This window comes from Gymnoscopelus microlampas (assembly GCF_963454915.1).
Source record: "Gymnoscopelus microlampas genome assembly, chromosome: 14".
NCBI classification, from domain to species: Eukaryota; Metazoa; Chordata; class Actinopteri; order Myctophiformes; family Myctophidae; genus Gymnoscopelus; species Gymnoscopelus microlampas.
Genome location: NC_139951.1, coordinates 14,660,397 through 14,732,485, shown reverse-complemented (window position 1 = coordinate 14,732,485; position 72,089 = coordinate 14,660,397). Strand labels below are relative to the sequence as shown.

Here is a 72,089-nt window from a genome sequence, read left to right as displayed (position 1 = left end):
CGTAATTTATATTGTAAAGTCAATGTTAATTTGAGAGTGTACAAAATGGAACCAAATGGACCCGGTTCCATTTGTACACCCTCAGAGTTGCAGACCCATAAGGGTCCCATTTTTGGTTCCTAACTATCCATCATGTAGCTGGGGACCCCCTAGAACTCCCTCAAGGACCCCTGGGGGTCAACGGACCCCACTATGAGAACCAATGGCTTAGCTCAGTGGTTCTGAAACTTTTTCATGTCTAGGACCCCAAAATTGACACATAATAGTGGAAAAAGTACTCAAAGTCTGGAATTCCAAATGTACTTAAGTAAAAGTACAAACGTATTTGGTATCAAAATGTACTTTAAGTACCACAAATAAAAGTACTAAAATGTTAGAAAATAGCAGATCTACAAGCTCACAACGCGTCGCGAGCTTGTAGATCTGCTATTTTCAAATAGCCTAGGTATAAAATGGGGCTAAAGTGGTTAATGCATGTGTTATAATGTAATGATGTATATCTACAAAGTTACAAGTAACTAAAGATTTCAAATCATTGTAGTACAATATTTGATGGTTTAAGTGGTTACACAGATGTGTTCCCGGTTTTAATGGGTTAAATAAAGGTGCGATAACACATAAAACCCCCTCTCTGCTCTCTCTAGATGGCGAGCAACAGGTCGTGGCACGCCCGCTACCCCGTGCTGACCTACGTGCAGATCATGGTGTTCTACAACGTGTTCACACCCTCCTCAGTCTGCCCGCCGAAGTGCTGCCGCATCCGCACGCTGGTGATGCAACTACTGCTGGACGAGCAGCTGGAGGTACAGTAGCAGCACACACAGTAAAATCAGAAAGTTATAATGGGGCGCTGATGGCCAGGTGGCAAGTACATATCATTGTGGGGGTCCTTTGACATGAGAAAAGTTTGAGAACCACTGATATTTTAGCAGGATGCGTTTAAAAAAAAAATTGTTAGGATTTAGAATACATTTGTAGGATCCCCCAGAAGCAAAAGATTTGAGTTAAAAATGTTCGGTTTAAAACATATATATATTAAAAGTTTGGGTTTGGGGTCTAAAAGATTAGGCTCCAAGAAAAGCTTAGGTTCGGGGGCCCAACACATGCTACAAGGCCCCAACTACAAGCTCACAACGCTTCGCACTGCAAGGTGTTGTGAGCTTGTAGATCGGCTATTTAAAACATTTTTGCCTTTCTTGTATATTATATATATATATTTGACAATTTAGCCAATGTTTGACCATTTTTTATAGTATAGTTGGCTGCTTCTGACGCAGTAATGGTTTATTCGTTTATTTTTATTTGTCATTTTAGAGGTATTAAAAATGTCTTAGTTGAAATTAAACATCTACAGATGCATAGCTGGGACACATCATCAGTGATGGTCCTGAGGTCATTGGGTGTTTCGGGCCTTGCAACATCAGACACCCTCTCTCAGGCGGCCCAGCTGAGGTTCATGACGCCTCAGCTTGTGCCCCAGCAGCGTTTGACCACGAATCTGCCCTCTTAATCCAGAGCCACCTAGAGGCTTTCTCTGCTGCCTCTGTGTTGTTACGGATGGCCCTTCTCCTTCTCTCTCCTGTGATGCCAAGTGCAGTATAGGCCCTGCACAGCGACTGGCCGGCAAAGCCTCTGCACCCTACCTCCACAGGCAAGCACCTAGCCTTCCAGCCTTGTCTGTGGCAGTCGCTGACTAGGCTGTCGTACTTCTCCCTTTTCCGCTCAAAGGCCTCCTCCATTCGTTCTTCCCACGGCACAGTGAGCTCCAGCATGACAACGTTCTTTGTTGCCTCTGACACCAAAACGATGTCAGGTCTGAGGGTGGTCTTCACAACATGCTGGGGAAACTTGAGTTGACTGCCCAGGTCCACTGACAGCTGCCAGTCCTGTGCAGTGTTGAGAAGCCCTGGTGTTGCTTTCGATGTTGTTCTTGGCTTCTCCCCCGCTCTGATGAAGTTGATGGCTTTCTTCATGGGTTTTGACCGACAGCTGGCGATGCCACTACAGATGCTCTCTGCGATGGTCTTGAGCACCTGGTCATGACGCCATCGGTATCGGCCTTGCCCCAGAGCTTTAGGGCAGCAACTCATTATGTGCTCGAGGGTCCCCTTTCTCTGGCACAGGGGGCAATCTGGTGTATCGACCAAACCCCAGCAGTGCAGGTTGGATGGACTGGGAAGTACATCATAGACAGCCTGGACCAGGAACTTGATGCGGTGTGGCTCTGCCTGCCAGAGGTCAGTCCACGAGATCTTCCTCTCCGCTACTTGCTCCCATCTTGTCCAGGCGCCTTGCTGTCTCATTCCCACTGCCCTGCTGGATCTTTCCTCCTCCACCACTGCTCTCACCTCATTCTGGACTAGTTGCCTCCGATCTTTTCCCCGAGCCTTGTCGAAACGGGGGGATGCGAAGGTTCCTAGACCAGCCCTTCCTCTGGCCACTGTTCCCACCAGGACTCTGTGGCGTAGCCGTGACTCTGCCTGCTCCACTGCAGCCTCTGCTCTCCATTTCCTGCCAGTCTTGACTGCTACTCCTGCCCCGGATACTTTTGGATCCGTGGACTCACGGTATTGCAGCACCTCCCTGGCACGCAAGACCTTGAACTCCTCCTCAATGGACTTCAAGGGGAGTGTCAGTTTGCAGGTGTTTCCATAGAGGGCGATGTTGGTCAAGCTCCTTGAGAGCCCCAACCATCGCCTCAAGTAGCGACTGACACTCCTTTCCAGATCTGAGATGGTAGTGATCGGGAACTCATAGAGGAGCAAAGGCCACAATATCCTTGGCAGAATCCCGTGCTGATACACCCACGCCTTGAACTTTCCTGGGAGGCCCGTCTTGTCGACATCCTTCAGCCATCCCTCCAGCTCCTTACAGGTGTTCTTGATGGAGGCTGCATCCTTGAGGCTGCTGTCGAAGAACTTTCCCAAGCTCTTTATCGGCTTCTCAGAGATGGTAGGGATTGGTGTACCTGCGATAGAGAAGCGGAACTTGTCTGCCACTCTGCCCTTTTTCAAGACCAAGGATCTTGACTTCGTTGGCTTGAATGACATCCTGGCCCATCCCATTAGCTTCTCCAGCCCCGTCAAAATCCATCTGCCTCCAGGCACTGACTCGGTGGTCACTGTCAGGTCATCCATGAAGGCACGGATAGGCGGTTGGCGGATCCCAGACATGGACTTGGGACCTCTACACTCTGGTTCTGCAGATTTCACCAGCATGTTCATCGCTAGAGCAAACAGGATCACAGAGATGGTGCATCCAGTAATGATCCCCATCTCCAATCTGTGCCACTCAGATGTTGTTGATCCTGCTGAGACCCTCAGACTGAAATCGCTATAGTAATCCAGAATGAGCTCCCTTACTGCAGCTGGAACATGGTGCCTCTCCAGTGTTTCGAGGACCAGCTTGTGGGGCATTGAGCCAAAAGCATTGGCCAGATCTAACCACAGCACCACAAGATCGCCCTTGTTCTCCCTTGCCTCTCTGAGGAGCTGCGTGACTACACCAGTGTGCTCCAAGCACCCTGGTACGCCGGGGATGCCGCCTTTCTGCACAGAGGTGTCGATATATCCATTTTTGAGGAAGAAATCAGCCAGTCGCTTAGCTACAATACTGAAGAAAATCTTCCCCTCAACACTGAGCAGCGAGATTATTCTGAACTGGCTGATGTTCTTAGAATCCTCCTCTTTAGGAATCCACACTCCCTCTGCAAACCGCCACTGCTGTGCTGTTTTCCCCCTTTTCCAGATGACCCTCAAGATCTTCCAGAGCCGGTGCAGCAACATCGGACAGTGCTTATAGACCTTGTAGGATGTTCGGCTTGGTCCTGGTGCTGACCTGGACCTTGCTTTCCGCACCACATCCTGAACTTCTTTCAGGAGTGGCTCCCTCAGATCGAAGGCCTCAGCTGGCTCTGGTGGTCTTATTACAGCCTTGCACTGTCCTAGCTCTTGGTCTCGGGTGGGGTCACTGAAGGTGTCGTGGAGGTATTTGTCGACTTCCTCCTTTGAGCAGTCTAGGCGTCCACTGCGTTTCTGTCCGAGGAGCTCCTTCATGAAGCCGAATAGGTTGTTGAGGAAGGCAGCCCGCTTCCTAGCCCTCTCCTTAAAAGTCCTTAAATTGTAACTTTAGAAAATGTTCAAATACCCTGTATTCACCTATACTGTATGTTGGTTTGTTTACTGTTGAGTGAGAAAATAATGTTACACAATAAGCTAATCATCTGGGGACCCCCAAAATAATTTGGGTCCCGACCCCCAGTTTGGGAACCATTGTTCTACTACTCAATGCTCAATCTAGGCATTATCATTGTATTGTGTAACTGCTGTTCTACTTTTATGGCAGTAGTATGGCATAATTTACAGTAATACAAACGTTTAAAGGTAGGGTAAGTGATTTTCTTTGGTTAAAATAAGTGTTAGATAGCTCTATATTCTGATAGTAATCATTGCTTTAGAGTGTTTGTTCAGTAACAGGAGTGATCCATGTCTCTCCAGCTCTACAGAAAATGAATTTTCAGGTCAAGATACCAATTTTATCCAATCAGGATAGAGAACTCAGACAGGATACAGATTAAACAAGTGAAATTGGAAGTGATGACACAAAGAAATGAGCAGACACAATTGGAACTGGAACACTATACAAATTAAATAAATGGGCACTATCTCCTGATTGGCTGAAACTTTGTCACCTACCTGAAATAAAATGTATGTTCTGTTTATTAAAGAGCTGGAGAGACTGGGAGACTCCTGTTACTGAACAAACACACTATCAGAATATAGTGCTTTAGCCTTTTAACAAAACACTTTTTCAACCCAAAAATATCACTTACCCTACCTTTAAGAAAATGTAAAAATGCAATGTTGAAAATATTTTGATAAATCTAAATGGTGTTTTTTTAGTCAATATCTCATCTGCTTTTAGAAGCAATTGAAAATACAAATGATGTTGCGTAGCCTATACTTTGTTGATGCCCCCTAGGGGCACTGTGCTTGAATATCTGTCAGCTCTCCAAGATGATCAAAAGCTTAAGACTTAATGCCACTTTTGTTAACCACTTGAACCCCCAGCATCCCTATTCTGGGGGGAACGTTCAGCAAAAATAGCCGATCTACAAGCTCACAGCGCGTTGTGAGCTTGTAGATTTGCTATTTTTGGCGAATCGATTTGTGTAGAGTGAAAGAAGAACATACCAATGCGCTCTTTACAGGTCAGTTTTTATCAAGTATAGAGCGTTTAAGTGGTCCTGAATTTGCATCCTAACAAAAGCTTATTCATCCTAGTGTATGACTGAGGACAATTTCACGATAAATTAAAATCTCTGCGATACGATTATTGTGACAGTTGTGACAGGATACAGTATACGTATACAGTAAACATATTGCCTCAATTCACTGGCTCCCTGTACATTTCAGAATGATTTTTCAATGATATTTCAAGAAATAGCAGATCTACAAGCTCATGTGCCGAGCTTATAGATTTGCTCACTTTAATTAATGTTTGTTTGTCCTTCTTTCTTTCTTTCTTTCTTTCTGTCTTTCTTAGAGTGGAGACAGACTGTGCCGTTGAAAGGCTCAACCCGAGGATGCCCTTAGAGATGGAGATCGCTCTCTATCCATGGATTTGTTTGCATGGGGGATTCCTCCGCGCCAACGGCCCTGGTCTTCGGTGGTCTCCACCGTGGATTGATTGCTGATTGACGCAAAATTCCACGACAGTGTGTATGATGTGTCTTCATTGATGCAGAATTCCACGACAGTGTGTATGTGTCTTCGGTGGTCTCCGCCGTCGGCCTCCACCGAAGACCTCGGCCAGCCGGGGGTTTCCTCTGAAGACGACTCTAAGTAGGAACCTCTTTTCCTTTTCCTTTGCTGGATGCTGCAGCTGCTTCATGCTGCAGTTTGTTGGATGCTGCTTGTGGTGTTGGTTTTGGATGCTGATTGTGTCGTATGCGTGCTGATGTGGTTAAAGATGTTGCTCTGCTGCTTTTTTCCCAGGTATTTTTTTTCAGGTTGAGGAATCAAACGCCGACGTTGAATCTACGACTATGTTGGTAGTGTAGTGTTGTGGCTGTTATTTTGTGGCTGTTAGTTAGTGTGTGTGAGAGAGATAATTTGCATTCAATATGTTTTTAGACATAGGCCTCTGTAAATCCGGGCATGAACCTGGTAATTTGGGGGGGGGGGGGGGTGGCAGGCGGGCGTTCACACTAATCACATGACGCAGCTATATTTTAATCAATGACGAGCCACATTTTTCATTTAAAAGTTTAATTTCTTGCCCGAAGAAGATCAAGAACATGTCGATGTGTTCCAACATACCTGAAATGAGTCAACGAAAAGCACAATTTGAATGATTTCTTCAGTCTTCAGTGAGAAGATGATTGATTTGACAACGCTGGACATCACTTATCACGATGTCTGGGAAATAGTTTTAGGCTAAAAACAAAACACAGAACAAACTAGAAAAAGTGCTTTCCGCCAGGTCAGGTAGGTTATTGTGGCGCTAAATGTGAAAAGGGTGCCATTTCTTCTTAGGCCTTGCATGGCAATCGTACTCTGCATTAATGATTTGAGGCATTTTGTTCCAAAAATATGTTTTGCTAAATTAGACCTGCTGGTGGCACTATAACAGGTCAATGTTAAAAGGGTGGCATTTGTTCCTCAACATAGTGTGAATGTGCATGCAAAGTTTATCCTCAATCGGACGCTGTGTTCATGATTTGCATTTTGTTCAAAACAAGCCACTACTGCAAACTTTGGATGTGAATCTCAGCCAATCAGGATGGAATCAGAAAAATCAAACAGACCCGTCTTGATCACATGACTTTAGAGATCATGTGTACCGATTTGCGTGAAATTTGGATAAAATCGGAGTCATATAAAAAAAAGAGTTTTACATAAGTCGGCCTCCTGGTGGCGCTATAAAATAAAAATGCAGGCCAATGACCTTTAGGGAGTGCGCATACAAAGTTTTACACAGATCGGTGCATTTATAGATAAAATCACGAATCGGCCTGTTTTAGCGCCACCATGAGGCTGATTTGAAAATTCAAATGGCATTTCTTCCTCGGCCTAGTGGGAATGTGCGTGCAAAATCTCATGGTAACTGCATGCTGTGTTCATGATTTGAGGCATTTTGTTCAAAACAGGACACTCCTGCAAACGCTGGAAGCCATTTTTAGCCAATCAGGATGGAATATGAAAAATCTGAAAGACACAATTCCGTTTAATGACAATAGATATACACAATAAGCGTTCTCAAAGTTAGTTTGTGCTCTTCAGTAATACCTGAGATGGCAAAATCCAAGTGCTTTGGTTGCAAAGTTAAACAAGTCTCCGCCAGGTCAGGTAGATTATTGTGGCCTCCTGGTGGCGCTATAATAGGCCAATGTGAAAAGGGTGGCATTTCTTGTTAGGCCTTGCACGACAATCAGACACTGCATTCATGATTTGAGGCATTTTGTTCCAAAAATGTGGTTTGCTAAATTAGACCTGCTGGTGGCGCTATAACAGGCCAATGTGAAAAGGGTGGCATTTCTTCCTGGGCCAAGTGGGAATGTCTGTGGAAAATTTCATGGAAATCGCACACTGCGTTCATGTTTTGAGGCATTTTCTTCAAAATGAACCAATCCTGCAAACTTTGGAAGCCAATTTTAGCCAATCAGGATGGAATATGGAAAATCAGACAGATCCGTGTTGATCACATGACTATAGAGATACTGTGTACCGATTTGCGTGTTTTTTGGACAAAATCTGTAGGAGTAATAGCAAAAAATGTGTTTTGCAAAAGTCGGCCTTGGTGGCGCTATGACAGGCTTATCTGAAAATGTGTGGCAGAGGTTCTGCTGTGGCATCCAGGGAGTGTGTGTGAGCAGTTTCACAGCGACCGGGCCAACGGTGGGGGAAATTAGCTGGTCACAGACAGAAGGACGGACACACGGACACACGGACGGACGGAGGGTAAAACATACTCTCTCGCGGCCTGGCGGAGACAAAAATGTGTTTTGCAAAAAGCGGCCTCCTGGTGGCGTTATAACAGGCCCATGTAAAACATTTGGGGCAGAGGTTTTGAATTGGCATCCAGGGAGTGTGTGTGCACAGTTTCACTGCGATCAAGCCAACGGAGCCAGAGATTAGCTGGTCACAGACGGACGGACAGACACACGGACGGACGGACGGACAGGGTGCAAAACATACTCTCTTGCCATGCCTTACGGCCTGGCGGAGACAATAAGGGGGTGCATATGGACCACTTCTTTGAGCACTAAACAGTTTTCTGTAATGGTGGCCTCCAATTTGCATATTTAGGAGTAGGCTTACCACTAATTACATTAAACATACCTTACACACATTGTCTGACCCTCAGAACATAGATATAGACACTTTATATTTCAGTTTTGCGTGCCTTGTTGAAATTGTTCAACATTGGCAGCCATTTTTAAAGCAAATTAGAAGGTTAAAAACAAAATAGTCAGCTTCCCAACTTTTACCCCCAAATACATTTTTTTCCTGAAATCCGCCCTGTCTAAGTGATTAGTGGCAGTGCCAACCTGGCTGTAATTGCCATGGGGTGGGGGTGGGGCAGTCCAAGCACTAGTGTGGATCTGCAGGCAAAGAGTGTGAAGCTTGTCTCAAAACTGAATGCGTGTTGGTGTACTCACAAATGCAGATTCAACAATTCACACACAGAATTGATTATTTACAAATTATATTTTATGATAAATGCGCCTGCAAGTATAAATTATTTTTACCAATTGCAAATGATATATTTACAAATAGTCATATATTTGTACAAATCATAGCACATGTCTTTAAATGCCATCTTACAAGTTACAAGTACATTTCAGATAGGAAATTACATTTGTAAAAATGTTCTTAAAAAAGCGTGACGTTTGTCTCAAAATGATGTAACAGGAAAAAGTAATGTATGCGTGTGTTGGTCTACTCACAAATGCAAACTCAACAATTGACACGCAGAATTGATGATTTACAAATTATATTTTATGATAAATGCACACACAAGTATAATACATTGTTGTAAAAATTACAAATTCATATACACAAAAGTCACAAATAAATCATTTGTGTTTGCAGATTGCAAAACACATTTGTGAATTATGGAAACGCATTTGTAAATCATAGAATACTTTGTGCATCATGGTATTGGATTCACAAATAATTTTGAGACAAATCTCTCCCCATATTATTGATATTGATTTATTAGTGCATTAAATTTCCCCATCCACTTTAATGGAAAAGTGAAAAAACTCAAATTCAAGTATTTTTTTCTCAGAAATCGTAAGAGCTAGAGTTACCAGATTTGGAGGGGAGGTTCATAGTTTATTGCCAAATTATTGAAACAAATATTACACCATTCGGCCCCTAGATTCCTTAGGTCATTACGCAGCTCCCCATATAGGCCACGCCCATTTGCGTTTGGATAGATTTTTTGATATTGATTTATTAGTGCATTAAATTTCCCCATCCACTTTAATGGGAATTGCAAAAACTCCCATTCAAGTATTTTATTTCTCGGAAACCGTAAGGGCTACAGTTACAAGACTTGGAGGGGAGGTTAATAGTTTATTGTAAAATGATTTTAAAAAGAATCACACCAGTCAGCCACATGGTGGCGCTATAACAGCCCACTTTACGTTTTGGCCTATAACTCTTGAACCGTAGGTCATAAAATCAAAATTTCTTTATCCCTAGATTCCTTGGGTCATGCACTCCCCATATAGGCTATGCCCATTTGCGTCAGGATAGATTTCGGGCAACCACACTAATTACAGAACATGCAGTTTCATTGCAGCTTTCCATGGTTCTTTTAAAATGTACGCTCTCTGGGATGTTTGCAGCCACTATGTTGTGAATATTATACAATGCTCTTTCCTTTACCTAACTTTTCTGTACCTAACTCCTCGTATGCAGTTTCACATCACTGACATAATGAAAAAGTAATTGGCTTTCTTTATGTTAGGGTGCTGAGGTGCAATGCTTCTTAACCTTATTTCCTGTCCCCTTTGTCACCGTAACGTTTCTTGGTAAAACGCTTGCCTAGAACTGTTTACATGTTTGCAGAAATGACAGTTATCTACAGAATACATCTACCAGCCTTCCGGTCCCATACGAGACCCAGAGCCGCATTAACCGCGGAACTTAGTGGAACTGGCGTTCCACGGCCCGCAGCCTGCAGGGCCCTGTGAGAATTGTGTATTTAATTGTTGTGTATTTAAAGAAAAAATGTTGATTTATATTGGTTAAATAGAACCGAATTAGACCCGAATTAGACCGAATTAGACCCGAAAAAAATTTGTGCGCATGCACGCGCGGGGGCCTTTGATTTTGTGGTGTTCCACGGCCCTGAGGGGTCTTAATGCGGCCCTAACGAGACCGCCTCGGTGGGCTGTCCAACACTAATTCTGAAAATGTATATATGTGACTGCTTGTCTTTCATATGAGAACATGTTGACTTGGACGCTTGTTTGAGACTCAATGTGTTCCCGATCGATCGCTCCTCTTCTATGCTAATATAACTGAGACATCACCTTGTGTTTCCTATGAACTTCTCTCATCCACATCACTTTGAATGACCTAGAGAATAAAGTCATTACACACTATCAAGACTCAAACCAAGGCACAGGCTCTCCAGGCATTGGTGGTGGTTCTCAGATGCCCAAACCTCAGAGGGTAAACCACTGCCAGCAGCCGGTCCACACTGATGAAGGTGATGAAGATGGCACCGGAGCGGATATTGTTGCAGAAGGGCATAGTGGTCCAGGTACATGCCATAATGTCCAGGGGCCAGGACTGGAACCCGTAGCATATCAAATCAAATCAAATCAAACTTTATTTACAAAGCACATTTAATCCCAGTCCAAGAAAAAAACTTCAGACCCATCTTGCTGAGTGGTCAGTCCATCTGTCAGTCAAAGCCATGTATGCCCTGATTTGTCCCGACACTTGGTCACATCACCATGGACCAGCTCCATCTGGGCGCACAGGTTGAATTGCATCATAGAGTCTTCCTCTTATTGTCTCCTCCCTGGCTTTGAGTGACATTCTGGGTCAGGGTGGAGAATGCTACATTGCTACTGGCTGCAGAGACAGTGCACCCTTTATAGAGACGGTGAATAAAATAAATGGCTGGAAGTGAAACTGAATCATACATGTAAGTGTGGTGCCAATCCACACTGCCACTTCCTGTGACAAACAGGAAATACTATTTTCCACCCTCTTCTAGCAGATCTATATCTAGAGTGTGGAACATGTGGCTTATGCAACTGTTAGGTTCACATGCGACACATTAGGTCTGTCGTTTCAAAGGGACATCATTGCTAACCATGACAGGAATTGGAAATTGGACAGAAAGTGGACTAGAGCTGGACAGTCACAGAAGTATGACCTATTCTGTATTGTATGGCTGTATTTTAGTGTTAGGCTTTCCTCTCAATGCTGTGTCACTCTGGATTCTGGTTCGCCGTCACAGCCTTAAATCTCCCAGTGCCGTCTTCATGATCAACCTGGCACTTTCAGACCTTCTGCTGGTGCTCTCCTTGCCTATGAGAGTCTATTTCTATGCTACGGGTTCCTGGCCCCTGGACATTATGGCATGTACCTGGGCCACTATGCTCTTCCGCAACAATATCCGCTCCGGTGCCTTCTTCATCACCTTCATCAGTGTGGACCGGCTGCTGGCAGTGGTTTACCCTCTGAGGTTTGGGCATCTGAGAACCACCACCAATGCCTGGAGAGCCTGTGCCTTGGTTTGGGTCTTCATAGTGGCTGCAAACATCCCAGAGAGCATACATTTTAAAAGAACCATGGAACGCTGCAATGAAACTGCATGTTTTGCACTTCCTGTCTGCGCTGGTGAACAACCTGTGATTCAAGTGGTGATATATATTTGGCGTGTTTTACTATTCACCATGCTAGCAGTCAATGTTGTGTCCACTGCTATGGTGTACTGGACTCTTCGCAGACATCTCAATGACTCTGCAAGGATCAACAACAAGATGAATGTCATGCTGATTTTTGCCATGAACTTGTTGATGTTTGTGATTTTTTTCATGCCTCTCAATGTGGCCGTAATGGTTCAATCTATATGGACATCTGCCATCATCAAGCCCACAGAATGTCTCTGTAGTATTAACTGCTGTCTAGATCCACTATTGTATTACTTCTCTTTGGATGCCTTCTGGAAGAAACGAGAGAATGTGGACACCAATCTTATAAGAGAACGGTTGGCTACTGTAAGGTGAGGATGATGCTCACAGAGTCCAGAGTAATTTATAATTTGGTTCATGACCCTTTTAAGTGTCAAAATGAATTAATAAGTGCCATCAAATGTCCATTCTTCATCATGTCATGTTTTCCGCCTTTTCATCAAAATGTGAGATGTGAATCTTTTTGTGTTGTGTGTTAATTATTGGACAATGTTTGTTTCATGTTTTTGCACCTGCATGACCGAATCCAATTCCTGGACCGTATGTTCTATGTATTGGCAATAAAGTTTCTTATTTATATGTTGGCTATTATGAATATATTTCCTTTCCTTGCAGCTGCTTTCAGAACTAGGCCTACTACCTACTATGTGACAGACGTCAGTGTGAGGGTGGTGGGGGGGCCGCAGTCTGGATTCCTGCTGGTTAAAATGGGTGTGCCGCAGGGATCGATACTGGGCCCTGTCCTGTTTACTATTTCTTCTAGTAAACAGGACCATTCTATGGTGCCACCGATCGAAAGCCCATTCATTTTTCCCATAGAGATTTACGAAAATATTTATATAAATGATTTCAAGCCTGGAACCAAGCCATCCAAGATCCTGGTGCATCATGACCACAAAACCTTTGATTTTGTGTCAAAAAAATATTTGAAAACCACAAAAAGGGGTATTTATTAAATACAGCCTAGTATATAATTGAATTGAATATTAAAATATTTTTTAAACAGAATCAAATGTATTTTGAACATTTGCACATCTAAATCATAACCAGGCTAAGTAAGCAGTTGTCACACGATTTCCCAAGTCTCTGTGGTGTGGTAGATACGTAAGGTAGTGTACTAGAAACACAAGGTCCCTGGTTCATGTCCACAGTCCACCTTGGATCATCTTCACTTTGTATCTAAAGTTATTATAGTTGAATCATACTTATAGTTGACTTCATACTTGAAGAATATGTACAGGGTAAATCTATATATTTTTTCACTTTTCCATTAAAGTGGATGGGGAAATTTAATGCACTAATAAATCAATATCAATAAAACTATGCAACCAATCTCTTAGCAAGGTACAAGCAGTCTATTCCCGGTGAAGCCGGTCATTATGACATATGGCACGAAATTAGGAAAAATAAACTGTGGGAGGAGTAGCGAATATGAAAAAAGTTTATCTACCGGAATAATAAAGTCGGTAGAGAACAATATTCTGGTTGCCCATTCTGGCAACCACACTAACTAAATAATTGTTGGCCCACTACTGGCATTTCTGAACCCTCCCCATTTTTGTGTTACAAAAAACAATAATATACACAATCTTCATGTATTTAAAAATCAGTCGTCCTTACCTGCAATGATGGCCGAATAGAAGATTAGAAGCCATCTGTGGCCTTATAGGACAGAGGTCAGAACCACCGATCTTAAATGTTGTGGTAATGGACATTTCTACCCTCACCATAGAGCCATGCACTCACACAAAATCCATTATAATTCAAATTTCCAGTAGTGCAGAATTCTGAAATGAAATGATCCCTTAACTTCCAAATGTAGATTCAAGGTTGGTTCTCCTCCAAGCTTGGCCAGTTAAATCTATTTAAAGGAGACCAAAAGGTCAAACGAAGTCTGATTGGAATTTACTTTGCAAATTCTGATTTGCATTATGGACCAACAATTAGTGTAAACTAACCTATTCAATAGTATTCCATGGCAGACTTCTTGCTGGCAAGCAACAGCTAATCGTAATCAATTAGTGGGTGATTATCATTAATCCCTATGTTATACTTAAAATGTAAGTATTAAGTATTTAAGTATTTAATGCTTAAATAGCCGATCTACAGTACGAGCTTGATGTGCTATCTTTTACCATGTTTGTCCATTTTCACCTATAATGACAAAAACAGGGACACCAGGTTGAAAGTGGTTAATGACAACCATGGCCCATGAGCTGTGCAGGCCTTGTGCCATATTGTAGGACAAAACACTGATCCCCTGCAAAAGAGATTTGAATCTCAATGGGGTTTCACCTGTTTAAAACATTTATAAAAAAGAAAATACTATGAATAATCATAATGCATTTTTTTTAACACGTTTATGAAACCACACTTGGTTGAAAGAAGTGTATTCTGTAAATACATTTGATTTGATAAGCATAGTATGGTATCATACTATGGTGGCCATTACATAATTACATTTTAAGGGACTTTTTACTCAACTTGTTGAGAGAAAAGTCACACAGCAACAACATATTCTTTCCTCAATGGTATAGTCTAATATTTAGAAATCCACGAGTAGGCCTACATGGTACTAAAACTCTACTCACTTTTGGTATTGCACTTCATTTCCCACAGCAGATACTGTAGCACCCCTTCAATGTGGCTGCATGGTTGACATAGCGATGTCCAAGCCTCTGAATAGGAGAGTGCTAAACAACAATGGCAACTTGGAACGCTCTATTTCACCTGTACAGTCCAACAAAAAACGGTTTCTGACAACATTTTAGGAGAGAAATAGGTCATGCAGTTGCTCAGTATAAAATTAATTTCATATTTCCAACATCTAGTTTGAAAGTTTGTTGAGAGTCAGTCTTGACGCAATGACGCCATTGATGATTTCTCGGACCAATTATTATTCAGCAGTGTTTTCACGCTACCTTTCGGTATCACCACAGCTCACTTGAGATAATACAAAACAAGACTGACATGAAATGTCATTTACAGCTTGGCTACCGATATAAAGAAAACAAGTGCATCTGTGTCTGACAATGTCCCTGTCCCTCAAAGCAACGGCACATTTGAGATCCACCATTTTAAATGCGGAGGTCCTGCAATCCCAGATTTGACCACCAGCAGCAGCTTCACTGTTCTACCGCGGTTCTGGGTGCTTGGTTTTGGCGACCCCTCATTGGCTGGCCTTTAGCCAATAGGGAGAAAAGGGAGAAAGTGAGTAAGTGACGACTAATTGCAGGGTCTGTTTATTGACAGCTTGTGGCCAAGCTGTAAAAAAACAACTACTCATGCCAAAAAAGGCAAGTAATAGCCGAGTCAAGTTGAGATACATTGCTGTGGAAGCGCATTAATAACCATCCCTCGACGGTGGATGAAATGGGGTTCAGCTTGCCTGTGGCTCCCTACAGCTGTAATATTATCCTCAGTTAAGTATGCAGCCTTCTCAGGCTGAAAATACATCCGCGCGCTTCTCACCCTTTCTCATTCTTCCACATACCCTCCTTTTCACCTCATCCCCACCCCAACCTCCTTCTCTCGCCTTCCAGAGAGCTGACTGCGTGTCGAGTGTGTCGACCATAAAGCTTAACGAACTGGCAAATGGCTGGGCCCCACACACACACACACACACACACACACACACACACACACACACACACACACACACACACACACACACACACACACACACACAGACATTTCGTTATCTGCTCATAAGCTGGGAGGTTATTTCCACACCAACCAGCTCATCGACAGCGACAGTAACTGTGTGGTCTCTTCCCTATATGCTGATGGCTGTGACACGGCAACTCTTCTCACTGTCACCGAAGACAGACGAGCAGGGCTGCACTTCTGACGCAGGAATTGTACCTCCAACCCTCATGTTATAACGGCCTAAATGCTCGAACAGCCAGGATGGCAGAGAGACAGAGGTGGGGGTAAGAGAGAGACAGACCGAGACTGAATGAGTTATAGACATACAGTATTATACAGATTAAAGCACTGAGAAAAACAAACACGGATGGTGAAAGATGCTCATGGGAGCTCTGGCATGCGGACCAACCGCACCAGTCAAACCCCTAGGGCCAGACTGAAGCTGACGGGGAGAGAGAGACAGAGAGCCAAGGACAGAGCTGAGCCTGCAAAACGGAGGAAAGACAACACAAGAGAGAGAGAGAGAGAGAGAACAGGAGAGTGAAGTGAGAATAGGAGAAAGATGATGTGGAGGGATTTGCAACATGGGAACATGGAAGGGGCTGGTGGAAAAGAATGATTGGAAAAAGAGGAAGGGCTTTGCTTACAGCTAGGATGCATAAAGATTGGCGGTGGATAAGAATTGAGGGAAGTCTTTTTTCGTTATTGGTCACATATTGGCTGCAGGAATCTGCCAGTTTAACCCAAATCTATACTCCGTATTACGATGGTTTCGCCTGCCGACAGGAATTGATTTTCGAGCCAGTTCTTGACCGACTTGATTGACTCTGACTTGCTTGTCGAACCACTATGCTACGCGAAGCCAGAAACACCTATTAAAACTTCAGCATATTAGCAATGCAATTGGGACATCCATTGTTGTTTTCATTTTTAATTAAACACCCACCCTCACATACGCGCGCACACACACACACACACACACACACACACACACACACACACACACACACACACACACAGACCCAGACCCACACCCACACCCACACCCACACCCACACACACACACACAAAACGGCATGGCAGTGTACTGATACAGCGGTGTGTGTGTGTGTGTGTGTGTGTGTGTGTGTGTGTGTGTGTGTGTGTGTGTGTGTGTGCGCGCGTGGATGCATGTAGGCATTATTTACAGTGGATTAGGTGTAGAAGTACAGTATAATGTCCTTTGTCACCGTGTGGTCTGCAACAGCAGGCTTGTCAGACAGAGGGTATACTCTGTGGTACAATGGTGTAATTTGCCAAAAGGTACTACAAACTATAAGAACACTGTACATCACATTGGGTTGTTGATGTGTTGTAGATCAGTTGTTTTTGGCAAGCACACCTTGCATGGTGGAATATCAATTAATATCAATCTCTCACATAACAACCTGCTGGATCCCAACCAGTCAGGATTCAAACTGGCCCACTCGACAGAAACTGCACTCCTTGCAGTCACAGAAGCACTACATGCTGCCCAGGCTGCCTCCCACTCTGCAGTCCTGATTCGTCTAGACCTATCAGCAGCATTTGACACAGTGAACCACCAGCTGCTCCTGGACACTCTTGCTGACCTACGTAGGCATCGCTGGGACAGCTCTAAAGTGGTTCTCCCCCTACCTATAACGGACCAGTCCCCCCCCCCCCCCCCCCGCACCCTCCTAACCGGGGTCAACCGGGGATCTGTATTTGGCCCCCTCCTTTTCACCCTGTACACACATCTCTTGGCGCTGTCATCTCTGCTCACAATCTTATCACTGCTATGCCAATGACAATCAACTGTTTCTATCCTTGTGTTGTCCTTGCTTACTGTAAATCGCTCTGGATTAAGAGCATCAACTAAATGCCTAAGTAAATTGTAAATTAACCACTTAAACCTCATAATACTTAGTCCCCCAAGGCTCTATACTAGGCTCCCTAATTTTGTCCCTATTCACCAACTATCTTTGCCGAAAATAGCTACAATATCTACAAGCTCACAACACATGAGATTGTAGATTTGCTATATTCACCGAATATAGCAATATATGCGAATAGTGCCTAGTGTACAAGAGGTTAGGCTTTGATACTTGATTTGATTTTATTAGACTTTATACAGGTAAAACACATGTTACATCATGTTCATCTGAGAAACGTCAAGGACACAAACACAAGAAAGTCGTGCGACTTATTTCCATTGTGGTCCTTGGTCTGAGACAAACAACATTGCAACAGAATACGTATAGTCAGACAGTACAGCAATAAATTATACAATCAAGAGCTACAATAACTACAGCAGAAATAGATATAATCGCATTGCTAATATAAGTGACCATACTATTCTGCAACATTTACTAAAAGCCATGCTTTGACCCTTATCTTAAAAAGGAGATGGCTGCTGATGCTCTTTATAGTCAGTCAGGGGGAGCGAGTTCAAGTTAATTGCTCCTCCAAATCTAAATGAGTGTTTTTCCCATTTCAGTGGTGAACGTGGGCATGGTCAGGTCTGCTATACTGGCTCTGGTTAGGTGCCAGCAGTAAGAGTTACTTTGTAAGTAAGTAGTGTGCTGTGGCCCATAGGTCAGGAGCCTATCTCCTGTTTCTGTACCATGAGGCGGCTTGATATGCATGTACATCCCTTGGCCATGATGTACCCAATCCAACCCTTGATGCTGAGTGCCAAGCCGGGAGACATCGGGTACCGTTTTTATAGTCTTTGGCATGACTCGGCCGGGGGATTGAACTGCAGACCTCCCAATCACAGGGCGGACGCGATAGCCACAAGACCACTGAGCTGGTGAACTGCACAGGGAGGGTCTGGATTAGGAGAGGAGGCTTTAAGTGGACAAAAAAAGAAATGATCCATCCATGTTGAAGAAATGAACAGCTCAGCACTTGAGGATGGAGGCAGCAGCAGCAGCAGAAGAAGGAAGGCAGGGAGGAGGCTGCTGTCTCAGGGTTTCTATTATCTCCTGCAGCGTTGTGACGGATCGTTGTGCGCATCAGTGGCACGCATTGGGTCCTCGACTGCAACGGAGTGGCAACAGTACTGCTACATCTGCTACATCTGCGTGCGTGCGTGCGTGCGTGCGTGCGTGTGTGTAATATTATTTTTGCTGGATATCACAATGGCGATTAAATATACAATATAGGGGGCACGGTGGCGCAGTCGGTAGCGCTGTCGCCTCACAGCTAGAAGGTCCTGGGTTCGATTCCCGCCAGGGACGCTGTGGGCGCTGGGGGCGTGTTCTCTCCTCCACGTCATCGGCGCCCATACCCTAGGTGGGGTTGGTGAAAGGGCCTACTCTGTGTGGAGTTTGCATGTTCTCCCCGTGTCTCCTAGGGTAGTTAATACCCTCACAAAAACATGTAGTAATCCTGGTCACTATACTGCCTCCCCCTGGTCAGCCAGGGCGCCTGATGGAGGAGATGGGAACTGGTTGGAATAACGTGTTCCTTCCACGCGCTATGTCCAACCAGGGAAACTCCCCCCTGTCGGGTGATAAGAAGCGGCCTGCTTGCTCCTCATGCATTGAAGGAGACATGAGCTTCAGCTTGGGCCCTCCCTAGGCTGGCAGAGGGTAGGTAGTGCCCAGGATTACATAGGCAATTGGCACTGGGTGAAAAAAATGTGGGTTACAAAATCGTGGGACAAAAATTATAAAAAAAAAATAAAAATAAATATACAATATAAACTGTATGTGCCTTCCACGGGCCATGCCCCTTTTATCAGCATCCTCCTTACAGGCTATTGCAAATTGAAGTGTGTGTGTGTGTGTGTGTGTGTGTGTGTGTGTGTGTGTGTGTGTGTGTGTGTGTGTGTGTGTGTGTGTGTGTGTGTGTGTGTGTGTGTGTGTGTGTGTGTGTGTGTGTGTGTGTGTGTGTGTGTGTGTGTGTGTGTGCGTGCGTGCGTGCGTGCGTGCGTGCGTGCGTGCGTGCGTGCGCGCGTGTGCGCGTGTGCATGTGCATGTGTGTCCGCCTCTCTCTCAGTTTCTCAAAATTTGAAGATTATTTTCTTGTGCAGTTTCTAGAATCTGCTTGGCTTGTCAATAGCCTATTAGACAACAGTTCACACAATAACCTATACCACAGAGAGCACCACCAATACACACAGTCAGCAACACACACACAGTCAGCAATAAAAACAGCATTGCATCAGTCCAGTATGACAGCTGTTGAACTTGAGTATTGAAAATGTAGTACAGCTGTACTTGGTGTGGATTATTCACAGCTGTGTCGGATTCTCCACATCCTCGCTTTAATCTTTTTAGAGGAAGATTCTCCAGATCCCAGATATCAATACCGCAATGTAGAAATAGTAAGTTACAAGTAAACAGTCTGGTATTCAAAGGTGTCTTGAGTAAAAGTACAAAAGTATTGGCACCAAATACTTAACGTACCAAAAGTAAAGTGTACTCCTTATGCAGAATGCCCCATCGCACAAGTTTTCAAATGTATAAAAATCCTTTGAAAATAGCATACAGTATCTTCTCTTTGTCTTTTATCTATCTTTTTTTCTTTTCTTTTCCCCCCTTTTTAATTAAACCTTAGTTATCCTCTTTCATTACGTTTTGTTCTGTTTTGCTTCAATCGTTTTCTTAACAATGTTTATTTAAATCCTTATACTATGGAATAATTATAATGTCTAATACACCAAACAGATACTGCTAATGACTTTGCTCTCTTTGATTATTTTGTTGTTGTTTCTTTTTTTCCCCTTCTTTTTTCCCCCTGTAGGCTACAGGGATAAATGGGAGAAGGCATAAAAAGGGGGATACAAATGTACACTTGTGCTTTTTCTATGACATTTTCCCCTAATACAAATATATAAATATGCAATGCATCACAACGTTGTGATGCATTGTGAGTTTGTAGATGTTCAAATAGCAAAAGTAAATATATGGCTGGAGTGGTATAATGCATGTTTTGTAATAATAATAATAAAGATATACAAAGTAACTAGTAACTAAAGTTTCCAAATAATGGAAGTGGGGTAAAAGTACAATATTTGCCTCTGAGAGGTAGTGGAATAGAAGTAAAAGTATTGAAAATTTGAAATACGGTAAAGTAAAAAAATACCTCAAAGTGCAGTACTTGAGTAAATGTACTTAGTTACTTTCCACCACTGGAAATATACTTCTCTACCGATAGAGAGACCAGACTATCCGTAAATACATACAGTATGTGTAGATATGGGGACATTGTGTCATATTAAAAGCTGTACTCGTCATATCTACAAATACCAGGCCAGCATGAAGTGACGTCTTGACACTATATCACATGCACATGATAGTCTGTTAAAATGCATGTGATTTGAAAGACAGAAAGGCTTTAGCTAGCAGTAAAAATAAATTATTTATATGTTTGAAATTCTAATTGAAAGAAGACTAGAGATGGAAAGTACTCCATCCTGCTGCAGTTTCTTATCAGAATCAGTTTATTGGTGAATAATGTTCATACAATGATGAGTTTGACTTGGTGCATTACACTCAGACATATGAAAAGTATAACAAGAGTAAGGTATAAATAAATACAAGTAAAAAGGTCAAACTAGGCATATACGGGTCAGATCAGGTGTGAGCAGTATGAGCAATGGGAGTCAGACAGATGACGCAACTACACAGGTGTGCAGTATAAGACAAATAGTACACAGGTGTCTCCTGTCTTTGTTGGGATAAATTGATATAATCTAGGCCATAAATTGGCAACTGACGGCCCGGGGGTCACATGCGGCCCCCACCTTCACTTAATGCAGCCCGCAGGTTAATATCGGAATACTGATATATTATTGATTTCAGCTGTTACAATTCCAAACATGCAAACATGACTCGCTTTAATTACTAATATATTAGTAGCTTAATAATTAGTATAACAATTCTATTGTCTGTTTTATGTCCAATGTATTTGTATTTAAGTTCATAAAGTTAACATAAGTATAACTAAATGCATTTTAAATTAAATACGAAAAAAATAAATCAGGATTCCAATTAAAAAATAGCACAAAAAAGAAATGGATTCTGATTCAAAAATAGCCGATCTACAAGCTCAAAACGCGTAGCACTGCGACGCGTTTTGAGCTTGTAGGCTATTTTTGCTACTTTTGTGTGACATAGAATGGTGAAGTACAACATTAATTTACAAAAAAAGCTAAAATACAGAGAGGTGTCTGCCCATATGCATAGTGGCCCTCTGGAGTGAGTGTGGAAATATAGTGGCCCTCTCCATCGTCAAAGTTGTCCACCCCTGATCTAGACCCTAAAAAGTACCAAAGTTCCCAGATTTTAGGGCATTATTTCTTCGACCAGATTACAGATGCATGCACTGCACTGTACAGCCATCAGCAGTTGCTCTCTATGCCCTTGTGTGCTTTTGAAGTATTAATACACAGTAATTAATAAAGTAAAGGTTTCCCTTTTTGAAAGCAACAAGCTTTTAATCTTGCTAATTTGTATTATACTCTGGACCACTTTGGGAGCCTGTATATCCCGCTTCTTTTAAGTGGATACCTGTGTAACTGTGATGTACAATAACGTAACAAGCATAGTATAATGTGTTCAGTTTAGTTTAGTTTAAAATTGGAGTGCTGCAGTGATGGCTTTTTGGTGCGTGGCTTAATTGTTCCACTAGAGGTCAGGAGAGGCTCATTTGGAAATACATCAGGACTGCTCTGTTCAAAATCTATTCATAAGATGTGCAACACTGTTGCAAAGCAATTAGAATATAGAAATTTAAAAAGAGAGGAAAGAGGAATTATCCCAACACACAACTTATTTTGAGCTCCTTGGCATGCACAAGAAATATGACACTGATCGGCCCAGTAATATGCAAGGTTAGCTGCAGACTGACACAGACAGGGCTGAATGGAAGAATTTCTTGGTGAAGATTAATAAATATGGAGATGAAATGTAATACAATATAAACTGTGTCTTCCATGGGCCATGCCCCTTTTAACAGCATCCTCCTAAAGGTATTATATATATATATGTGTATGTGTGGCCTGGGTGGCTGGCTAGCATTCTGGGCACCTACAGTAGGCTGCTAATCCACCCTGACACTGTGCCGTGAGTTCAAATCTAGTTCGAAGACCTTTGCTGCGTGTCATAATTGGCATTATACAGCTGGCATAAAAATGTAAGCATACTCAAAATGTCAGTTTACAGACAGTGACAAAACACCCTGAGAATGTCGGGTCACAGTTGTGATCAACAAGTGATTCAAATCATTTGTTCCTGGTTCAGTTGTTTCTCTTAAGTTCTTCTCTTCGTCTGCGGTTGGACTCTGGTTACAACATCAAGAGAAAGGAGAGAACAGCTGAATCTATGAGAATGATATAAATCATGCAAGTGCATGGGTGTATATCAGATCGATCACAATTCTCATTTTATCAACTGCCGTTTTGGAATCTGTGTGTTTGTGTCATGCTAGTCTCGCGTAGCCAGACCCCACAGAAAATGAAAAACAGCGACCTCTGCTTTTCTGATATTCTGTGGAGTCTGGCAGGAGTATAATGTTAGACTAGAGCGCAGGGAAACACCGGTTTCATGTCTGCCTATAGCGCATCACTTCCGGTTGGTGCGACCATGTTTTCATTCCCACTAACAATATTTCTACACGGAACACTAACACCACTTCTCCCAGAGAACATGGATGGTTTTGGTTATAAGCCCACTTGTTTCTATGATGAAAGAGTAATTTAAAATGTGAATATCTTTCCGTGGTTTTGTCCGCTCCGAGGACGCTATTGTTAAATTAGTTTCGGCTAGTTTCGAGGGGGGGAGGGTGGATCATGGTGGATGGACACGTGAATCCCGCCCACTACATTTGATTGGGTAAAGCGCGGCCCACTTCCTGATCTGAAGGCACGCCCACTTTTAGCCAATGCGCACTGGTTAGGACGAACCGCTCCGACAGATTCCACCGCAGGTCGGAATCTGTTCTTGAGAGATTAGTGTCATGCTGACAGACTGCTTATTCATTTGTTTTATAGCTGGCTTTGTGTTGATTCCTTTTGATTTTTGTGCATGCTTTTCTTTATTGTTTCATTTTGAGTTGCAGCACTTTGGAAGCCAATCTATAGTGGCAGTGTCAGGAGTTCAGTTCAGCATTGAGCACTCCAATTGGACAAGTGATGGTGCTGGGCTAGAAGGCAAGAACATTGACTTTGGAATCGTAGTTTTAAAAAAAATATCACACAATTTTGAAACCCAGTGCCAATTTTCTATGTAATCCTGGGCACTACCTTCCCTCTGCCAACCTAGGGAGGCCAGGGCCGAGCTCATGCCTCCTTCAATGCCAACTGACCTTCTTATCACCTGACAGGGGAGAGTTTGCCTGGTTGGACGTAAGGCGTGGAAGGAACACGTTATTCCAACCAGTTCCTTTCCCCTCCATCAGGCGCCCCGGCTGGCCAGGCAGAGGCAGTATAGTGACCAGGATTACCTCATGTTTTTTGTGAGGGTACCTACCCTAGGGCACACGGGGAGAACATGCAAACTCCACACAGAAAGGCCCTTTCGCCAACCCCACCTACTGTAGGATGGACTTTGGATTTCTTGCCTCACTGTGTGGTTTTGTGTGGTGTTTCCGCATTTATGGTCACTGTTTAGAACGGAAGCCTTTGGCTTATTTGATTGTTCACACTATTTCGTAACACTTGCGTGCGTGCAGTGCATTTGTACCATAATTGTAAGCCAAAACAAAGTAAAGATCCTCTAGTACAATGATCCAGGCTGAATCTAAATGATGTCCTACCATGGATGGTTCCAATATAGTAGGCACTTGGCAGGAGGAAGAGAGTCAGAACTCTGGAGAGAACCAACAGGAGCCAGCTCACACTGCAGTCACAGTTCGCACTGCTGTCACTCTTATCCAGATCTTTAAGAGAATCACCTGTTTATATTGGATGAATAATGCCATTTGGTATTAGTTCATTTGCAATATGGTCTAATCATTAATAGTTTAAATAGTTTAATATTTGACAATAAACACATACTGTAACATTAGTCTATATGAAAAGGCACAGGAATTCAAAGAAATCACTCAGTATCAGATGTAACTCTATAGACCATATTCACACGGCGGCCATATTGCCATTAAGTCAATGAAATGCCACCCCAGTTGCCACCCCAGTTGCCACAGCAACGCAATGTTAAATTCCAAAATGGCCACCGTGTGAATATGGACTATGCCTGTAAGTTTTGACCTGTGTGCTATGCAAACAAGTCTAGTCTAGTTTTCTAAAGGTGAGGCAGTGCAAACGAGCACGATGGGAACATCATTTGGAATGTTTCTTATTGATTGAAAATGATGTAATTCAATGTTTGTGCATGTACAAATAGAACATGGTCACAAGCTAAAATGCTCAATATTAGTTATCATTGTGGTGACATTGACATAATCTGTAGGTTACTTTCACCAGTATTCTATGCCACAAGCTACATCATTCCTACTCTGGAAATATTACATTTCAAATCTATTTGTTTGCAAAAATGTCCCAATTCAATGTACATACAAATTGATAAATAAAAAGGAACGGTTCAAATGACTTACGGAATAAAATCATTGTGGTGACGTTTCCAAACTTGTACAGATCCACCACTGTGCTATCTTTGGTTCCGCAGTAGTAGAGACCCAGGTCAGAATCAGTAACATTCTTTATCAGCAGATCATAGGATCCGCTAGATTGGTTCCAGTTGATTTGGAACTGAGAAGGGACATCACTCCGAAACTGAGCATATAGTTTTGTGGACAACACAAGAGTAGGCTGGTTCTTGTGAGAGCAGTTTCTGAACCACACAGTGTAAACTCCAGTGTCTGTTCTGCAGTCACAGTGCAGTGTGACGTTGTCTCCTGGGCTGACTCTCAGCTCCACTTCTACTGCAGAGATCCCATCCTGGCTGGTGTAGATAACACCTGCAAAAACATTTAAAAAAAACAAAGTTCTTTAACTGCATCATAGCACTAGTGGTGTAAAGTAACTACATTTACTCAAGTACTGTACTACTGTACTGTACCATTTTGACATATTTCTACTTTACTTGAGTATTTCCAGTTGTCAGTGCTTTTACTTCTACTCAACATCTCAGAGGCAAATATAGTACTTTTACTCCACTACACTTATTTGACAACTTTAGTTACTAGTTACTTTTCAGATATTAATTATGACATTATGAAAAATACATTAACCACTTTATACTCTACTTTATACATAGGCTATTTGAAAATAGCCGATCTACAAGCTCATAACGCGTTGGCTATTACATTGCAGTATGGATACTTTTACATGAGTTCTTTTTACACCCTGGATTTGTACTCCGGTCTCCTGCGTGGAATGCCAACATCTTAACCATTAGCCTTAAGGAAAAATTGTCCCTTGGTCAGGGGAGATATAATAAGCTTTTTCTCATCAGGCATGAAGAGGCTCTGAAGCCACTACTGCTACATATATAGTGACATTAGCAGATATAAAAGCTCACAACACGTCGCATAGATTGGCAATTCTGTCTATTTTTGGACACCACTTTTGTACAACGAAGTATAATATAGGGTTAAGTGGTTAACAGTGGTGTAAAAAGTAGAAGTAGCAATACCACAATGAATATAAAAATACTCTTTTACAAGTAAAAGGCCTGTGTTCAAAATGTAAAAGTGCAAAAGTATTGGCATCAAAATGTACTTGAAGTACCAAAAGTCAAAGTACTAAAATGTTTGAAAATAGCAGATCTACAAGCTCACAACGCGTCGCATCGCGAAGCGTTGTGAGCTTGTAGATCGGCTATTTTCAAATAGCCTATGTATAAAATAGAGCTAAAGTGGTTCATTTATGTTTTATAATATATTAATTTGTATCTGCAAAATAACTAGTAATTAAAGTTTTCAAATAATTGTAGTGGAGTGAAAGTACAATATTTACCTCTGAGATGTAGTGGAGTACAAGTAAAAGTACAGAAAACTGAAAATAATCCAGTAATAATCAGTAATATTTTTAATAATCAAGTAAAAATACCTCAAAATTGTAAAAAAAAAAAAAAAAAGAAATAGTACAGTACTTGAGTAAATGTACTTATTTACTTTAAACCACTGGTGGTTAATCAGACTAATTGATTTAGTTGATTATTTAAAAAAAAAAATCTGCAGAGAGAAACACAGAGGTCAACCAGGGGCTCAATGGAGATTAAAAAGAAAGTTAAAAAAAAGTGTAGATTGGTGCTTCTAGGTTCAACAGGAACCATGACTTGAAAAAAAGAAGAAAAGATCAGAGCACTCAAAGAGGAACGGTGGAGAGGCTGTAAAATCGATGTGCTTTAATCACGTCTGTTAGAAAAGTTAAAAGCTTTAACATTTTGTAATAGACATGATTAAAGTAGTACATTGATTTTATGCCCTCTCCTCTGATCCTCTTTGAGTGCTCTGATCTTTTCTTCTTCTTTTCATAAAAACATTTTATTAGAAATGTTCATATCGATTTGTTGATACAGAGTATATAAGAATACAAAAATAAATTGTATACAGTGTATAAAAAATCGCACCCTGTGTGAAGGAAGCGGTGCCTTTGGTGAGTGGCTTCCTGGTGGCGCTATAATAGGGCAGGGCGGGGCTTCAGCAATTAATGCTCGTCCCTATTGGTGGTCTAAGTCCACATACCAAATTTGGACTTGGTGGCATGCTGCAAACTGGAGTTATAGCTGTTTAAAGCCAGTGGCCTCCTGGTGGCGCTATAATAGGGCGGGGCGGGGCTTCAGCAGTCAATGCTCGTCCCTATTGGTGGTCTAAGTCCACATACCAAATTTGGACTTGCTGGCATGCTGCGAACTGGAGTTATAGCTGTTTAAAGCCCGTGCTCAAACGGACATCCGGGCAAAGCCAGTGGCCTCCTGGTGGCGCTATAATAGGGCGGGGCGGGGCTTCAGCAGTCAATGCTCGTCCCTATTGGTGGTCTAAGTCCACATACCAAATTTGGACTTGCTGGCATGCTGCGAACTGGAGTTATAGCTGTTTAAAGCCCGTGCTCAAACGGACATCCGGGCTCAAACGGACAAACGGACAAACGGACAAACGGACATACGGACGGACATAGTCAAGTGTAGAGCGGCTGGCACCGCTAAAAAAGGAAAGTCGGTTATTGGTTTGAATTAGCGGCTTCTATATATGTTTGGTTAATTGCACAGCCCTACCACAGCTCATCTTATTTCTTGGAGTATCAAAGAGCAACCTAAGACTTCAATCATAATTCATATCAAATCATCATAATAAAAAATAATGAAGGTTTACCCAGTAGAACAGCTAAAGTCCTATGCAGCTTTCCCATGTCTGATGGTGGCATAAAGTTGACAAAGAAAAAGCACTTTAAGACTAATGTCAAATATGACAAGCAGATAGACTCCTATACTGAACGATGAACAAAGCGTGATTGGTAAACTGAGTGGAATCATTTTCATGTCATGGTTCTTTTCTTCTGTAAACTGTGTGAAGCCCCCGCCTGTTTTTGTGGTTTTTGTTTAAACGTATACAATCACACCATACGTCTTCCCCCTTCAGGCCTAACTCAATGCCACATGTTCCATTGCACATTGCAGTAGCCTAACACTTGTAATTGCAGCAGATTCATTTGTGGCCCCATGCAATGCATTTGGCCTGTGATAATATGGACATATATGTACATTTATATTTTGCGTTACATATACATAAATATACAAGAAACCTCTTAAGAAGTCAAAAAGGGCGGTGATGAAGGTAAACTTGAGTAAAATAATGAGCCCTAAAATGCAAACTGTTGTGCTTCTTAACACATCACCTCCTTCACATGGCAAACCTGACTCTACGTGTCTATTGGAGAGGATCCAATCAACACAACTAGAGTCAACACCAAAGTTGTTTACAGAGTTCATCCACAAACAGGCGGGGTTGAATGGTGTTGAAAGATGATGAGAAATCTACAAACAGCTTGGCATGATTTTGAATAAAAGATCACGCAATGTCACAGTAGCGTCCTGTACACCGCTGCCACTCCTTTATGCAAACAGAATATGAACAAATAAGGATCCTTTGAAACTATAAATTCAGGGCGCTTATTTATCAAGTGTCAGATTAGGACTGCTGATCTACAACCTTATCATTACGCTTTATGAGAAAACAGGTCACAGGTCAGCGCAACCTACAACCCTACACACAGAGGGATTAGCTCTACAAGTGGTAAGGTTTCGTATTAAGGATGGTGTCACAAAAAATGCCCTTTTTCCATCGTGGTTGTTTGAGTGCAAAAAAAATGTGTGTGTAAATTGAGTGCCTTGTGTTTGGGGGGTGGGGGGTAGAAGAGATATACAGAGAAATATAATCAGTAATGAATACATTTGTGCAATTTCAAAGTACTAAGTAAAATAGTGAAGAACAACAATACCGTAAAAGAAAACTCATCTGATTGAAAATGGACCTTGAGCTCATAGAAAGGAACAATGGTGGATACTGCAGCAAGAAAACTAAAGTAAAACTATCAGGGGAAAGATTGATTGATTGATTGATTGATTGATTGTTAAAACTTTAAATCGTATTACTATTGTTTCCTTTATAGGCCTACTGTTGTTTTAAAAATGTTTGACATTATTTTTAAGTGTTCTTGTATGCATGGTTATCAGTGGTGTAAAGTAACTAAGTACATGTACTTAAGTACTGTACTCAAGTACATTTTGATGCCAATACTTTTGTACTTTTATTCAAGTACATTTTGAATTCCAAGTCTGGACTTTTACTTGTAACAGAGAATTTCTACATTGCAGTATTCATACTTTTACTTAAGTAAAAAATGTGAGTACTTTTTCCACCACTGATGGTTATGGACAATTATATCTTTTCACTTTCTCCAGAGAACTTGTAGCCAACATGAAGCTGCAGCTACTGGTGGTGTTGGCTGTAGTGGTCCTAGTTCCCAGCCTGTCTGAGGGACGGAAAGTCTCCATCTGTGAGCTGAAGGAAAAACTTGGAGATGCAATTGTTCTACATCGTAGACCCATATACTATTTGACTAGAGGTGAGATCTTATGGTGGTGTGTTTGACATAATATACTGAAAGTCACCAGCTCAACTCTCTGGAATAGCTGGACATACGTAGGCAGGAAAAGTGAAGTTAACTTACAAATTAGGTTAAGTTATGCGCTCTGGTAAATGAATTAGCACCTCCTGATGTTTTGTGTTGGATATAATATATTGGTTATTATTCATTAGAGTTTTAGATGATTAGGACATTCTATCAACCACTTCATTCAGTATTGAGAATATACAGTACTATACCGTATATGGTAACACTTGCTCATAAGGTACCCGAAATTAATGCTTAATTTATGATTACTTAATACATTATTTAAGCATTAATTAAGCATTAATTAAGCATTAATTAAGCATCGATTTAACATAAACTCCTTGTAATCATCATTAATTAACAGCATTAGTTAATCATTAGTGAAGAAAAGTTACTTAATACATGATTTAAGTGTTCATTTAGCGTTAATTAAGCATTAATTAAGCATTAATTCCTTGTAATAAATAATGAATTAACATCATTAGTTAATCATTAGTTAAGCAGTTTTTTAATACATAAATTCATGATGAATTAATGCTTAATTAATGCTTAATTAATGCTTAATTAACGCTTAAATAATGTATTAAGTAATCATATATCAAGCGTTAATTACGGGTTCCTTATGAGCAAGTGTTACCCAGTATATCCCTATATTTCAAAAGTGATCTGTCAGAGATCATATATAAAGATGTAACGATTTTATAATGTATTTTGTCTTTCCTGCTTTGTGTTCCCCCCTTCCTACCGTCTTTGATTCTGGATGGCTTGGTGCAGTTATCACTGAAGTGGAGTGGAGAAGCGACACACGTTTAGATACTAGCCATGTGAGAGTATTTGGCAGACCTCCAAACAAGACTACCCTACCAAGGAAGAGGATGAGGAGGAGCCTGCAGAAACTGGAGAAGAAGATGATGCTAAGCTTAACCCTACCACCAACAACCACGGCTACCCTACCAACAACCACGACTACCCTAGCAACAACCACGACTACCCTAGCAACAACCACGACTACCCTACCAACAAACACGACTACCCTACCAATAACCACAACTACCGACCAGCCTGACCCAACGCCACTCGCAGTCACAGGAACAAACCGGCCTAACCCAACGCCACCCGCAGTCACAGGAACAAGACCACCAACCGTAGTGGTTGAAACAAGTCCGACCATCGGATCACAAACCACTCAACTTCAGCCAAGACGAGCAGTCATAGGAACAAGAGCGCCAACAGCCGGTAGTGATGAAGAGGATGGCGCTCCTGATGAAGAGAATGGTGATAGTGAGGTAGAGGAGAATGCCGTTAGTGATGAAGAGGACGCTGCTACCGATGAAGAGAATGGTCATAGTGAGGTAGAGGAGAATACCGGTAGTGATGAAGAGGACGACGGTGCTCCTGATGAACAGAATGATGATAGTGAGGTAGAGGAGGATGGTGGTGTTGATGATGAAGAGGATGGTGGTGGTGATGATGCAGATGAGGCTGGTGATGATGATGTGGATGATGTGAATGAGGAAAACACAGAGGAAGGTGGTAGCAGGAAGAAGAGGTCGATAAAGCGAAGAGGACCCTGGTATAATATAATAAGACCCTGGATAAGGCGCGGTGGACGCTGGTCCATTGGTTTCTATGGAGCTTTCCAACTGAACGATGCCCTCCACTGTAACTCAGGCTACCGGTACGGTAAGAACATCTGCAAAACAGACTGCAGTGGTGAGTCTACAGGCCCCTCTAAACCTTTGTCTTAATCGGTTCGATCTGTGGAAATCATTCTGAATAATGCATTGCATGATTTTAAAAGATTCATTTTCATTGTCAAAAGTTCTTTAAATTGGTAGCAGGTTTAGGTTTGCATATTTAAGCCTGTTTTTTCCCCCCACCCCTGTAGCCTTCACTGACGATGACATCAGTGATGATATTGCCTGCTTTGTGAAGTCTCATGCCTGGGTGTAAGTACAATACCTTAACACTTTGTAGCACAGAGTCCACATTATGTTACTAAGCCTAGAGACTATGCCATGCATTGACAGTAGAGTCTTTGAACAAACTTATATAATTAAAACCACAAAATGTGCAACGGATAAACAACCCTTTGTTGTTCACCCAAACATTCATTTATTTGCTATTTATTTCTTTGCAATCACTCAGATGGCCCCCAAGATGTCTGTCTGCTTATCAATAGAAATCTGTGTAAACTGTGCATCTTTTCAGAACAGTTATCAGAGATAGAAATATGGGGGAAGATATATGCTGACAAATTAATGGTAATTCATTACATTTTGTTTAAAACAGGAGATATTTCAGGCTAAGCCGGTTGAGGCCTCGTCCTCGGTGGGACTTACGGGATTGCCACTGAGCAGCTATCAGTGAAAAACACATTTCACCCACCGTTTGCGCCTGTAAACCTGTGATGTGTCAATAAAGTTGATTCTGATTCTGATAGAGACACCTTGCAAGCAAGAATGAAAAAAAAAAAAAAAGTAGATGGTGTGCCAAGAATGATGTAATCATCTTTCAGTTTGAGTGGGCTTCTTTTATCTCATAACCATTATAAAGTTGTAATCAGCAAGAAGACTGAGTAAAGTAATCCATCCATACTATACATATGTGATCATTAATATTATGCCATGCCCATGACATTTCAAATCAATATTTGAGTGAAATTTGTTGTTGATTTGTATATGAAATGTTTATTTTTAAAGAACATACCATACAGAATACAGTTATAACAAGCAAGTATACTAAAACATGAATATCATATTACATAATTCTGTAGTAACCCTAAGCCTACCCGTTAGCATCTCTTATCTGCTCTCTCAAACCTGTTAACAATGATCTTTCCTGTTATGTCATTGGTGTGCATTACAGACATCATGCCTAATTTCAAAGCTGTATTTTTTACTTTGAACACAAATATCAAAAGTCATTTTTACCGCTTTAAACACTTTGCTGATCGGGGTACCTCAGAGGTCTGCACTTGGTCCTCTCCTTTTTCCACCTCGACACCAAATATCTTTGCCTGCTGAATTTTCACGTATTATGACTTCATGTGGTTAATAATAACAGGTCTTACAACCCACCAGTGGTGGAAGAAGTTTTAATTAATAGTAGCAATACCACAGTGTATACATATTTTGTTACAAGTTAAAGTCCTTGATTCAACAGGACTTTTACTTTTGTACTCAAGTCAAAGTACAAAAGTATTAGCATCCAAATACACTATATTTGGATATCTGTAAAGCACTTTGAGCTTCATTTCATGTCATGAAAGGTGCTATACAAATAAAGTTTATTATTATTATTAAGGGTTCGAGGCCTATCTCACAAATCTCACAATCTTTCGTCAAAAGGTGGCACTATAGCACTCAATTGAAAATGCCAACTTTGAACAGGTACAACTCATGATCTGTTTGACCTACAGCCATGAAACTTCGATAAACACATGCGTCTCCTCATGGCTAGCAAAGTTTATACACTGACTTTTTGACCTCTGACCTTTAGATTTCCCACCATTTTGAATTATATGAAAAACAGTAAAAAATCTATCTCCTCCTGGGATCTTTGAGCAATCTGCACAACACTTTTTACACATGATCTTTGGACCTCTGCCGACGAACTGGGGAAGCGGATTTTTCATAAGTGAAAAAATGAAGCTTTTAAGAGCCAATGAATATTGCAGTTTTATGACAATTATTCATCTGCCCCTAACACATACATGCAGACTCACATTTGTTTGAAACTTTGCAATAATGTAAAGGGTCATTCCAAGTATCACTGAAACCAATCTTACTCCAATTGGTCAAAGGGGGGCGCTATAGCAATTTTTTGAACATGCAAACTTTAAACAGGCGAAAGTCATGCCTCGTTTGGCCGACAGCCGTGAAACTTGCTTACACATGTGCCGTGACTCATGAGGAACACATCTATCACGTTGACCAGTAAGCTCTGCCCTTAGATTTTCCGCCATATTGAGCAGTTTGAAAAACATTTAAACCCAGGATTTCTGAGCAATTTGCGTGAAACTGTCATCTGTGTGAACTCCCTTTTCACCAGTTCAGGTCTGTTGGTCCAATGGTTGATTGGTAGACCATATGCCTTGCAACCACAGGGTCGCCGGTTCTCTCTCTCTCTCTCTCTCTCTCTCTCTCTCTCTCTCTCTCTCTCTCTCTCTCTCTCTCTCTCTCACTGCCTCTCTCTCTCTCTCTCTGCCTCTCTCTCTCTCTCTCTCTCTCTCTCTCTCTCTCTCTCGCTCTCTGCCCCTCTCTCTCTCTCTCTCTCTCTCTCTCTCTCTCTCTCTCTCTCTCTCTCTCTCTCTCTCTTTCTCTCTGCCTCTCTCTCCTCTCTCTCTCTCTCTCTCTCTCTCTCTCTCTCTCTCTCTCTCTGCCTCTCTCTCTCTCTCGCTCTCCCTCCCTCTCTCTCTCTCTCTCTCTCTCTCTCTCTCTCTCTCTCTCTCTCTCTCTAAGTGCCTCTCTCTCTCTCACTCTCACTCTCTCTCTCTCTCTCTCTCTCTCTCTCTCTCTCTCTCTCTCTCTCTCTCTCTCTCTCTCTCTCTCATATTTAGTTTATCCCCTTTCTATGTATATAAATGTCTTTACATGCAATTTTTTTTCTTAAATTAACTAAAAATGAACTCAATTTGACTCAAAGTATAAACAAAAGAAAGTGAAAGTGGTCACGGCTGCCTGTGGGTTTTAAATATTGAACCAATGAAAAGTACTAACAAGGGCTTGTGACCAAAAAATAACTACATTTAGTGGAACACAGGTACTTTTTTTTTCCATTTCCTGAAAAGTACACGGTTTCCACCCGGGCTTACATGTGAACAATAAAGCAAGGCAAGCCAACACCTTCAGCAGGTCACCGCTCTGAAACCAAGTGACTTACACGATGAGCGCTTATAGTAGGCCTATGCAACAATGTGCAGAGTGGTTTTCCTGTGTGAAACTTAGGTGAATTCTTCACCTAAGTTTCACTCTAGAGGTCGTACCCTACTGTATGCACTCCTAACCGAGGTACTGTGATTATAACAGGAGTTGTCCCTGCCTGGGTGTTTCACTAGTGCTTCTCAAACTTTTACATTTAATGGACCCCATAAGTCTGAGACTGTACAGACCAGTAATGCCACGTTTTTTTGATTGAATATTTTATTAGGCAAAAAATGTAAAACAACACATTTACATTTAAAATACTTTATCTAACAGGTCCGTTCATAAAAGTCCATGCGGACTTGTTTCCAATGAGGGCCTTGGTATTCAATTCATAGACATATATAGTGGCAAAAACGGCAAATATATATATATATATGTATATATACATATATATATGTATATATACATATATATATGTATATATATATATATATATATATATATATATATATATATATATATATATATATATATATATATATATATATATATAACACTATGTACAACAAAAGAAATAAAAAAAGGGGGGAAAGATATGTACAAGAACAGTGGGGGGGGGGGGGGTCGGCTGTCTAATGGGAAAATGGTACGACCTCCTCTTTTGGCCTCCTGAAAGGTGATTTTTTAAGGCTCTTTTAAATGAGCCCAGCGAACTGCATTTTTTTGAGGGATGGGTGTTAGCCCATTCCAATCCTGGGTGGCAGTGCTGTAGAAGGAGAATTTGCCCATGTTTGTTTTGTTTTGTTTGTTCACACACTAGTAGCAGATACAAAAGATGAATACAAAGCTACACAGCATATCTGTCGCTTTTTAGCTTTGTAGCTTTGTAGCTGAAGTTGCTTTTGTCGCTACAAACGTCACATGTATCTTTGTACCTGCATGTTGCTGGCTTCCATTGAAAGTGAATGGTAGGCTGTAGCTTTAATATTTACCAGTGTGAACGCAGCACAATGGTCCACTTGGAACCCCATCAAGGAACGCTGAGGGTCCCTGGACCCCACTTTGAGAACTACTCCGCTGCACTGTGCCTGCTCCTAAATAGTTAGGATGTCTCAAATGCAGAGGACAAATTTCCCCAAGGGGTTAATAAAAGTATAACTTAACTTTGGCTCCAGCACTTCAGCTAAGCCTCAAACCCATGGGGTGTGCCGTGTGGTGTTTTCCATTTTAGAGTGGCACAAGTAAGTCGCATATCCCTTTATACTGACTTGAATACATAGATAATTAAAAAGTGATTTTGATTAAGATTATGCCAAGATTTTTTATTTGGTAAATACAGTCTTGCTTTTGTGGTGTGTGTGTGTGTGTGTGTGTGTGTGTGTGTGTGTGTGTGTGTGTGTGTGTGTGTGTGTGTGTGTGTGTGTGTGTGTGTGTGTGTGTGTGTGTGTGTGTGTGTGTGTGTGCCTGCTTGTGGGGTGTCAATGTGGTCACAGAGAGTCAGGTGGGCTGTAAGACAGGATGTCATCAGAAGCTCAGCTCTGCAGTTACTGTGGTTGCTGCTGAGCTGTACACTTAACTACATGCCAATCAATAGACTATAATTGTATGCTCCTTCAATTAATTGTCTACACTCTTAATCCAACTAGCAGATGTACAGTTTAATTTTAATCAACAAAAATAACGTATGCATGCGTCTCATTATCGAAATGCAGCCCTGTGAGGCCCTAAGTAGTCTTTTGGGTTCAATCTCAGGGTTTGCAAAAGTGCAATGCTAATGTGAGCTTGTAGATCGGCTATTTTTTAAACAGTTTGACTTATCTTGAATCTTAAAAAATATATAACATTCTAATACAAATCTTCTCCTATGGGGATCCCTGGCACAAACATCTTTTCAAATGGGGGTCCGCTGCCAAAAACATATCAGTTTGGGGGTCCTTGACATGAAAACGTTTGAGAACCACAGCAACATGTAGACATTTAAGGTAGCTTATATCCTCCTCTATGTGATGAACAATGAACATATGCCAACACCTTCAGTCTTGCGTGTTGAGCCCCATACATACTGTATGAAACACTGTGCTGTGTGGTTTTCCTGTGTGACATTTCTGTCAGGTCTTCATGGTGTGCTCTAACTTCTCGGAAATCGTTACATAATTCCTGCCATTGCCCTTGACCAAGGTTACTGTACTGTGGCTACTTAGTGCTCCTACTGTAAGTAGTTTGGATGGGTTGAATGCAGAGGGCAAATTTCCCCAAGGGGATAATAAAAGTACAACTTAACTTCATTTAGCTTAACTGGTTATTTGCGGCACCTCGAAACCACAATTAAGCCGCATATCCCTTTACACTGACTTGAATAAATACATGATTTAAAACAGAATAAGATATGACATTATTGTTAATTTGTCGTGTGTGTGTGTGTGTGTGTGTGTGTGTGTGTGTGTGTGTGTGTGTGTGTGTGTGTGTGTGTGTGTGTGTGTGTGTGTGTGTGTGTGTGTGTGTGTGTGTGTGTGTGTGTGTGTGTGTGTATTTGCATGATCTACAAGCTCACAACTTATTGCATCACAACCTATGGGCCCACTTTGTATCAGGATAGGGCTTGGTTATTATGAAATCAAAATCATGTTTGTTTTCATGGGAAATGCAAAATCTTAAACATCAAACAAGTTAGTGTCACTTGCATGCTTTTGTACTTTGCCTTTTTAAAAGTGCCTTATAAAAGATGCAGTTAGATGCTGAGTGAGCAATGTGCACTCCACGACTTTGTTTCAAGTAATACTTATAGCCTAAAACAAAACCAAAATAGCATCTGTTATCTGGTTGAGGTCAGAAGAATCAAATTTGTAGCTATGCTGTATACATGAGATACAGATGTAAAAGTATCAATGTTGGAATATGACATGATGCTGCTTAAAACTATGATAATAAATTAGTTTTGAATTGATGCAAGCCAAGCACGACGCCAGCTGCAAGTTTTATAAGAGGAAAAGAAGAATCAGTAGCCAATTTATCATTCTGATAAATACCACAAAAACTAAATGATATCTGCTATGATATCACTCCCTGTCATTGTTTAACCCATTTGTTAAACCTATACGTTGTTATACCTTTCAGTCCGGAACGGCATCTGTTTTCGAATTAGTCATTTTCTATCTTCTTCTATTTTGTTTTTTAAATACAAATTTGAAGTTTTTCACAAAACTTAGGTTAGGATTTACAAGGTGTTTTTAGAATTGGTCTCAGGTCTGTGATCAAAATATTTACAGCATGGCTTAACAAACGTGGACAACCTACATGCCTCTTAAAGTAAGACAGCACACTCTTGTGGTCTAAAAAAGCATTACAGATAAATGTACCTTCCAGCCAGTAAGTACAAAGCCTGCCCATTTCAACCATGTATCCCAAAAAAGGCAGACTTTATATATATGTAGGTATAGCTATGGTTTCAGGTCAGTATACTACATCCAAGTTTAAATATTTTAATTATTAACAAATATGTTTTTGGGGGGTTCAGTGTTTTATGCTCTTCCAAACAGGCAGGAACCAAATCACAAAGGAGTGTTTGTTTGTTTGATTGTTTGTTTGTTCGTTTAATTGATTGCTTGATTGATTGATGGATTGATGGATTGATGGATTGATGGATTGAATACTTTATTGAGGTTTTTTTAAAGGTAGGCTATACGGGATACGGGCAATATAACAAAGAAAAAAAAGCCAGAGGCTTGTTTCCATTGTGGTCCATTAAACATTCAACACTGAAACAACTATACAATAAATATAGAAAATCTATATACCGTACATGGACGATGTCACAATCACAGGGACTGTGCCGTTTACTGCCCACCTATCCTGTAGTCATTATTATCATTATAACATTGGTACTGGTAGATAGCAGGTAGGCCTACTTTTAGCGTTTCAATGGATATAATAGTATCCATAATTTTCCAATGCTAGAAAAGCAAGCCTTATAAAGTTATCAAACTCACACAATTCACCAGAAATTACAACTACTCTGTTAAAACGTTTCGGGGGGAGGACCCCCAGACCCCCTGCTTGGGGAGTCCCCCAAGCGGGGGGGGGGGAATGTTTATTTTCTTACTGTTGACTCTGTTTTTGATCATTGTAATGCAGTCAGAGTCTGTTACTTCTGTGGAACAGTTAATAAGAAACACTGTAAGCTTTGTTGTAAACCCTTTCCAGTGAAAGTGTATAATGTTTATTTTGCAATGTTGACAATGCAATGTTATATATTGGTGTGGGGGTGCTTGGGGTGTGGCTTTGACAGTCCAATGTTGGCAGCCCTGGGTATTGAGGGCATTGAGGGCAAAGCCCCATTGTCTATTTTGAAAGCCAATCCCATTTTTAATCCTGAGTACTATCAGAATATAGAGCTATTTAATACTTATTATAACCAAAGAAAATCACATACCCTACCTCTAAAGTTTGACGCTAATCAGTCAGACGTTTCTCAGATAATGCTTGGGGACAGAAGGACAGACACACAAGCAGAGATTATATCATATTTTTAATGTAATGTGTGAACAGAATCAAAGGAGCCTCTGTATGAGTGTTCTCAACAAACATTACAATAATGGCAGAAATAATGCAGTAAGTCCCATCATCTGTCACCAGCTGGCAGTGTGGAATAAGTGGTTGAATAATTTGTTGCCAAATTTGAAAACTGCTAAGAAAATGATGTCACAGAGCCACCAGTACATCTGAAAACCTATTCAGAGATCTGGAGATTGTATGTTTCTAATTAGGGAAGTACCAAGAGAGAAGTAAAGAGAAGTGAGTGTGTAAGTGAGAAGTGAAGTGTTTTCCCTGACTCATTTTCATGAGAGGGTTTGACCAAGCATTATTAAACTCTTTTAAGTTAATGATGAGACAAGTGCTATGCATTAGATGAGATGAACTCTATTGTTATCTGGTTATGCTTGTTTTGTTTTTTTGTCATGAATTGATTCCGTTTTAGGATTTATTTATTTTGATTGATATTTTGATATTTGATATTTCTTGCACTATTGATTTATTCTTTCATGAATTTTTACTGTCTCTTTAGGAGAAACATGATCAGCTTTTTTCTGATGCTGCTTGCAGAAGAAGAAAAAAGCAATCTTGAGAGATCTTGAATCTTGAGGGTTCTGCCATTGAAAATCTTTACATAAATGCACTCAGTGTGAGCGTCAAAACCAATACATTATGGCCATTATTTTCTATGCTAGTAGGTGTACTGTAGGCCTATAATTTCACTAACATGTCTATGTACAAAAAGCTGAGCGTTGCTGAGTGAGTTGTTCCTGTACATCTCTCTTAATTTTATGAAGAATCCATAATAACTTGTGTGTTGGATGTAAAAAGGATTTTATTTATTGAATTAAAATATTTTTTTTAAGTGGATTGTAAAAAAAGATGCCTGTATTTAATATTGAAAACAGAATTGTTCTGGCTTCTCAGAGTGTCTAATCTAACAATTAAAGTACATACTGTAAGTAGGTAAGTATATTTTATTTGCAGAGCATCTTTCACAGACATTGAATCACAGAGTGCTTTACAAGTTTAAGAGCAGAAGAAAATATCAATAATAAAATCAAAAGACAAAATAAAACAATCGCCATTTAAACAATCAACGGATATGAGTTAAAGGAAATCACAATACAAGACATATCACAACACAAAGAGCTGAAATCACAAAGAGCTATTTGAATAGCCTGTTTGAATAGGTGAGTAGTCGTTTAAAGATGTCCACAGAGGACACAGATCTTAGGTCTAGGGGCAGATCATTCCATAACCTACAGTAGGGGCGAAACTCACAAAAGCTCGATCACCAAGTCTTTAATCTCGTACGAGGGACAACCTGGCAGTAGGGATGAGGATCTCAGAGACCTACTGCCAACATTTGGGTGGAGCAGGTCACATAAATATGCAGGTGCCTGACCATGGAGGGCTCTGTATGTGATTACAAGAACCTTGAAATGGATTCTACAATTGACTGGGAGCCAGTTCAAGGAGGCCAGAATGGGGGTTATACCTGGTCAGTAGCCTGGCAGCAGCATTCTGGACTAGATGTTTTAGAGAGACAGGTGAAAAGAGAATTACAATAATCCACACGTGATGACACGAATGTATAATCATTTCTAGCTCTGGGTGTGAAACAACAGATCTTTAAAAGTTGAGCAATATTTTTAAGGTGATCAAAACAAGCACGGGACACAGAGTTAATGTGCTTATCTAAAAGTATAGCTTGAGCAAATATAATGCAAATGTTTCTAAGATTTGAACACACATTTGGGTTCAGGGACCAAAGACAGTTGGCAACATTTGCAGCAATCTTATCTGGAGCAATATATAGGACTTCAGTTTGTTCTGCATTTAGTTGTAGAAAGTTGCTGGCCATCCAGTTCTTAATGGCGACATCATGCAGTACATTGATTTCATCCGTCCTATCCGGTTTAAAAGTATTATAATATATAATAGGTCCTAGATCGGACCTATAGAACACAACAGAAAGTATGGATCACACATTATGAAGAAACTTCAAGAAAGAAACAAATGGTATTATGAAAATAAAAGCAATGATAAGCAAATATGTTTTTTTTAAAGAATTTCTTTATAACAAATAATTAACAGCAATGGATGTACAGTTAAGCTTGTCATGAAACTCAACACGTGACACTTGATGATTAACAGTCAGGTGGAACAATGTTGGTTTACAACTCTGTCATCTTAAAGCAGCACTATGTAACTTTTTTTATTTTGTCCAATCTGTATGGTAGAGTATGTTAATACAATATAACTTCTATAATTGGGGTTGTTGTTTGTCTCCCTGCTCTTCTATTGAGACATTTAGATCCTGTGACTAGGTGAGACATGACCTTTGACACAATCCTGTTTACACAAATTTTGACCTGAAGATCAAGGTTCAATTTATCCCTGAGCAAGGCAGGCTCCATTAGCTCAATCGTAAACGATGTCAGCACTTGCGCAAGAGAGACGGGTTCAAATCCGGGGTAAAAGAGGAAAATTACATAGTGCAGCTTTAAATGAAAAACAACAAAATTTGGATTTAAGAACATCCTACTATAATTCTAGTAAGCTGACGGTGGGTGGGTGGGTGGATGGGGTCTTGGGTCTCCGATCAAACTGCGCATGCGTCGTTGTGTGCCAGGTTTCGCGAGAGAAACAAGCAGCGAGGTCTATGAAAACGAGGCCAAACCAAACGAACCCTATAACACCAACATTGGCCCTAAAGCGCTTACAATCGGCGGACATGGCAACACCGACGCCGACTCTACACCATAGACCCCGCCCACTCTCTGCTGTGGAAAGTAAACACTCCAGATTTGTTTCCCCACACACGATGCACATTAGCTCCATAAAGAACGGTTCTATGTCGTTCTCTTCCAGGATCGGGCGAACGTCCGCCAAGGCTCCGCTGTTTACCCTTTTGTATACATCGTATCCCAAAACTAATGGTAGATTCTAAACCGCACGGATGTTTAAGGTTTGGTCGGCTGCATAATATTTTAGGTCGCCAGCGAAACTACCCGTTTAAATCGCTTATTTAGTCAGCCTGTGGCCATGTTTCCCATTGTAGCCAAACCGGGAGCAGTAGTGGCAGCGGACGTAGGGGTTTTTTCCGGGTTGAATGGGAAACATGGCCACAGGTTTCGCGAGAGAAACAAGCAACGAGGTCTATGAAAACGAGGCCAAACCAAACGAACCCCATACCACCAACATGCAACCTGATAATAATGTCCAAAGCATGTCTGTGTATGTTTACATCCATTACTGTGTTGGCGTTAGTTGGGATTAATGTTTATTAGCCAAACCAAGTTAATATGAGCCGTTAGCGTGATGCTAAGCTAACGGCCGTTTGGCGCTAGCATGCGGCTAACGCTAATGCTAACGTCGTCATCGTGACTTAATCAACAATGTAAACGTTTCATCAACACACTTTATGAACCTTACTGTGGTTAATATTATCAGTGCTACCCAAGTAGTCCATTGAAAAGTATTATTTTGGTGTATTTTGTGTATTGTAACTTGGACACTGTAACTTAATGGTAGCTGGGGCGACGCGTTGTTGGCTCATGGTTCAGAATGCCTCATGGGTATTGTAGTCATTTTCTGCTATTTCGGTTCTACTGTGATAGACTGTGCTACATTACCTGCTGTTTAATTGTGAATCATATATGCTATGAATATATGGTAATACAATGTTTATTTTCCTGTATTTCCAGGTTTATGACCTGAGTCATCTATGACCTGTGTGTCATCTGTGTGTCCAGTACTTTGTACTGTGTTGGTTAAAAAAGACAAAACACGAGTTGTGACAAAGACGTGTGATTCTCTGATTAATGTTGTTAGTGGTGTAAAATGCCATCAAAAAATATACTCAAGCCTGCTGCAGGGCAACAGAAAATAGCATGCCTATTTTGCTATTTTATATAGCAAATTTTTATATATATACGAGGGGACGCGCGCCCTTCACCGGGTATGGTGAAGGGCGCCCTTCACCGGGTATGGTCTAGTACGTATAATTAATGCAGATTTTTTTTTCTTTATGGTAAAACACATTATCCTGGAGCTTTATATTGCATTGCACTTAGACAGTATATATTAGTCACATTTGACTATCCAGGTGTGTGGCGTTGGGTTGTCCTATGGCCTAAGGAGCTGAAACAAAGTGATAATATAATTTAAAACAGGATAATCTATCATTGAACATGCAGTATAATATTTAGTCATTTTATCCACTGCTTTTCCTTAACTGTGGAATTTGAAAAACTGTATTTATCTCTCATTCAATTGTCAGAGTTTTGTCATTCATTGAGTTCAGTTTTCATTCCATCTCAACAGATCACAGATATTTCTACAGTTGGTCGAACAGTTTCACTTTTTTTTTTTTTTTTACATAATTTAATACCCGATTTGATTGAATTAATTAATTCTCATCATGACAGCTGTTCTGTTGATATACATTTTATTAATTAATACATTAACAATATCTGTTACTAAAGAAGTAATTACTAAGCAGTGGGTAACACAATTAGAGGGAAGAGAAGGATTTAGACTCTAGACTCGTAGGAAGCGATCAAAAACATATCATGTTGGTGAAAATAATCCGCTCTGTTTTTAACAACATCTATGAATCAAACTAAAAACATACAGTAGCAGGCCCTTTGTACAAAACTTTGGCTGACCACTGGTCATTGTAAATGTGCTTTATAAATAAAGTTTGAGTTGAGTTTAGTTGAGTTGAGGCCGAAAAAAATAAACTAAAAAAAAAGAGATTCAAATAATTGTATTTGATCTTTAAAACGTTTACTGTACCATTTTCGTAGTCATCCGCGTGGCTGATTACTCCATAGACACTTGTGTCACCTAAAGGTAAACAAATAAGCATTAATGAGAAGCTTATTTTATTTTTATTTATGGTTTCAATTTAGTTAATTATTACGTTATTTAGGCAAAACAAACAAAAAATGAACAGACTTTAATATATTTCCAAAAAGGACATTCATTGTTTAAGGAACTTATAGATTAATATGGAATCAAATTAGAGCCAGTTGTCATTGTCAGAAGAACTCGTTAGAACATGACATTGTTCAAAGACTGACCGTGTTGCAGTGGGCAGTACACATCATCAGTTGCCATCTGGTCTGTAGCTGAGCCCTGATTGGCTCCCTGGTCTGATAGAGAGAGAGAGAGAGAGAGAGAGAGAGAGAGAGAGAGAGAGAGAGAGAGAGAGAGAGAGAGAGAGAGAGAGAGAGAGAGAGAGAGAGAGAGAGAGAGAGAGAGAGAGAGAGAGAGAGAGAATTTTGCTAATTATCTGGTCACAAAGCCGGCGCAAATTAGTCATGTTTGTGTTTTGGGTGTTACATAAATTAAACTTATCATGTCTTCTCCCCTTCACTTTAAGAGAAAGCTATAAGCCCATTGTTATTTAGATGATGGATTGGAGGAGACACAAACCAATCAATTGTGGGACCATCTAGCAGTAGCCTTTTAGTAATGCGAGACACATTACCGTGAGACGATGCGGTTTTGCCTGGGTATTGACGACTGTTAACTCAACTGCTGCCCACTGAGACAGATAAAGAAAGCCAGGATGCCATGGGTTCATGGCATTCTGATTGCAATAGAGTCAGACTACACCCCATTTTAAGACCAACATGCCTATAAATAGGCGCAACATCATTTGTTATCTAAACAACATGGGTGCCAGGCACTAAAATAACAACTGTGTCAGTCGGAAGACAGCAATGATAATAGAGTACCGAAGTCACTCCCACTAACCCTGGGTCACGGAAGTATTTTTTCTATTGAAAATCCCCATAGAGAAATCTTAGTCATATAAGAACAGTTTTCTAAAAGTAAAGAAATCAGCCGGGCGATTCTCTCAAGTATGTGACTCTGTGTCGTTTATGATATTGAGTTACATTGATAACGTCTGTGTTTGGATAAAGAAAAATACAAAATTCTCACTCTTTGGATACATTTTGGAACACAGTTCTTATAGACGCGATATAAGATTTCTCTATGGGGATTTTCAATAGAATAAATAACTCTGTGACCCAGGGGGAAAGCGGCCTCTAGTGGCAGTGATGTCAGACTTCGGTGCTCTATTGTTTTGCTCGTTTGTGCTGTCTCCCCTTTTGGGGCCGCAGTTTATCTTTTGGTATTTGATACAAGTCGTCCCAAATAGAGAAAGGTCAACTGTGATCCTTAAAGGGTCTAGCAGAAGATAGGACCAAGAGAGAGAGAAACCATTCGGCTATAGAGCATCGCAGTTGCGCAGAATCCGGGTGCCGGAAGTAAATACTCAATGCATTTTTCCCATTGACTTTTCAAAAAATATTTATATCAATGAATTTAAGCCTAGAATCAAGCCATCCAGGATTCTGGTGAATCATGACCATAAAACCTTTTTTTCTGTGATTTTTTAAATTTTATATTTAATGATATGATATACTATGTTTAATAAATACCCTTTGTTTTGCCGTTTTCAAAAAAGTTTTTTTCACAGAATCAAACGTTTTATGGTCATGATTCACCAGGATCCTGGATAGCTTGATTCTGGGCTTAAATTAATTTATATAAATATTTTCGGAAAAGTCAATGGGAAAAATGCATTGAGTATTTACTTCCGGCAACTGGAAGTGGGCGGGAACTGCGACGCTCTATTACGTGTACGGAACAATTTGTAATTTGAAAAACAAACAAACAAAAAAAGCAAATATAATTCAAATTGAACAAATGTTTTGATTGATTATTCACTGAACATTATTGAACTCTCATTTAAATTATTTGAGATTAAGACTATTTAATTGGATCTTTAAAAAGTATATACTGTACCATTTTCATAGTCAGAGAGGTTGATTACTCCATAAACGTTTGTGTCGCCTAAATAAGCAAACAAATAAGAATTAATGTGGTTCTTATTTAATTTTTCATTTCAAACAAGGTTTCAATTTAGTTAATTATTCTGCTAATTAGGAAAAACAAACTCAAAACAGACTTTAATCTTTAAACTTCTACATTATACATGGGAACCAAATATCCTTATCAGAAGAACTTGTCATATTGGTGACATCATGATTGGTTCAAAGACTGACCATGTTGCAGTGGGCAGTACACGTCATCAGGAGTGCCACTCTGATTGGTCCTCTGGTCTGTCGCTGAGACCTGATTGGTGCCCTGAGACTGAACAGATCTATAATTAAAAGATAAATATTTATCAGAAATGAAGTATAAAAATATATGGTTTTGATAAGAGGCTTTGCCCCTAAAAAGATGAAATTCCAGGCCTGCTTAGAACAGAAAGCTCTACCTACCGGCTGGCACAACATGGATCTGTAAAAAAAATAGCCCAAATATGTTAAATAGTGTTTAACACTACAAAGCAATCCTCTGCTGTTCAGTGTCTCACACACCCACACGCGCGCGCGTGCGTGTGCGTGTGCGTGTGCGTGTATATGTGTGTGTGTGTGTATATATATGTGCGTACATATATGTGTGTACATGTATGTGTGTATACTGTGTATATATACATACACACATATATAATCCCTAACTGAGTAGTTCTGACCTTTGGATGTTCTGTATCGACACAGTAGGAGCAGAAGGATGGTCAGTAGAATCACAACAAGAAGGCCAACAATCAGTCCCACTACATGTAGAGAACTCTGTTCTACAGATCCAGGCACTGAAGGCTGAGACACTATAAGACATCCATACATATATTAGTATCATAACAACTTATTTATGTTTGCCTCAAATGCTTTAAGATATTGGGAGTCCACTGTCATGTCTGCTATTGTGTACTTTACACACAAAGCTGGAATGTTTTTTTTTAAGTAATTACAAAATATAGAACATTTGTTGTGTAATTCTTCCACATTGAAAAGTGTTTTCCCCCACATTCCTACAGTAAATATAACACATAATTAAATGTGTTAATTGTATAATTTGCATATTGTTTAAAAACATGAAAAGGAAAAAGGTCAATTGTTGCCAGTAAACTCACATCTCACTGCCATCCAGCTCTGTGGTGATTCTCCTCCAGAATATTTACACTTGTAGAAGCCCTCATCAGACTTAGAGACAGCAGGTATGATCATCTCTCCATTGGTTTTATTTTGGACCAGTTCTTTATTTCTATAGAAGTCCACATTGGAGAGGGATGAGACTGTTCTGTGTTTGCATTGAAGAGTCACAGAATGTCCCTCAGTCACAGGGTGAACAGGACTCACCAGGATGACAGAACCATCTGTACAGTACAAAGGTTAAGAAATAGTCCATGTTAGGTTCAAACAAAAGCACACTTTTATAATGAGTTGATGGAATGCTGCAGTATTATTAAGTAATTAATTAAGTGACTGGACTCACCATGTACTGTGATGTTGACAGCATTGCTGTACTCTCCCAGTCCAGACTCACACCAGTACACTCCACTGTCACCTAGATGTAAGGTTTTGGTCCATGTAGATCCAGTCATGTATCGTCCAGATGAAAACACCGGTCGGTCAGTGTAACTCTTCACTCTCCATTCAGTAGAGTTTCCCTCACAGCTCAGTGATACAGACTCAGAGCTCAAGTGCTGAGTTCTGTTAGAACTCACTGTGAGAGAAGCTGAAGAATGAACATCTAAAACACAACACAGGATCAGAGATCAAACAAAGGGCAGTGTTACAATGACAATATTGAACTAAATGCAAGAAAAGTGGGATAATGGGAAAGAAATACAATAGAAGATGGGGGAGTGAGGAAGAGTGGGAGAGTGAATCAGTCAGTCAGTCAGTCAGTCAGTCAGTCAGTAGGGCTGTCCTGTAGGGAGAAAAACATAGTTGAATTAAGAATGATGAATTATGAGTCACACTCACCACCAGACCACACAAACTGAGGTTCACTGTAACTAGTGTAATAAACTGGGTCTCCTCTCCCAGCTTTACACACATATCCTCCTGTGCCTGTAGGATCATGAATGATGTAGGAAGCCTCTGCAGTCCCATTGTGGCTACCAGGTAAGAGCTCATAAGTGTAGGAGTTGTATGATGGTTTAGGAACAGCTCTGTAGAACCTCCAGTCTGCAGATGATTCTTTAACTTTACAGCTCAGAGTCACTGAGGCTCCAGGACTCAACCATGGAGGAGACAATCTCAGGACAGACTGTGGTTGATCTGTGGAAAGAACATTTCTCTGGATTAAAAACATTGTTTGCTGATTGATACATGATTTCCATGCAATGCCTGGAGGTTGCAAAAAAAGACATGTAATGTACATAAACTTTCTTTTTCACGTCTACATGTTTTCCTAAGACTGCCCAGAGGAAAGCATAATCCAAGTTTGAGCTCTCATCTCTGGCTCATTTGTTTCTTAAGCCATAAATGAGATAAATGTGAGGCAAAAAGGAGATTTCAGCTTATGGCTCCTGTTTCTCATCGTTTTCTCCTGAGAAATAAACTCAGTATGTCTCAGATGGAACCTCTGATGAGCCATACAGGATATCTCAAAAATGGCTTAAATGTTGCTCAATGTAGCAGCATTGTTGCATCTCAAATATATGTTTCTCATTGTTTTCTCCTGAGAAATAGACTCAGTATGTCTCAGATGGAGCTCTGTTGAGCTATACAGGAGATATCAAAAATGGCTTAAATGTTGCTCAGTATAGCAGAATTGTTGCTTCTCAAATATAGCTCAGAGTGAGAGCTCAACATAATCTCATTTAGAGCTCTTTAATACTGAGATCGATCAAATCCCATAAGACTCAGATAGGCACCAGACCTTAATTATTCATAACATATCAAAGGTCTACCAAAGTCTGACCACTAGAAATGACTCAAAAGACTCCTTAATTTATTATTCATCATAGACAAATCATTTTGGTGATCCAATTAGCACATATCAATTATATAATAGTTAAGTCATTATAAGCATATTTATTCATATTTATGGGTGGCAGTGGCTCAGGGGTAGAGTGGCTCACTGTGGCTGGATGGTAACCACAAGGTTGCCAGTTCAAACCCGGTTTCACTGAACCTCTACAGTATATTGCTCCTGATGTGCTGGTTGGTGCATTGCTTGGTTTCCGCCGCCATCGGTGTGTGAATGGGTGAATTGATGCACAATCTATGTAAAGTGCCTTTGATAAAGGCGCTATATAAATGCACCATTTACCATTTATGTTCAAATCTAAAAAAGTCCAATGTAATTGGACATTTCTCCTTTTTCCACAAGACAAAATGTCCAGTATCAGTGATTTAATTTCAGTTATTATTAACAATTTGTTAAAGCCTTCAGGATATCTCATTTGACACCAATAAGGAATTAATTCATTATTTCTGGGACTTACTATGAAATACAAATACAACAAGACCAGGAGACCTGGTTCTGCCAGACCCAGAATAAATTCCCTTTTATGCCCATGTATGGACGAAAGGGGGACAGACTTTTACGCCCATGTATGGACGAAAGGGGGACAGACCGTGTTATGCCCATGTAAGGACGAAAGGGACCGAGTTATGCCCATGTATGGACGAAAGGGGGACGGACAAAGCCTCATGTAGGCCGACCCCCTGGGTCTGGCAACAAAAACTGGGAAACCACGTGATAGATTATGAACGTTTGGGACAACGTTCATAATCCAAGAAATAGGTGACTAGTATCATAAACAACTTCCCTAGGCTCTACTAGGCCTAGGGAACCAGCTTAAAGTTGGGGTGCCTGCAACCTTATACAGGGATTTTAATTCTGACCTCAATAGCTTCGACTACAGTACATACCTGGACAAGGAAAGTGGTGCTGTGAGGATATTATTTTTTGATTTTCGAAGCGCCTTTAACACCATACAGCCCCCCCCCCCTTCTGAAAGACAAACTGAACAGCATGCATGTTGGCCCACACCTTGGCCCTCATTTATCAACGCGGTGCAGCCCAAATAATGGGCGTACGGCGAGATCACCGCACCTTTCGGCATTTATCAATATATCCTGACGTGGGCTTTATCCTACGGTAGGCTGAAATCTCACGTCTGGTCGAGACCAGTTGTTGACGTTGGCTGCACCCGTTTATTCCATCCTAGACCTGCGGAGCAAGCATTGTTTGACTGAGAGGCATCTGGACACATAATCCACTCATAAATGTATATCTACACTAATAAATAATCGCTGTGAAAATATATCATTTTATAAACTAATTTAAACAAACTTCTTTAACAGTCATTCGGTTAAGCTTGCAGATCTGTATGGCTGCATTGGCTATTTGAAAATAGCAGATCTACAAGCTCACAACAGGTCGCATCGCAACGCGTTGTGAGCTTGTAGATCTGCTATTTTCAGCGCAGATCTACTTGTTTGTCACGGTACGACACTCCTAAGTTGACCTTCTATACTTTTGGAAGGCTCATAGAGTCTTAAACCTTAAGACCATACCAAAGGACAAAGTCAAAAAAAAAAAGTGCCGTAACGGGACAAACAAGACATCCATGCGTGCGTCTCAGCCAGTTCTACAACATATCCAAAAAGTGGACCCTAAGTCCTTATCGTATTCGAGATATTGAGCAAGATAGCGAAGCCGTAACCATAGCCAATTAAAGGATAATTAAATCATGATTTGATATCAGGGTTTGATCATCTCGACTTTTGGCATTATTTTACGTGTAGATTTAGGAAAAAAATATATCGGGGAAATCACGGGCCTGGAACACCCTAAAACCAACCAGGAAGTGGCCTTTTGAGGCACTTCCTGTTTTCCGAGAAAAATAAAACGTAAATATTTGGAATCAGTGTCATCATATTTGTCTAAAACCAGAGTCTCGAAGAAAAATATAATTTCTAAAATTTTAGCAAGAGTTGACCTTTGCAGTCTTTTCGCTGAACTTTGAGCTTTATCAGTGTCAAAAAAAATCAGGGCTGGTGCCAAAATATCCGGCTTACTCTCAATATGGATGGAGAGAAGTTTTAGATTTTTTAAAAATATCTGGAGCGATTAGTTCCAGATTTTGTGCTAACTTTTGTGACAAAAGTCAACGTCCAATCTTTTTGGTGAGCTTTTGTATTTCCCAAGGTCCTAGAAAATCGAGACCTATTCCATTCAATTCAGCGTCCTTTTCTGAGTCAGAAAAAGTGTTTTTAAATTTAAAAATAAAATATTTTTAAAAAATGTGAGAAAAGATAAACTTTGAACTATTTCAAAAATCTATAACTTCCCTATTAAACAATACTAGACTATTGTGTAACCTACCATTCGACTCAAAATGATCTAAATAAGAGGGTGGAAGGGTCAAAATAAAATAATAATAATAATAATATGTTTGTGAAAAAAGCTTCCAAGTTTATGACATTTTAACGCTTGTTTAAACCACTTTATAAGGGTCATACAAAATCGAGACCTAGCCTATTCGATTCAGCGTCCTCTTTTGAGTCTGAAAACATGTTTTTTAATTTAAAAAATATATTTTTGAAAAATGTGAGAAAAGCTTAACTTTGAACTATTTCAAAAATCTATAACTTCTTATTGCAGATCAGCTATTTTCTTTTTTTTCTTCGACCATTTTTTTAATATAGTTTGTTGATTACTTTTGATGCAGTATTTTTTTTTTTTTTAGGTATTAAAAGGGTTACTTAAATTGTCACTTCACTGTCACTGCCACCTACAGATCCCCCCCAATCAGGTGGGGATCCCCTGGGGGTCCCGACCCACAGGTTGAGAACCTGACCAGACCTACAGTGCGACATTACGTCATTACGTCACGCAGCTGTTCAAGGCGGAGCTTATCAGTTTTGAAACGGCCGGTCGGGTTCAGCCAGAGAAACTAACCGTCGGCTAAGAGAACATGTATTTACAAACCAGTTGCTTCCGTGCTTCTACTCTACTAGATAACAGGTAAGATGAATTACTTTATGGAATTAAAGTGTTATCCAACTTGTTAGTATCGTAAACGTCGTGCATTTGTCGTGTATTAGCTATGGATCACACGACGCTCGTCCATCACGAGCGTCACGGCCGAACTTCAACCAGTTTTTTGCACTTTCTCCATTTACAACCTGTACATCTGCATAAACGTTCAGATTTTAAATATAAAGTGCTCAATCTATGGTCACGGATGTTACAAGTCTACTCGGGCACTCGGCAATACCCGTATCGTCTGTATTGTTCAATAAAAAGCATTTTAATTCGATCGATGGCCATTTTCTCCGTATTTCTGTACGCTTTCAACTACTTGACCCTATCGGTTGGGAGGAGTACTGCACTCTGTTATATTATAACTCTATGACAAAATGGCCACCGATCGGATTAAAATGCTTTTTTTTTAACAATCCGGAATATACGGGTACTTACACCGACCCGAAGTGGATTGTAACATCCGTGGCCATGGGGTAAGCACTTTATATTTGAAATCTGAACGTTAATGTAGATGTAGGGCATTACATGGAGAACGTGCAAACACCAGGTTGACGTTTCGTCATGACTGTCATAATACAGGGGGTTATACAGACTCACGCATGCCCAAACATCACTGATCTACAAGCTCACAGCGACGCATTGTGAGCTTTCAAATCAGTTTTTTTGGGGCATGCAACACAGTCTTAGACATGGCATTAGCATATTAATGTCCATGTGGTGCATGATGTCATTGTTTATTTCAGGTATAAATCAGACCACATCAGTGAGAGCTAATGTTGGCCTCATTTGTTTTGACTGTAATTCATTATTATTATTATTATTATTATTATTATTATTATTATTATTATTATTATTATTATTATTATTACATCTATGAATTTTGTTTTGAACCTACAGTACAAAGTAAAATCATTTAATTTAGGGAAAGAGAGTACAAATGTACCAATGGAATGAATGGATCCTTAAGACCAGGGGTCTTCAACGTTTTCAGGCCATGGACCCCCTAGCTGAGAGAGAGATGAGGCAGGGACCCCCTCTATATTGTATAAAATTGTGTTTCAGATTCAACTTTTTTTGTTTACTTGGTCTGTTCTTTTTCCCTCTTTGCCAAAAATAGCTGATCTACAAGCTTGCAGCGTGAGGCGTTGTGAGCTTGTAGATCTGCTATTTTTGGCTAAAGTTCTCCTCACAAAAGGGATGCTAAGGTTCAATTGGTTAAGGTAAAATAAATAATCATATCACACAAAGATTTGGCGGACCCCCTGTAGTAATTCTGAGGACCCCCTAGGGGTCCCGGACCCCCTGTTGAAGACCCCTGCTTAAGACAGTTAAATTAACATATAATCATATCACACAAAGATTTGGTGGACCCCCTGTAGTAATTCTGACCCCTTGTAGTTATTCTGAGGACCCCCTAGGGGTCCCGGACCCCCTGTTGAAGACCCCTGCTTAAGACAGTTAAATTAACACTGAGTTTAGTCTGCACATTTTTTACTGTTTTTTTCTAATCTGTTTTAAAGCATTGCAAATACGGAGACTATATGGAGGTCATGTTTTAGTTTAACAGTCTATTGTTATGTGGAAAGCAACAGACAAACACTGTTAACATGCAAACCATATATGTCAAATTATCTTTAGGTGAAGTTCTCACAGCTACACAATGGATGCTGAGCATTGAGGTCGGTCGTTGTGGCTCCACAGATCAACTTCCTGGCTGGAATGGCAGTTTTCCAGTTATTACAACTTTGGTGTACCAGGAGGAGCACGCCTGTTACACACTGGAATTCATTCAAAGGTAACTTTCTGCTTGAAGTAGAACCATCATGTGTAACTCAAAAGATGTGCTCTCTTGTAGAACAGCTGTGAGTGCACCTTTTCCATATGTGTTTTGTGATTTCAGATGTTTCGTTGGGATCAACCCATTGGCGCAATTTGGCGGTGGCACCAAACAACAAAGCTGCTCAGCCAGAAAAGTGGGTTTGTCCTCCTGTCTCCTCCCTCCTGAAGCAATTGATGGACTTCGATTGGCTTTGAGTGTAAGTTATGTGCAAAACATTTGGACCATTCTCTTCCCCACTATATGAATGACATTGTCATGGTCATATTTTAGTAGAGTTTTATTACTTAATTAGTTTTTTTTAGATCTCTATCTCAGGCTCTGATTTTAGGAGTTGTTCAGAAGTAAAGAAGTGGTCAGAACACTGTCTTAAGTTACATTTTATTTATCTATTTGTAAGAACGTTTCGATTAGCTGACCTTCATTAGGTAGCTAAGCAAATAAATCTTAAGTAATTGAATATGGTGTGCAGGACCACTTATTTTCTTCTCTACGTTGGCTGTCATCTCCTGTGTAACTGCATGTCCTTTGTAAGTAGGTGTGCAAAAGGACTTTACCTATTAGGTGTTGTTCAGAAAAGGGAAAGTCAACTAATGTAAGAAGAAAGGATCACAGGGCAGTTTCTGGATTGCCCCTCACCTCCCCAGACCTGCCATCTTCTAACTGTCCACACACCTTTCCTCATCACCTGTCTCACATGACAACTGTCCCCAATTCTCAGCCCTGTAGATACCTGACCTTCTCTGCTTGTCTTCCCACCTACACCTCATAATCAGCTTTCAATACTTATATTGTTCTTTTTTGTGCCCTTCCAGATTGTCATGTCACTGATTTCCAACCATGAGTTCCTCACCCCGGTGGATGCCTGCTGGTTTAGACATCCTGCCTGAATGGACTTTTGACATCTCCTTAACGGACTTGTTTGCCGTGTGAGTTTTATGCCTCAAGAGTTTTGGTTCCACGCCCTTTTTCTCTTTTTTTGTTTTGGTTTATTTTCAGATATTTTTTTCTAATGTTAGATTTCATGTCTCTCCAGCCTTCTGCTCAATGGTCTGCACCACAGCTAGCAAGCCCTAAGGCCATCACACCAGTCCATACCCAGGGCTTCTGTCCACAGATTCCTGACACGGTACAATGTTCTTTTCAATACTATGTAAGGTCTTTACTTAACCCATTTAGACCTGGGAACGATTCTACAAATGTCTTCTAAATCCTGACAGTTTTCTGAAAAAACCCTGTTTCTATGTCAGTCATTCTCAAACATTTTTATGTCGAGGACCCCCAAGATTATATGTAATTGGCTGCCGACCACCATCTGAAAATATGTTGTTCCAGGGACCCCCCTGAAGCAAAGATTTCAGTTAAAAACGCTCTGAAAAAATATATCCAAAGATTTGCACTACATTTTCACGTTTTTTCAAAAAGTGCCGGGCTATGAGATTGTAGATCTGCTATTTTTCAATAGCTAAAGTATAACATAATGCTTAAAACACCAAAAGGAGTCCCGTACAAAATGGGTTAAAGATACAAATGTCGTAAGTGTTGGTTAGTTAATCTACAATTGGCTGTAGATTTTCAATTTGACAGACTACAAACTACCGCTAATATTATTTTGCTATGTCTCCAGCTTTATGCTAGCCCTTGGGCCACACCGGTCTTTCCCCAGGCCCAGCTCTTGACACGGTAAAATGTTTTCAATACATTTAATGTCTACATTTAAGTTGTGACTTTGTAATATTTCAGATATACTGTAAGTGTTGGTTCACTAGTAGTAAGAGACCACACCTTCTGCTCAAATTTAACAGTATCGCAGGGCAAAGCTGTGGATGAGAAGGTTTGTTGGGGAGGAGGGGGGAATTAATTTGAGTCAACTGATCTCGGGTGTATTTATACTGTGGTGAATGTTATGTGATGAACACAACACTCCATTGAACACAACTTCATTTAGTAAATGTATTTGTACTGATCTTTGACAGACTACAAACTAATGTCATTTTTCTGTCTCTCAGCCTTATGACCCATTTAACTATGGTCTACAGCCATGCCCTCCGGCCTCTACACAGGCCTGTCGACCTGTTGAAGAGGTATGTTTTCTTTAGATTGAATTTATTTGTGACTTGTATTACATTCCACATTGCTTTTGATTGGTCTATCTAAAATCCACAATGCATTGCATAAAGGCATAGCTATTTTTTAAAGATCTTTGACAGACTACAAACTAAGGTTACTTTTCTATGTCTCTGCAACCTTGTGATACCTTTTACCCCGATCTACAGCCATACCCTCCAGCCTCTTCTACACAGGCCTGCCGACCTGTTGATGAGGTATGTCTTTCTTAACCCATTTAGACCTACAAGCTCGGAGCACAGCACTCGGTGCTGCGCTATGAGCTTGTATAGTAGCCTATAGTTTTGATGATTTTTGACCAAGTACAATTAAGGGCCTTTTCTCTTTTCTGCACAGCCGTATGCAGCTACATATATGGACTTGGATCAGTGGAACCAAGAAACACCCAGTGTACTGCAACCTCCATCTCCGTCCAGTGATGCTCCAGTAGAAGGTGTGGTTCCTCAGCTAAGTGTCAGCAGACTTGGCACTGTTGTCCTTCAAATTCAGGATTCATAGATGAGTTTTGCATTCTACTTTTTTTTTTTTTTTACTTTTCTTTACAGTTTTTGACGTGCTTTCAATCTTTCCAGGTCAACCAAATCCATCGGACCAGAGCATACCAGAGGGTCAAGGGTGGCAGCCTTGCGACTCTTGTCGGTTTGAGGTGGAGAAGCTCCAGCTCCAGTTGAGGAGGATAACCACTGTGCTCTCCAGTATCAGTAAGTTTTATTGCCTGTAATGTTGCAGTTTTCAGTTGTCTGCTAATGTCTTTGTCTCACTTGAAACTTTACTTTATCCTGTACCTCTTTTGTGAGTTCTCTGACATGACTGGAAAACTTTGGTATCCCAAAATATCCCTACATTTTCTGTTTACTGAAGAGCAGGGGAGATCGACCCCTGCTACTGAACAAATACTCATCAATGACTGCTATCAGAATATACTGTAGAGCTATATAGAACAGTACTCAATCTTATTGTTTTACAAATACACTCAGTAGACTCAGATTTTTTTGTCTTTTTTTGTTCTAGGCTCTGAGCAACTAGACGCACTGAAGGGCTTTATCACCCTGGTGACCTAGAGTCTGGAGTGTCCAGTCTCGGGCAGCAGGAGCTATATCCAGGTATGGATGTTTACGTTTGCCATACATTTCACACTGAACCTGACGTTCTTGGTAGCGAGTGATCCGTGTTGTGAGCTGCAACTAGATAGTGAAGTTTTCAGAAGGTCACAGTTGTCTGTTTTCATGGTGCACTGAGCGCAGAAAGGGGTCAATGTAGCTGAGCCTTACAAGTGCAAAACTGATGTCTTAAAATGCAGTTGGTTAATTGCTCGCTCTCTATTCACAGGCTGTGGACAGTTGATTTCCTCTGTGCAGCTGGCAGCCATACACCAGCGTGCCAGGAAGGACTGCAAGAGGCTATTCCACGCGTTGTTCGAGGTGTTCTTCACCCATGAGGAGTGCCGCAATGCCGTCATATGCGGAAAGCATGGTGTCATCCCAGAGGGGAAGAACAAACTGGATGAGGCGAAGAGGGATGCACTGTTCAGTAAGTATTTGTCACACCACTAGTTCCTCAGAGTAGTGTTATAGATGGCCAGTCAGTGGAGTTGGTAACCACTTATAGATATCTTGGGACCATAATCGACAATCGTCTGAAATTCGATTCCAATACTGAAATTGTTTGCAAGAAAGGCCAGCAGTGCCTTTTCTGTTTAAGGAAGTTAGCCAGGTTTCAGGTAAACAAATCAATGATATAGAGCCTTCATTGAATCTGTCATATACTTTGCTGCTATTTGCTGGTATGATAATCTAGGTATTAGACAGAAAAATGCCCTTAAAGGAGAATTCCATACTAAAAGGCTTTCTTACCTTTCTTTGTAGTTGTTAAGTACACACCAAAGAGGTCCAGGTGTTATTTTGTGCAAAAGCTCCTTATTGGCCTTATTTCCCCTACCATGAGCCCTAAATGAATTGCATTGAATGGGGCTATGGGGTGTTGTGCTAATTCGCTTATTTCTTTTGCTCAAAATTATTATTATTTTTGTATATATCCTCTTTCCATAATGTAAATAATATCCCAAGCGGCACACTTTACTACTTATTTCGATGGAAATAAGCGAATTAGCACAACACCCCATAGCCCCATTCAATTCCCATTCCATTCAATGCAATTCATTGAGGGCCTACGGTAGGGGAAATAGGCAATAAGGAGTTTTTGCACAAAATAAACACCTGGACCTCTTTGGTGGGGACGTAACAACTACAAAGAAAGGTAAGAAAGCATTCTAGCATGGAATTCTCCTTTTAAGGGGGCTAAAAAGATTGTTGGGGGTATCTTGTGACAATATACACATGTCTGTCTTACTGTATTGTGTTTTAGGGCGTTTATTATCTGCTGTGAAAGGCCCAGCTTGGGACATATAAATATACTTGATCCTTGACAAATCTTGGTTTTGTAAATTATATTCTCAATTTATGATGTCACCAATACATTATCATTGGGCAATTTGGCTGCCTTTGTGCAGTAAAAAAAATGCATGTTCCAACATGTTGCGCTGGTGGGACGTACAGTACACTCTGAACCAGGTTGGCCTCGTCTGTGGCTATGCTGTGCTCAGTCTGTAGAGTCATATAGTCTTTAAAATGTATATATTTAACCGGGGGAAACCCATGTTGACTGACTTGTGTCATGTCATTCTCTGTCTGCAGACTACGTCTTGCGGTGTTCCTCTCTGGCATCATGGACCAATGGTTTCAGTGAAGAGGGCTTGAAGAAAGCCATGACCAACAAGTGCCGAAGCCGTGCTGCAAAGGACTATGTACTCCCCAGTGTTTTTGGCAGCAGATTTTAGTTTTAGTCATTAGTCTCTTGAATAGTTTTCACTTAGTTTAGTCACCTGGAATGTTTTAGTGTTAGTCTAGTTTTAGTCAACTAAATGTCATAAGATTTTAGTCGACTAAATCTACAGTTGATTTAGTCGACTAAAAATGTATTTTGTCGGGCCTTGATGCCGTCGTAATGACTGTTTTTACACTTGCTGAAAATAGCCAATCTACAAGCTCACAACACGTTGCACCGCAACACGTGAGCTTGTAGATCTGCAATTTTCAGCATGCAACTAATTGTAAGATGACATATACTAGATCGCTTGTCCACTAGTCCCTTCCTAACATTTTAGTCTAGTTATTTGTTGATGAAATTGTCAGTATATTTAGTCATCATAGCTTTTATTTAGTTTCCATTTAGTTTGTCAGTGGAAAAAGGTAGAACATTTTTCGTCTTAGTTTTAGTCTCCCCACTCCCAGTATACCTAAGTTTCAACTTTTATGTAAATTGATGCCAATACATTTTTGTTTTTGTACATATAAATATATGTTAAAGCTGCCTGCTGTTTGTGGATACTTCAATAAATGTGTTTTTGCCACAATTAATGCTGTTTTTTAAATATTTATTAGCATGTTCACTCATTTATACCTCAATGAGAAATGGGAAATTAAATCTCAATTATTGCTAATGTATGTCTCAATGAGAAGCTAAAGAGACTTAACAAAGCCAATAGGGAGATCTCACCTATGCCTCATTTATCACTCAAATACAGCTCTTAATGTATCTCGCCTATGTCTCATGTATCTCTCAAATACAGCTTTTAATGTATCTCGCCCATGTCTCATTTATCTCCCAAATACAGCTCTTATTGTATCTTGTCTATTCCTCATCTATCTCTCAAATACAGCTCTAATGTATATACCGCTGTCTCCCCCTATGTCTCGCTTACGGATCCTAGTATTCAAGTTAGGAGCCATAAAATCCATAGGTGATCTTTAAGTGATCTTCAAATGAGAAATAAAAGCTGGTTGCTCAAGAGAAGCATCTGAGATTAAAATGAGAAGCAGATTTTTCCTCTGGGTGTTCTCGTTTCTGCATAATGCAAATTTTCTCGCTCTGCAGCGACACACAGGCTACACACATGCGTGTACGTACGTACACACACACACACACACACACACACACACACACACACACACACACACACACACACACACACACACACACACACACACACACACACACACACACACACACACACACACACTCACAACAGCAGAAGGAAACCGATGCATTTCCTCAGCATCTCTGAGACGTAGGTGTGAAGTCTAGTTTTAGCACACATTTGCTTGACTGGGTCTAGGTTCTTTAGTTTCGCTGGTTTCTAAATTTGCTGCTCCTCCCAATAGGCCAATTTCTTCTTTGTTTGTGCGCACACACACACACACACACACACACACACACACACACACACACACACACACACACACACACACACACACACACACACACACACACACACACACACACACACACACACACACACACACACACACACACACACACACACACACACACACACACACACACACACACTGGAGGGGACACTGTGTCCGGGGAGCAGTTAAGTGTCTTGCTCATTCAACACATAGCCGGGGCATGAATGAGGACCTTCTGTTTCCTAGCTGGCTTCTCTACCCATTCATATGGCCGCCCCTAACATGATGATGATGATGCATCACAGGGTGTGATTTTAAACACAGTGAAGCCACACCTATGTTTTATCATTTTAATACATGTATCTGAAGGTTTCTGTGCTGGTGACAATGTGAATTTAACCTTTGGGAATTAATACAGTATATCATCATCATACCTCAAGATAATTACCCTTTGCTTTGATATACAGTACTCGGCTTACATCAGGGATAACATGTTTGGCTTTTATTATTTTGGCAGATAACACAAAGCAGCTAATCTAATTGTGTCTAATACATCACATGTGAATAAAAATGTTACATTAAAACAGCCGATAAGATAATGATGTTTGTGGTGTAAAGTACATTTACCCAAGTACTTTACTTAAGTACAATTTTGAGTTACTTTTACTTTACTGTTATAGTAGAGTATTTCCAATTTCCAATACTTTTACTTCTACTCCACTACATCTCGGAGGCAAATATTGTACTTTTACTCCACTACTATTATTTGAAGACTTTAGTTACTAGTTACTTTGCAGATATAAATCATTACATTACAAAACATTAACCACTTTAGCCCTATTTTATAATTAGGCTATAACCGCGACGCGTTGTGAGCTTGTAGATCTGCTATTTTCAAACATTTTAGTACTTTTATTTTGGATACTTTAAGTACATTTTGATACCAATACTTTTGAAGTTTTATTCAAGCCAATTTTTTATTCTGGACTTTTACTTGTAACAGAGTACTTCTACATTGCAGTATTGATACTTTTACTTAAGTAAAACATTTGAGTACTTTTTCCACCACTGTGATGTTTACATGAACAGTGGCTGAACTCTCTCTGCTTAGATGGTCATTCAGAACAATACATTCCTAAAGTAAAAGTAAAAGCATATCACTATCACTGTTCCCACTATCTGTATTGTTGCAGAAAATAGCAGATCGACTCTTTAGCAGTAGGACCTCCAGACTGAAGATGAAAGCCAAGAGTATACCATAGCCTACCTTTAAAAGACACAGTGATGGTATTGCTGAACTTGGAATATTGTTGGTCATGTTTGCGTTGACCATAACACTGGTATTCACCACTGGATGTCTGAGAAGGACTTAAACTGTATTCAGGTTCTTCACTGGTAAACTTCTTATTATCCTTCCACCATGAGTACTCCCAGTCAGAGGCACTTCCTTCCTGTATCGTGCACTTCAGAATAACAGTCTCTCCAATGAAAAACTGAGGCCAGTCAGGTTGTCTGCTGAGAACAGACACAGGTTGTTCTGTAGAAGTAACACACATAGTTAAGTTACTTCATTGATCATTGTGGGGAAATGCATCCTCTGTATTTAACCCATCCTTCTAACTATTAGGATGGTTAATGGTTAATAGCAGCAACTAAGCAGCATATGGACACCAGCTCCAACTCTAAGGTCTTGGTCAAGAGCACTGGTAGGAATATCCTAGTAACATGTAGCCTATACTGTTTGTGTAGGAGGAAGTAAACTCTACACTCTTGCTATGAGGCAGCAGTGCTAAGGTAACAAACTATTCAGTTGTGTAATTATTTTACTTATACAACTGAGCTGTGTCTCAACAAATAACAGGTGTGAATGTAGGAAGCTGCATAAACCTTTTGATTGTTAGTTGTTTCATAAGAATCAAACACATTATAGTGTATAGTTTGTATATAACTCACCAGAGACAGAGATAAGAACTGAGCTGCTGTCATGTGTGTAGTATAGTGGGTCTCCTTTCCCTCCTCGACACATGTAGTTTCCACTCTCTGAGACACTGGAGGGACTGAATGTGTAGGTTGACTGATATGTCACAGCCAGTTGACTGTTGTCTCTGTACCAGTAGAACTTCCATGAAGCTGTACTGTCTTCCACAGTACAGGTGAGGGTCAGACTATTTGATGTCAGTACACTTGTTCTGTCTGATATCAGCGTAGGCTTTGGTTTATCTGTTATTTATGAGAAATAAAATAAAACTATGTCATTGAGCCTCAGTATTTCTCCAATTTCTCCAAACAGCTAGGATTGATCAAACACATCTAAATAAAGAGATATTGCTCAAAGAAATTAAAACGTACAGTAGCAAGAAGCCTTCTAGTGATGATGAGGACATTATGTATACTTTAGTGTAATCTTTAGGGGTGTAGTAGAAGTGGAGGAGCGCATATATACCTCTTTTTCCCCTCTACACTAAATCTCGTCATCAAAAGTAGGCTTGTAAATCTGCTATTTTTGGCTAATCTCCCCCAACAATATGGATGCTGGTGTTTAAGTGGTTAATCAATTGACCACTGCAGAATGTATGGCTCTTACATCATAATTCACAAGAAATCCCAAGAGGACCATTGGATCAACTAACATTCTAGAGAGAAGAGGTGAAGGTTTACAAAATACTGTACATGCACAACCTGTTGATGTGTCATGGCTCATATGTAGACGTGCATGCTGCTGAAAGTAGCTGCCAATGACCTAATAGTTGATCAATGTTAGGTCTATTGTTTCATAAGTGTAATTAATATCTTGTCACCCAGCAAACTCATTCAAACAAGTAACCTTACATTCACAAGCCCTGTCACATATTCAGTATCAGTGTGACAAATACTAGGAGATTATGTTCCAGTCTTTAGACTTGGCAGTGAGATTCATATACTGTATATAATAATTACTAAACAGCTGTGTTCACAATATAGAGAGTTTAAATCTGTTGACTCATTATATAATGTTTAAGTTGTTAAAACAGATCATATGATAACCTACACTAAACACTGAAGACTAGGCTGGTATTAGAGTCCTCACTGACCACAAAGGAAACAGGCTGTGTGTCAAACCACTCTCACATACTGCCTCCATCACAGTGACGCTTTGTGTGTGTGTGTGTGTGTGTGTGTGTGTGTGTGTGTGTGTGTGTGTGTGTGTGTGTGTGTGTGTGTGTGTGTGTGTGTGTGTGTGTGTGTGTGTGTGTGTGTGTGTGTGTGTGTGTGTGTGTGTGTGTGTGTGTGTGTGTGTGTGTGTGTGTGTGTGTGTGTGTGTGTGTGTGTGTGCGTGCGTGCGTGCGTGCGTGCGTGCGTGCGTGCGTGCGTGCGTGCGTGCGTGCGTGCGTGCGTGCGTGCGTGCGTGCGTGCGTGCGTGCGTGCGTGCGTGCGTGCGTGCGTGCGTGCGTGCGTGCGTGCGTGCGTGCGTGCGTGCGTGCGTGCGTGCGTGCGTGCGTGCGTGCGTGCGTGCGTGCGTGCGTGCGTGCGTGCGTGCGTGCGTGCGTGCGTGCGTGCGTGCGTGCGTGCGTGCGTGCGTGCGTGCGTGCGTGCGTGCGTGCGTGCGTGCGTGCGTGCGTGCGTGCGTGCGTCCGTCCGTCCGTCCGTCCGTCCGTCCGTCCGTCCGTCCGTCCGTCCGTCCGTCCGTCCGTCCGTCCGTCCGTCCGTCCGTCCGTGTCTGTGTCTGTGTCTGTGTCTGTGTGTTTGTGTGTGTGACTATGCAGTGAGACCACATTGAATGACAGGAAGACACATCTCTGTACAACCACAGTGCTGTGCATCTCATCACTTTGTGAAACACATCAAAAACGTTTGTCTTCTTTCTCTCTACAAATGTTATCTATTCTGAGTCAGGTTTATGGTTTGTTTATGTTATGTTGTTGATGCTTTGTTTTAAAGCAAAGTTGTAGTTGTTCATAAAAAATAAAAATAAAAATACAGGAATGTTATTATATTTACTTACAAGTGTGATTGTAGGAAGCTGCATAAACCTTTATTGCTAGTTGTTTCATAAGAATCAAACCAATTATAGTATATAGTTTGTATATAACTCACCAGAGACAGTGATATAAACTTTGTTGCTGCCATATGTGTAGGATAGTGGGTTTCCTCTCCCTCCTACACACCAGTATATTCCACTCTCTGAGACACTGGAGGGACTGAATGTGTAGGTTGACTCATCTGTCACAGCCAGTACACTTTTGTCTCTGTACCAGTAGATCTTCCATGAAGCTGTACTGTCTTCCACAGTACAGGTGAGGGTCACACTATTAGAAGTCAGTACACTTGTTGTGTCTGATATCAGCGTAGTCTTTGTTTTATCTGTTACTTATGAGAAATAAAATAAAACTGTAATTATTGAGCCTCAGTATTTCTCCAAACAGCTAGGATTGAAACACATCTAAATAAAGAGATATTGCTCAAAGAAATGAAAACATAGCAAGAAGCCTTCTAGTAAAAAAACATCAAAATACCCCTCTGACCTTATGTTAACCTGAACATGATGATGATGACATTATGTATACTGTAGTGTAATAAATGTCTTCAGGGATGTAGTAGAAGTGGGGGAGCAAATAATCCGCATATATACCGCTTTTTCTCTCTACACTAAATCTCTTCACCAAAAATAGCCGATCTACAAGCTCACAACGTGTCGCAGCACCGAAGCATTGTGAGCTTGTACATCTGCTATTTTTGGCTAATCTCCCCCCAGAATATGGATACTGGGGTTCAAGTGGTTAATCAATTGACCACTGCAAAATGTATGGCTCTTACATCATAATTCACAAGAAATCCCAAGAGGATCATTGGATCAACTAACATTCTAGAGAGAAGAGGTGAAGGTTTACAAAATACTGTACATGCACAACCTGTTGATGTGTCATATGGCTCATATGTAGACGTGCATGATGCTGAAAGTTATATCTAGTAATATCAAGTAATATCAAGTAATTTGTAGCAAACCCATTCAAACGGGTAACCTTACATTCACAAACCCTGTAACATATTCAGTATCAGTGTGACAAATACTAGGAGATTATGTTCTAGTCTTTAGACTTGGCAGTTAGCATATTGTATATAATAATTACAAAACAGCTTTGTTCACAATAGAGAGAGAATTAATCTGTTGACTCATTCTATAATGTTTAAGTTGTTAAAACAGACTATATAATAACCTACACTAACTGAAGACTAGGCTGGTATTAGAGTCCTCACTGACCACAAAGGAAACAGGCTGTGTATTCCTTTTGAAAGTAAGGCTAAACAAATAGACATAGATATGAGACAAGTGGAAATATGACAGTGACTGAGTATAAAGAGAATATAGTAAATAGAAAATGAATCTTCACCTTGACTATGTCCATAGGAGAAGAAGCCACTCAGCACTGAAAAACATATGAGACAATAGCAAGTTAAGGATAAAGGCATAATTACACTTGACCAAAATAGACAGGATGACTGAGTAATATTGCTCAGATGTTGAAAAGGCAGAGCAATGCATCTTTCACCTCAAGCAGCTGCAGAAGTTGCATGGGGCCCAAGATATTACGACCTTTAACCTGATTGATTTAGTTTTCCCCTCTCCCTCAAAAGGGAGCCTTTTGCCTTAATAAAGGTAAAAATATCCACAGTAGCACCACTGAGAGCATACTCACTGGATACATCACTGCATGGGAACTGCTCTGCCCTCAACCACTAAGCATTACAGAGAGCTGTGTGGACAGACCAGAGCATCAGTGGATGTGAGCTTCCCTCCATCCAGGACATACAGTATACATACTGTAGGTGTAGCAGCCCACATGATCCCCCTGCTAAACTATACCCAGGGTTAAAGTGGGCTTGGGTTAAAGTCTAGGTTAAGGTTTGAGCTTAGGGTTAGCCTGCTTTATACACAGGGTATATTCTGGGCTAGTCCAGTTTACACCCTAAGGCAGTGGTACTCAAAGTGGGGTCTGGGGACCACAATGGGTCCTTGGGGGGGGTTCCCGGGGGTCCCCAGGAAAATGTGTTAATATAGCGTCACAATCATTTGAACCACTTTATACTGTATATTATACTTTGGCTATTCAAAAGTAGCAGATATACAAGCTCACAGCACGGCACACGTGTACACCAGCTATTTAAAATATATATTTTAACACAAATCTTCTCTTCTTGGCACAAAACATTTTCAGATGGGGGTCCATGGCCAAATACACATCAGTTTGGGGTCCTTGACCTTGAAAAGGTTTGCCCTAAAACACACTAATCCAGGTTTTGTCTGTAGGATTCTAAAGTAACCTAACCACCCTAACAGAGCCACTTCCACAAGGCAACTATATGTTTATGAACAATAAACACTGAAGACCAGTGGCCTGTCTGCCTCCTACACACACACACACACATACGCACGCAGCGCACGCACAAACGCACGCACGCATGCACGCACACACGCACACACGCACGCACGCACGCACGCACACACACACGCGGTCATGTTCATGCACAAACCTTGTGATTGTAGCCGTTGTTTACATTCATCCTGGAGCTAACAAGGACACAGCCATGAGGGAATTACACCAGGCAATCAGTGCACAAGAAAGTCTTCACCCGGACTGCGCAGCCATCTGCCTAGGCGACTTTAACAGGACAGACCTAAAAAAGGTATTTCCCAAATTCCACCAGCACGTCACCTGCAGTACCCGTGGTGACAATATTCTTGACCACTGCTACACGCCCTTCAAGGATGGATACAAAGCCCTCCGCCGCCCACCGCTAGGAAGCTCTAACCACCACGCCATCCAGCTGCTACCTGCCTACAAACAGAGGCTAAAAAGGGAGCCGGTCGCTGAGAAGGAAATCCGAATCTGGTCCGAGGACACAGACGCTATGCTACAATCCTGTTTCTACCAGACTGACTGGGGGATGTTTAAGAACGCCGCTGGGAATAACATCAACGAACTCTCAGACTCAGTCACTGGCTTTATCAGTAAGTGCATAGACGACATAGTCCCAAAAAAGACAGTTCGGATCTATCCCAATCAGAAACCATGGATGAACAGCGAAGTACGTGTACACATGCACGCACGGGATGCTGGTTTCAAATCTGGCGACGTGGAAACGCGTAACACGACGCGCGCGGCCCTAAACAGCGCCATCAGGAAAGCGAAAAAGGCCTACACTGAAAAGATGCAAGACCAACTCAGCAATGGCAACATCAGGAGCACGTGGCAGGCGGTACACACCTTGACAGACTGCAAAACAAGAACCAGAAGCGAGGTGAACCCGCCTGCCTCCCTCCCCAACGAACTGAACACTTTCTATGGCCGGTTTGAGATCAGCTCCAACCGCGGCAGCCAAGCGGGGGCATCAGCAACACCAGCAGAGGAGAACCCTCTAATCATCTCGGAGAGAGAAGTGCGTACAGCCTTTGCACGGGTCAACATCCACAAGGCAGCCGGACCTGATGGAATCCCAGGCCGGGTCCTTAAGGCATGTGCAGACCAGCTGGCGGGTGTCTTCGCTGACATCTTTAACCTCTCCCTCTCCCAGGCTGTGGTCCCTGCAGGGTTCAAAATGTCAACCATTGTGCCCATTCCCAAAAAGGCCAGAGTGACATGCCTGAATGACTGGAGACCTGTCGCTCTCACCCCGATCGTCAGCAAGTGCTTCGAGAAACTGGTGAGGGAATACATCAGCTCCACGCTACCTGCCTCGCTGGATCCGTGGCAGTATGCATACCGCAAAAACAGATCCACCGACGACGCTATTGCCATGGCTCTCCACACCGTCCTCTCGCACATGGACAACAAGCTGCTGAAGGACAAATATGTACGTATGCTGTTCGTGGACTACAGCTCAGCATTCAACACCATTGTCCCAGCAATACTTGACAAAAAGCTCAGAGACCTAGGGCTACACCCAAGCATGTGCGACTGGATACAGGACTTCCTGTCCAACCGACATCAGGTGGTGAGAATGGGCAGCATCACATCTGACCCCCTGACCCTCAACACCGGAGCACCCCAGGGATGCGTGCTGAGCCCTCTCCTCTACTCCCTGTACACGCATGACTGCATAGCCACACATGTCTCCAACACCATCATAAAGTACGCGGACGACACGACAGTGATAGGCCGAATCGTAAACAACGACGAGTCTGACTACAGAGATGAGATCAACTCACTGGCGCTCTGGTGCCGGGAGAACAACCTCGCTCTCAACGTCGACAAGACCAAAGAACTGATCGTGGACTTCAGGAGGCCGCGGAGAGACCATGCGCCCATCCTCATCGACGGTGCTGCAGTGGAAAGGGTCAGCGAGTTCAAGTTCCTCGGAGTACACATCGAGGAGGACCTTAAATGGGAGACGCACACCACACACGTGAAGAAAAAGGCTCAGCAGAGACTGTACTGGCTCCGCCGCCTGAATAAGCTTGGAGTAGGACAGCGCATCCTCAAGCTGTACTACAACAGTTCGGTTGAAGGCGTCCTAACAGGCTGCATCACGGCCTGGTACGGGAACTGCACTGCCCGAGAGAAGATCAACCTACAGCGAGTAGTGCGATCGGCAGAGCGAATAATGGGATGCGACCTCCCAGCGCTTCAGGATCTGTACAAGAAGCGGTGCGTGGTCAAAGCCAAGCGCATCATCAAGGACAAGTACCACCCAAGTCACAGACTGTTCAGAACCCTACAACGACCACGACCGGGCAAGGGGACCTATCGCAGTATCAAGAGTTCCACCACCAGGTTCTGGAATAGTTTTAACCCGGCTGCTGTCAGAATGCTGAATGAAGCATGAGCCCTTTTCAGCAGCCTGACAACAGGCGGTACTGCCCAGCTGGTTGCAGACTTTTCTGGCTCTTCCTGAACACACCTGTGGATTATTATACCAGGAAATGACTTGGACTTATGAGGAATCATACCAGCGGAAAAAAACCCTTTAAGTGTACAGTTTGTGACAAAAGCTTTAGTCAAAATGCTAATCTTAAGAAACACATGTTGATACACACAGGAGAACGGGCTTAAATGTACTCTTTGTGGCAAAAGCTTTAGTCAAAATGCTAAAGATTACTTTTTGTTGCTCTCCTTCATGGAGCTACTTGCGGATCATACCAGGGTCAGTCCACCCTTAGGTGAACACGCACTGACCCTCTGCACCTTAATCCCCATGTATAACGCACAAACTTTTTTTGATTTTTTATTATTGCGCTCTTTTTCTCTCTAAGCACCTTAGCGTCTATAAGTATATCATGCACAGTATACATACATTGCTGCTATGCTCAGGCACCTTAGTTTGTCTCTTATCTCAGGTACTTTGTAAATATGTAGATAACTTGTTTTTTTTGGCCTTCTATTGTTCTCTGTTGATCTCCTTCCCACTTAACCCCCTACCCCTCTTCTTTTTCTCTCTCCCCACTCTTCTTTCTACGGAATTTAACGTTGCGATGGGAGTGTTGCACAAAAACGAATTTCACACACTTTTTTACCTTGTAAACCTGTGATGTGACAATAAACCTGATTCTGATTCTGATTCTGACCTATATCTTGGCATGACATAAAAGGTGAACATTCAGACAAATAGCAGATCTACAAGCTCACAACGCAGCGCAATGCGGCACGTTGTGAGCTTGTAAGACTGCTATTTCTTTGGCAAAGAGATTGGTGTACAGGGGGAAAAAAAGAGCAAAGACCCCTGGGCAAAATGATTAACAGTTTAAACACGTAAACATATATATATATTTTTTGCTACTTTTGAAAAATCTTTACAAATCTTCTCTTATGGGGTCCCTGGCACAAAATCCTTTCAAATCCTTTCTAATACAATCAATTTGGGGGTCCTTGACATGAAAATGTTTGAGAACCATTAGGTTAAAGAGGGTTTATGTGGTTAATTATGTAGAATGTGAAACAATTTGCAATAATATTCTGATTTGTTTGCAGGTAAACTAGAAGCAGATGCTAGATGGTGTCTCTGTATAGTTACATAATCACTTGTAATGTTCTGCTATTTCGGTTGTTATTGTTATTAATAGTACATTTTAAATATTCTTGAAATGATACATCTACAGTAAGGGCAAAACATTGTTCATTAAACATTAAAAAAAACACTTGATTCCATTGACACGCTTTTACTGTATTAAAACTCAGCAGCTTAACTTTAACATAATGATGTTGCACAGACACATATTCCTTCATTGTAATGGTTAAGCGCAGCACACTTGGTCTTCAACCAGCCAACATTTTCATACGTCTCCCCCCTTCTCTGCTCCCTCCATTAACTCCGAGTGTACTGCCCACACAGACACAGAGTACAAAACACTGATGTTGGCCTACAAAGCAACCAAAGGCATGGCAGCCCATTCAACGCAACGCCTAATCCAACTCTACAACCCCCGCGCTCACTCAGATCAGTTAACACAGGGAGGCTGTCTGAACCTTCCTTAAAACATTCGGGACAATGCTCCACACGTCCCATACTCTTGTCTCTCCTGGCTTCCAAACTGTAGAACAAACTCCCCATTGCAGTTAGAACTGCCAATCACTCCCAATCTTCCGCTATAATCTGAAGACTCACCTCTTAAGACTCCACTTTAGCCTGTAGCACTTGACCTAGCCTTGATGACCTTGCAGGCTTATGCAAAGGCTAAAATGTAATTTAGATAGCATGTTATGTAGACAAATGCCAGGTCATTGTTGACCTGGCATCCTATAGTGTGTATGGTTTCAATGTGTATTTTTCTTGTGATGTATTTTTCTTCTGATATTTTACTGTTCAGACTAATGATAGGTTCTTGGTTAACTTATCCTAGATTACTATTTCCATGCATTTGATGTATTACTTTGTGTTGTCCTTGCTTGCTGTAAATCTCTCTGGATTAAGAGCGTCTGCTAAATTCCTAAATTGTAAATTGTTAAAAAACAAGCTCAACAGACCTATTAGTAATAATAGTGATATACTCACAGAGGAGCACATAGGGCAGATTGGGCCCCATCCTCTGCTGTGATGAACGGCTCTGCTCTGCTCTACCTCTTCAGAATAACTGTTCTACTACCTATACACAGTGAGCTAATAGATACTGCTGTATGAAAAGGGGAAATAAAAGACACAGGAAGGGTGTGGGGGCAGAGCTAGAGTGCGTAAGAAAGATGTTACACTTGCACCACAAGCTCAGTATATTTGTCTCCGCCAGGCCGAAAGGCATGGCCGAGACTATGTTTTACACCCTGTTCGTCCGTCCGTATGTGTGTCCGTCTGTCTGCGAGCAGCTAATCTCCCGCACTGCTGGCCCGGTCGCTGTGAAACTGTGCACACACACTTCCTGGATGCCACAGCCGAACCTCTGACCCGAATTCTTCAAATTGGACAGTTATAGCGCCACCAGGAGGTCAATTTTTGCAAAACATTTTTTTTTATATTACCCCTACAGATTTTGTTCAGACATCACGCAAATTGGTAGGCCTACACGGTATCTCTATAGTCATGTGATCAACACGGATCTGTCCAATTTTCCATATTCCATCCTGATTGGCTGCGATTGCCTTCCAAAGTTTGCAGGATTGGTTTGTTTTGAACTCTGTCATGAACGCAGCATGTGATTTCTGCGGAATTTTGCACACACATTCCCACTAGGCCAAGGAAGAAATGCCACTTGAACATTTTCAAATCAGCCTCATGGCAGCGCTATAACAGGCCGATTGCACCGATCTGCGTGAAACTTTGCACGCACGCTCCCTATAGAGGCCAGGAAGTCCCCTCTCCCTCAAAAGGCCTTGCTTTTTGCCTTAATAAAAAATATCCACAGTAGCACCACTGAGAGCATACTGACTGGATAAAACATTTTGTTGCTATTACTCCTTCAGATTCTAAAACAAAAAAACATTCAAAAACATTATTTCATGACATTTCATTATAA

The 72,089-nt window shown here is 41.1% G+C and overlaps 4 protein-coding genes and 1 long non-coding RNA gene across 6 annotated transcripts; 3 read left to right on the top strand and 2 right to left on the bottom strand.

Moving 5' to 3' along the window:
• The first annotated feature begins 11,305 nt into the window (after window positions 1–11,305).
• LOC311059652 (lysophosphatidic acid receptor 6-like) lies at window positions 11,306–12,615 on the top strand. The gene has a single exon (XM_084077666.1). It carries the CDS (start codon window positions 11,345–11,347, stop codon window positions 12,260–12,262), a length of 918 nt encoding a protein of 305 aa, XP_083933792.1. The 5' UTR covers window positions 11,306–11,344; the 3' UTR covers window positions 12,263–12,615.
• A 16,087-nt stretch (window positions 12,616–28,702) lies between these two features.
• On the top strand, window positions 28,703–32,794 carry LOC311060425 (uncharacterized protein). The gene is made up of 5 exons (XM_084078604.1): window positions 28,703–28,801; window positions 29,470–29,633; window positions 30,456–31,394; window positions 31,570–31,630; window positions 31,974–32,794. Exons 2-5 carry the CDS (start codon window positions 29,486–29,488, stop codon window positions 32,035–32,037), a joined length of 1,212 nt encoding a protein of 403 aa, XP_083934730.1. The 5' UTR covers window positions 28,703–28,801; window positions 29,470–29,485; the 3' UTR covers window positions 32,038–32,794.
• A 14,797-nt stretch (window positions 32,795–47,591) lies between these two features.
• On the bottom strand, window positions 47,592–61,565 carry LOC311059867. Its single transcript, XR_014602219.1, has 3 exons — window positions 61,440–61,565; window positions 47,938–48,234; window positions 47,592–47,701 (listed from the first exon to the last, which is right to left on the bottom strand). It is a non-coding gene; the product is annotated as an uncharacterized lncRNA (long non-coding RNA).
• Window positions 50,422–59,723, top strand: LOC311060954 (uncharacterized protein). 2 transcript variants are annotated; one of them, XM_084079376.1, is made up of 11 exons: window positions 50,422–51,937; window positions 53,597–53,753; window positions 53,859–53,994; window positions 54,611–54,724; window positions 55,805–55,879; window positions 56,072–56,119; window positions 56,259–56,355; window positions 56,495–56,623; window positions 56,934–57,025; window positions 57,252–57,452; window positions 58,616–59,723. In XM_084079376.1, exons 4-7 carry the CDS (start codon window positions 54,636–54,638, stop codon window positions 56,350–56,352), a joined length of 306 nt encoding a protein of 101 aa, XP_083935502.1. In that variant the 5' UTR covers window positions 50,422–51,937; window positions 53,597–53,753; window positions 53,859–53,994; window positions 54,611–54,635; the 3' UTR covers window positions 56,353–56,355; window positions 56,495–56,623; window positions 56,934–57,025; window positions 57,252–57,452; window positions 58,616–59,723. The 2 variants fall into 2 exon arrangements, with proteins under 2 accessions (XP_083935502.1, XP_083935503.1); XM_084079377.1 differs by lacking the exons at window positions 50,422–51,937; window positions 53,597–53,753; window positions 53,859–53,994; window positions 54,611–54,724 and adding an exon at window positions 55,423–55,478 and having other exon boundaries at window positions 58,616–59,722.
• A 14-nt stretch (window positions 61,566–61,579) lies between the features above and the next one.
• On the bottom strand, window positions 61,580–71,256 carry LOC311059549 (uncharacterized protein; the record flags this gene model as incomplete). Its single annotated transcript, XM_084077561.1, has 5 exons — window positions 71,138–71,256; window positions 65,542–65,577; window positions 62,126–62,392; window positions 61,617–61,709; window positions 61,580–61,584 (listed from the first exon to the last, which is right to left on the bottom strand). The coding sequence occupies exons 1-5, from the start codon at window positions 71,166–71,168 to the stop codon at window positions 61,580–61,582; spliced, it is 432 nt and encodes a 143-aa protein (XP_083933687.1). The 5' UTR covers window positions 71,169–71,256.
• Window positions 71,257–72,089: the final 833 nt, after the last annotated feature.

What these genes read in the sequence shown, in the direction of transcription:
- LOC311059652 (XM_084077666.1), top strand. Translation starts at nt 11,345, where the DNA reads ATGACAGGAATTGGAAATTGGACAGAAAGTGGACTAGAGCTGGACAGT.
- LOC311060954 (XM_084079376.1), top strand. Translation starts at nt 54,636, where the DNA reads ATGAGTTCCTCACCCCGGTGGATGCCTGCTGGTTTAGACATCCTGCCT. An exon ending in TTAACGGACTTGTTTGCCGT is followed by an intron (nt 54,725 to 55,804) that starts GTGAGTTTTATG and finishes TCTGTCTCTCAG; the next exon opens with CCTTATGACCCATTTAACTA. An exon ending in CCTGTCGACCTGTTGAAGAG is followed by an intron (nt 55,880 to 56,071) that starts GTATGTTTTCTT and finishes CCCGATCTACAG; the next exon opens with CCATACCCTCCAGCCTCTTC.
- LOC311060425 (XM_084078604.1), top strand. Translation starts at nt 29,486, where the DNA reads ATGAAGCTGCAGCTACTGGTGGTGTTGGCTGTAGTGGTCCTAGTTCCC. An exon ending in CATATACTATTTGACTAGAG is followed by an intron (nt 29,634 to 30,455) that starts GTGAGATCTTAT and finishes GGCTTGGTGCAG; the next exon opens with TTATCACTGAAGTGGAGTGG. An exon ending in CTGCAAAACAGACTGCAGTG is followed by an intron (nt 31,395 to 31,569) that starts GTGAGTCTACAG and finishes CCACCCCTGTAG; the next exon opens with CCTTCACTGACGATGACATC.